Source organism: Symsagittifera roscoffensis, chromosome 4 (assembly GCF_963678635.1).
Source record: "Symsagittifera roscoffensis chromosome 4, txSymRosc1.1, whole genome shotgun sequence".
NCBI lineage: Eukaryota > Metazoa > Xenacoelomorpha > Acoela > Convolutidae > Symsagittifera > Symsagittifera roscoffensis.
Genome location: NC_087065.1, coordinates 75715401 through 75787489, shown reverse-complemented (window position 1 = coordinate 75787489; position 72089 = coordinate 75715401). Strand labels below are relative to the sequence as shown.

General features: G+C 39.3%; 1 protein-coding gene across 2 annotated transcripts; it reads right to left on the bottom strand.

Annotated features, from left to right (window-relative positions):
* Window positions 1–24019: 24019 nt before the first annotated feature.
* LOC134844073 (uncharacterized) lies at window positions 24020–59893 on the bottom strand. 2 transcript variants are annotated; one of them, XM_063860544.1, is made up of 7 exons: window positions 59330–59893; window positions 58994–59059; window positions 31292–31360; window positions 29383–29451; window positions 27933–27980; window positions 26747–27636; window positions 24020–24496 (listed from the first exon to the last, which is right to left on the bottom strand). In XM_063860544.1, the coding sequence occupies exons 1-6, from the start codon at window positions 59601–59603 to the stop codon at window positions 27230–27232; spliced, it is 933 nt and encodes a 310-aa protein (XP_063716614.1). In that variant the 5' UTR covers window positions 59604–59893; the 3' UTR covers window positions 24020–24496; window positions 26747–27229. The 2 variants fall into 2 exon arrangements, with proteins under 2 accessions (XP_063716614.1, XP_063716613.1); XM_063860543.1 differs by lacking the exons at window positions 24020–24496; window positions 26747–27636; window positions 27933–27980; window positions 29383–29451; window positions 31292–31360 and adding exons at window positions 49062–50321; window positions 52569–53454; window positions 53754–53801; window positions 55207–55275; window positions 57113–57180 and having other exon boundaries at window positions 59330–59378.
* Window positions 59894–72089: the final 12196 nt, after the last annotated feature.

Below are 72089 nucleotides of genomic sequence, written 5' to 3'. Positions count from 1 at the left end.
GGCGGAAGATACGGGTATCAAGGCGCTAAACTTGTTGTAAAATTTTTGCCGTTGACTTGAGACAAGAAAGTCTGCAAAATGTGGGTTGCTTGAAAGGATGCGAGTTCCATGAAGATGCTGAGTTTTACTGGTATGAAGATCGTCTGTTACTAGTGTGTGATGTTGTTGAGTGTGGAATTGCTGTCCTGTCAAGCAGAATTGAGTTCCGTTTGGGGGCATTAATGAAGGCTGATAAAATGGTGTTGAAGATTCCAGTAGTTGCGTCAATTAAGCCTCCGTCTGTCTTTTGTAAAAAAAAAAGAAGTTGATTTCCGAAGTTGAGGTCGTACTGCGTTCCTTGAATTTGAGCTTCTGGGATGCTCGAATGACAAGTCAAATGCTGACAATGGGTTGCGGCATCGATGCCCTGTCCTAAAATTGGGTGCTGGCAAGTTGAGTTCCATTAGCGGGCTTTGGTGAGGCGCAAAGTGCATTCCGGCATCCTGGGATGCATGAAGTAGCTCATCGTAAACATTCGTCAATGATAAAGACTTGGTGTTGAATGTGGGTGAGGTTGTCATTCGTGCTCAGGCTCAATGTAGAGTGGAGATCGTGGTGGAATCCAAGCGTTGTGAAGGTGGCAACCATTTTTTGCAGGAAGTTAGCGATATCCTTGTAGCTTCCGTTGTGTCGTAATATCGGGCTGCTGATGTCATCCAGTCGCCGAAAAAAGGAAGTTACTATCTTCGTCGGGTTTCCAAAGTTGTTTTTTAGACAGATGTTGGAGCGCTCAGTTGTTTTTTGATCCGTAACATCCATATCCGCGAATAGGAGATTTTGCACGTCTGGCGACAAGTAGCTTTAGATGGGTCATTTTCTCCGAGAGGGTCATTTTCCCAATTTACTCTGAAGGCAGTGTTGCCTTGTGAATATGTTGATTCTTTTGGCAGATGGAGCTGACAAGCTCACGGTCAAAATCTGAGAGGTTTTAAACCATCATGACGTCAATTTTGTTGATTTGAAAAGGCTGCTGTTGATTTTTGTAGGGTCCAATTGCAAGGTTCATCCTGGCAGAGGCTGAATCGGATAAACTCAAAGCTTGTTTAAGCTGATTTTTATCGTTTAACTTGAGATTTAATTTCAATTGAAGTGAAATTGATAATTTTAGCAAACGAATTTGCTAGCGCAGTCAAGCATCGCATAGGCATGTACTACTTGAATGCCATAAGAGATTGTTTAAAAATTTCGGATTGTTGCGAGTCGAGAAGGTTGCGATTTCCATGTTTTTGCGGTAGAGGTGCAATTCATTGCATCATCGCGTCGCTTAGCGATCCTAATTGTAATGTCCTGGCGTGTTGTCGAGGTGCATTTAATGCTGTGATGCAGTAGAGTGTGGTGTTTCATGTTGCATCCAGCTGTTCTGCAGGTCTGAGTTGAATGACAATAGGCAAGTTTGTAGGGGCCGAGACAGTTACAGCAGATTTGTGGATCTCTGGCATGTTGTAGTCTGCCCTTGGGTTTCATGGCTAGGAAGTGCTGACACGTTCCAAAGTAGGGGCAACTGCATTTCTCCGGGAAAAATCCTTTCGTGGCTCCTTTTGTCCAAGCTGATGTTGTTGTAAGCATTGACGGTTCGGGATGTTGCTGTGATTGTTCGGTCGGCTGGCTGAAAATGCTTGTTGATTGCTGGCGTGCAGGTCGCTCCAGGCTTCGGCGTAGACGTTGAACCATATACTCAAGTCAACGAGCCACGGCTGTTGGAGATTTTAGTTCAGGTCGTAGCAATTCCATTCCAGTCGGCTGGCTGTCGTCCGTTTTCTCAAAACTGTTTCAACGTTCGTTGTAGAGTGGAGATGTTCATGGAATTCAAGAGTTGTGAATGTGTCAACAATTGTCTGCAGGAAGCTAGCGAGATTCTTGTAGCTCCTCTTGTGTTGTAGAGTCGGGCTGCTGCTGATGTTGTCCAGTCGTCGAAAAAATGAAGTTTCTATCTTCGTCGGGTTTCCAAAGTCGTTTTCCGGACAGGCGTTGAGGCGCTTTTTGTAGATTATTCCGTAGTATCCATATCCGCAAATGACAGATTTTGCATCTGCGGAGACTACTGGCTAGATTACTGGTAACGATTTTCTGAAGATCTTTGAAATCTTCTGCTGGTTGCTGAAATCGAGCGTTTCTGCTTCTTCCGTATGTGACACGTTTGGAGGTGCAATGGCAGCTGATATGTTCTGATATGCTGTCTCTTAATATCCATGCTGAGGTGAGGGTTGTTGGCTGAATTGAGTCACTTGATTAGATTCGTGCTAGTGGCTGCTCATCATATCATTCATGTATGATGCCAGCTGCACTGTTATTGGGTTGATGGTAGTGCGTTGGTCGTTGGTAAATCCTTGGTAAATCCCAATCAGTAGTTGTGTCGTTGTAGCTTCCGTATGTCTTTTGTCAAAAGCTGAGATCCTACTGTTCCGAAGTTGAGATCCTACTGCATTCCATGAATTTGAGCTTCTGGGATGAGTGAATGATGAGTCAACCTTCAATGACATTTTGACAATGGATTGCGGCATTGATGTGGTGTCCCGAAACCGGCTGCTGTGGAGTTGAGTTCCATTAGCGGGCTGTGGTGAGGCGAAGATTAAATTCCGGTATGCTGGGTTGCATGAAATGGCTCATCGTAAACATTCGTCAATGATGAAGACTTCGTGTTGAATTTGGGTGAGGTTGGATTTGGAGCTCCGGTTCATGAACATAAGAAACTTGTCGTTCATGGAAGTAATTAGCATGTCTAAATCCTTCAAAAAACTTTATTACGTCAATGTTATAACGGCTCGCATTGGATTCAGTAAATTTATAATATAATGATGCTATTTTATGTTCAATTGACGCAATTTTTTATTATAAATACACTCGGGAGTGTTGTCTCCCGTATTTTTACAGTTGTTTTACCTCAACTCTTTCTATTAAGTCCTGTAGCTGGCATGCTTATGGCGTAACAGAAAGAAAGCCGTCAAAATTTTTAGAAAAAATTGCGCTCGAGACAGAATAACTTGTCATAATAGGAGTTTGGAGTAACCAACAACAAATTGATGCAAAGCAAAACAAAATCAATAACAAATTTTATTTTTTTTTCACTGAAGATTACATTAACACTAATGATGAAAAAGCGTTAAAAAAACAAGACTAGTTTAAGTCGTAGGCTCGAAAAAAAATGTTTGTACGCTGTAGTGTCCCGTACTAATTCTCCGAAGCCAATATGAGTTTAGAAATGATTGACAAGAGAACTAAGAGAGGGCAGTGGAGTGTGAGGGACAGTTACCGCACCAAATCCTAAGTACTCAAAGTGTTTATTTGCTTGGGACATTTGAATTAATACCCAAGCAAATACGATATTTAGCTGAATGAATACTGGATTTGTTTGCTAAAGTAATTTAAATGGTCTTGTGGGGAGTTGCTTTTGATTGATATAGTTGGGAAATGACTTTTTTTAAGTTTCGATTTGACCTTTTGCCAAGCTTCTTTTGTCTCCAATGTTTTTGACTCGTGCGTCAAAGTGGCGGGATCACCAAAAACTGCAATGAGATTCCATGGACAATGAATGATTATATTTGATTTTCATGACGGGTTGATTATAATGGATCAATAGGCGATTATAAAGAAAAGGAAGTGGAAATCAACCTAAACCATTATAATAGATTATCGTAAACATTCGTCAATGATGAAGACTTGGTGTTGAATGTGGGTGAGATTGTCATTCGTGCTCAGGCTCAATGTAGAGTGGAGATCGTGATGGAATCCAAGCGTTGTGAAGGTGGCAACCATTTTTTGCAGGAAGTTAGCGATATCCTTGTAGCTTCCGTTGTGTCGTAATATCGGGCTGCTGATGTCATCCAGTCGCCGAAAAAAAGAAGTTACTATCTTCGTCGGGTTTCCAAAGTTGTTTTTTAGACAGATGTTGGAGCGCTCAGTTGTTTTTTGATCCGTAGCATCCATATCCGCGAATAGGAGATTTTGCACGTCTGGCGACAAGTAGCTTTAGATGGGTCATTTTCTCCGAGAGGGTCATTTTCCCAATTTACTCTGAAGGCAGTGTTGCCTTGTGAATATGTTGATTCTTTTGGCAGATGGAGCTGACAAGCTCACGGTCAAAATCTGAGAGGTTTTAAACCATCATGACGTCAATTGTGTTGATTTGAAAAGGCTGCTGTTGATGTTTGTAGGGTCCAATTGCAATGGTCATCCTGGCAGAGGCTGAATCGGATAAACTCAAAGCTTGTTTAAGCTGATTTTTTATCGTTTAACTTGAGATTTAATTTCAATTGAAGGGAAATTGATAATTTTAGCAAAGTGAGTTTGCTAGCGCAGTCAAGCATCGCATAGGCATGTACTACTTGAATGCCATAAGAGATTGTTAATAATAATTTCGGATTGTTGCGAGTCGAGAAGGTTGCGATTTCCATGTTTTTGCGGTAGAGGTGCAATTCATTGCATCATCGCGTCGCTTAGCGATCCTAATTGTAATGTCCTGGCGTGTTGTCGAGGTGCATTTGTTGCTGTGATGCAGTAGAGTGTGGTGTTTCATGTTGCATCCAGCTGTTCTGCAGGTCTGAGTTGATTGACAATAGGCAAGTTTGTGGGGGCCGAGACAGTTACAGCAGAGTTGTGGATCTCTGGCATGTTGTAGTCTGCCCTTGGGTTTCATGGCTATGAAGTGCTGACACGTTCCAAAGTAGGGGCAACTGCATTTCTCCGGGAAAAAAATCGTTTCGTGGCTCCTTTTGTTCAAGCTGATGTTGTTGTAAGCATTGACGGTTCGGGATGTTGCTATGATTGTTCGGTCGGCTGGCTGAAAATGCTTGTTGATTGCTGGCGTGCAGGTCGCTCCAGGCTTCGGCGTAGACGTTGAACCATATACTCAAGTCAACAAGCCACGGCTGTTGGAGATTTTAGTTCAGTTCGTAGCAATTCCATTCCAGTCGGCTGGCTGTCGTCAGTTTTCTCAAAACTGTTTTAACGTTCGTTGTACAGTGGAGATGTTCATGGAATTCAAGAATTGTGAAGGTGTCAACAATTGTCTGCAGGAAGCTAGCGAGATCCTTGTAGCTCCTCTAGTGTCGTAGAGTCGGGCTGCTGCTGATGTTGTCCAGTCGTCGAAAAAAGGAAGTTTCTATCTTGGTCGGATTTCCAAAGTCGTTTTCCGGACAGCGGTGAGGCGCTTATTGTATATTAATCCCTAGCATCCATGTCCGCAAATGAGAGACTTTGCATCTCCGGAGATGTGGTGTCCCGAAATCGGCTGCTGTGGAGTTGAGTTCCATTAGCGGGCTGCGATGAGGCGAAGAGTAAATTCCGGCATCCTGGGTTGCATGAGGAGGCTCATCGTAAACATCCGTCAATGATGAAGACTTCGTGTTGAATTTGGGCGAGGTTGGCTTTGGAGCTCCGGTTCATGAACATTAGAAACTTATCGTTCATGGAAGTAATTAGCACGTCTAAATCCTTCAAAAATTTTTTTTATTACGTCGATTTTTATCACGGCTTGCAATGAATTCAAGAAGAACTGGCAGACTTCAGTAAGTACTGCTCGAGTAACTAGGCAGGTGAACTGGCGGATTTCAGTAAGTACTGCTCGGGTAACTAGGCAGGTGAAAAGCAAAAGTATATCTTTTGGAAAAAAATCCGTTGTTTTTTGTTGTGAAGGGCTCTTTGAAGTCAGAACTTGTCGTGAAAAAGGGGTAATTGCTGTCCGTTACTGGCAAGAAGTAAGTTGGCCATTGAATGACTAAATGGTAATTGGCGTAGTCGGCGGCATGGTAGGTATTGCCGGATAATTACTGTTGTACGATGGTGCGGCTGTGTTCTAAATCATAATGCCTGCTGCTGTCGGAAATGTGCTGCAGAAAGAGGCGAAAATGTTGACATGCGTGGTTGTGCATCTATGATTATCGGATGGCGGCTGTTGAGAAGAATTGTTGCTTTGCAGAAACGTTCTTTGGTTCTAATAAAATTATGAAGTTATGAAATTACATAACGATAATATTTTCCTGTGCTGAATGAATTCCGTAGCAGGCAAACGTCGTTGAAATGGTTGCGTTCGTCAATCCAATTGTTGAGAACCATTCAGATGGTCCAGTTAGTGGGGTTTGTCTCCCGAGGACGAGAAGTCCAGGCTAGTTGAAGTGATCTCCAGGTAGTATCGTCAATGGCATATTTATTCCAAGTCGGTCAAAAACTGATAAGTTTTTTAGGGTTTTTCATCAATATGGTGGCTTCGGCAGGCGTTGATACGGTTATATAGAGATCATCAATTTAAAAATTCATTTCTGTGATTTGCACCAAACAGGGCAAATTGTCGACACTGTCTTTGGCACATGGTCGGGGAGCATAACGGCCATAGAACTGCTTGTGTGATCATCTTTCCATAGTATTGGTACGTAGGGCGTATCTTGCGGCTTAACCAAGACTTGCATGATCATTGATCGATGTCTGCTGAGATGTCAATTCGGTCTTCACGAAATCTCATGACGGTTCCGGTGAGGTTTTTTGGGAGGTTTGGTCCAGTTAGAAGGATACTGTTGAGAGTGTCCTTTGAAGTTGCTGGAGGCGTTTAGTACTTGAAGTGCTTTTCCAGGATTGTTGACATTTGTTACTAGGTGGTGAGTCAAATAAAACTTTCCTTACTGAAGAACCGTGTCGATGGTTTCCTGTTACAAGGCTTCCATCCAATCGGCGCCCATCTTCGATGGTGGGGTTCCTTTTTAGTCGCTTTGGAAGGCTGTCGAGTTGCTTGTTGTCAAGCAATCGGTTGTTGGTCAAATGTCGATTGGGTTTCCAAAGCATTCCAACTTCGTAGTGTCTATTGAGTAGGAAGTGGGTCGAAGTTTGAAAGAAATGCAGGGCTTCCATATCGTCTGCAGAGAGGCTGTGTTGGTACGTTGAGTTTCCATCGGCGTCCATCTTCATCCATTCGGCTACATGCCGAAAGAGCTTATAGTCCGATGTGAAGTGAATGTTGCTGGTGGCATCGTTGGGTTCAGCTGCATTGTCTTTTCCGCAAAGAGACTAACCTATGATCTCTCCATCTAATCGGTAAATTCTGTTGTGTTGGTGTCGGCTTCTGTTGGTCTCACTAGTTGTTAAAGCCGCATCCTATGATGAGTCCAATTTACTCCGAAGGCAGTGTTGCATTGTGAATATGTTGATTCCTTTGGCAGATGGAGCTGACAAGCTCAGGGTCAAAATCTGAGAGGTTTCAATCCATCATGACGTCAATTTTGTTGATTTGAAAAGGCTGCTGTCGATGTTTGTAGGGTCCAATTGCAATGGTCATCTTGGCAGAGGCTGTGTCGGATAAACTCAAAGCTTGTTTAAGCTGAATCCTGTCGTTTAACATGAGATCTAGTTCCAATTGAAGGGAACTTGATAACTTTAGCAAAGTGAGTTTGCTAGCGCAAACAAGCATCGCATATGCATGTACTACATGATTGCCATAGGAGATATTTATTTTTAAATTCGGATGGTTGCGAGTTGACTTCCATGTTTTTGCGTTGGAGGTGCAATTAATTGCATCATTGTGTCGGTTAGCGATCCTAATTGTAATGTCCTGGCGTGCTGTCGAGGTGCTTGACTTGCATTTGTTTCTGTGATGCATTAGAGTGTGGTGTTGCATCCAGCTGTTCTACAGGTCCGAGTTGATTGACAATAGGCAAGTTTGTGGGGGCCGAGGCAGTTACAGCAGAGTTGTGGATCTCTGCCATGTTGTAGTCTGCCCTTGGGTTTCACAGCTATGAACTGCTGGTACTTTCCGAAGTAGGGACAACTGCATTTCTCCGGGAAAAAATCCTTTCGTGGCTCCTTTTGTTCTGGGTGATTTTTTTGTAAGCATTGACCGTTCGATCGACTGGCTGAAAATGCTTGTTGATTGCTGGCGGACAGGTTGCTCCAGGCTTCGGCGTAGACGTTGAACCATATACTCAAGTCAATGAGCCACGGCTGTTGGAGATTTTAGTTCAGGTCGCAGCAATTCCAATCCAGTCGGCTGGGTGTCGTCAGTTTTCTCAAAACTGTTTCAACGTTCGTCGTAGAGTGGAGATCTTCATGGAATCCAAGAGATGTGATGGTGTCAACGATTGTCTGCAGGAAGCTAGCGAGATCCTTGATGCTCCTCTTGTGTTGTAGAGTCGGGCTGCTGCTGATGTTGTCCAGTCGTCTAAAAAAGGAAGTTTCTATCTTCGTCGGGTTTCCAAAGTCGTTTTCCGGACAAGCGTTGAGGCGCTTTTTGTAGATTAATCCGTAGTATCCATATCCGCAAATGAAAGATTTTGCATCTCCGGAGACAAGTAGCTGTAGATGAGTCATTTTCTCCGAGTGGGAGATGTCTGTGTTGTCGGTTGTCTATCGGTTGTAATTTAACCATTGTTCTGGCTTTCCGTCGAATGCAATTGGCTAGACTACTGGTAACGATTTTCTGAAGATCTTTGAAATCTTCTGCTGGTTGCTGAAATCGAGCGGTTCTGCTTCTACCGTATGTGACACGTTTGGAGGTGCAATGGCAGCTGATATGTTCTGATTTGCCGTCTCTTAATATCCATGCTGAGGTGAGGGTTGTTGGCTGAATTGAGTCACTTGATTAGATTCGTGCTGGTGGCTGCTCATCATATCATTCATGTATGATGCCAGCTGCACTGTTATTGGGTTGATGGTAGTGCGTTGGTCGTTGGTAAATCCTTGGTAAACCCCAATCAGTAGTTGTGTCGTTGTAGCTTCCGTATGTCTTTTGTCAAAAGTTGAGATCCTACTGTTCCGAAGTTGAGATCCTACTGCATTCCATGAATTTGAGCTTCTGGGGTGCGTGAATGATGAGTCAACCTTCAATGACATATTGACAATGGATTGCGGCATTGATGTGGTGTCGCGAAACCGGCTGCTGTGGAGTTGAGCTCCATTAGCGGGCTGTGGTGAGGCGAAGATTAAATTCTGGTATGCTGGGTTGCATGAAGTGGCTCATCGTAAACATTCGTCAATGATGAAGACTTCGTGTTGAATTTGGCTGAGGTTGGGTTTGGAGCTCCGGTTCATGAACATAAGAATTTTGTCGTTCATGGAAGTAATTAGCATGTCTAAATCCTTCAAAAAACTTTATTACGTCAATATTATCACGGCTCGCATTGGATTCAGTAAATTTATAATATAATGATGCTATTTTATGTTCAATTGACGCAATTTTTTTAAAATTATAAATACACTCGGGAGTGTTGTCTCCCGTATTTTTACAGTTGTTTTACCTGAACTCTTTCTATTAAGTCCTGTAGCTGGCATGCTTATGGCGTAAAAGAAAGAAAGCCGTCAAAATTTTCAGAAAAAATTGCGCTCGAGACAGAATAACTTGTCATAGTAGGAGTTTGGAGTAACCAACAACAAATTGATGCAAAGCAAAACAAAATCAATAACAAATTATATTTTTTTTTCTCTGAAGACTACATTAACACTAATGATGAAAAAGCGTTAAAAAAACAAGACTAGTTTAAGTCGTAGGCTCGAAAAAAATGTTTGTACGCTTTAGTGTCCCGTACTAATTCTCCAAAACCAATAGGAGCTTAGAAATAATTGACAGGAGAACTAAGAGAGGGCAGTGGAGTGTGAGGGACTGTTACCGCACCAAATCCTAAGTACTCAAAGTGTTTATTTACTTGAGACATTTGAATTAATACCCAAGCAAATACGATATTTAGCTGAATGAATACTGGATTTGTTTGCTAAAGTAATTTAAATGGTCTTGTGGGGAATTGCTTTTGATTGATATAGTTGGGAAATGACTTTTTTTAAGTTTCGATTTGACCTTTTGCTAAGCTTCTTTTGTCTCTAATGTTTTTGACTCGTGCGTCAAAGTGGCGGGATCACCAAAAACTGCAATGAGATTCCATGGAGAATGATTGATTATATTTGATTTTCATGACGGGTTGATTATAATGGATCAATAGGCGATTATAAAGAAAAGGAAGTGGAAATCAACCTAAACCATTATAATAGATTTGATTGGTTTATAATGGGTTGTAGGCGATTATAATAGATTATAAAGAATTATAAAGATTTTTTATTAATACGAGCCTGGATTTTCCAAAACCTTGAAATCAAATATTCAAAAGTTTAATTTTTTCCAGTTGCAAATTTTTGTTTTATCTTCAATTGCAGCAAAATGGTGCATTGCTTTCTACTTGTCTCCCCCTCACCCTGTATACTTCACACTAACTCCCACCATTCTTACCCATTTACTTGCAATTTGTTCAATTACCACCACCTACCCTCCCTCCCCACCGCTTAACCCTTTCTTAATTTTACCGTAAAAGTACGGGTAAAATAATAACCCTTCCAAACTCTTATGCCCCCATCCCAAAAAAAGAGGGGGGAGAGGAGGTGTGTGTGTGTTCGGCGGCTGAGTTCAACACAATAAGGTCTGTTGCTGTCAGAAATATGCTGCAGAAAGAGGCGAATAGGTTGTTGTTGCGCGTCCATTATTATCGGATGGCGGCTGGAGAGAAGAATTGTTTCTTTGCTGAGACGTCATTTGATTTCAAGAAAAACAAGTTTGTCCAGAAATACGCAGATCAATTGAAATCGACTGCGTGCTGGTTTTGATGTCTTTTTCCAAAAGCTCTCAAATTCCGTGTGGAAACTGTCGAATCGACAACTCTTCACAAAATAACGGCTGAGTTTCAAAATGTCAAAGGCTGTAATTTCAGTTGTGCGGGCCAAACTGATGATGATGGGTCATTTTCTCCGAGTGGGACATGTATGTGGTGTCGATTCTCGAGTTCAAGAGTCCGATCCAATCTAATCATTGTTCCGGGTTTCCGTGAAATACAATTGGCTGGACTACTGGAACTGATTTCCTGAAGGTCTTTGAAATCTTCTGCTGAAGTGGAGCAGTACTGATTCTTGCGTATGGGTCACATTTGGAGGTGCAATGACAACTGATAGGTTCTGATATGATGCCTGATGATTTCCATGCTGAGATTAAGGTTGCTGGTTCAATTGAGTTACTTGATTAGGCTCGTGCTGGCGGCTGCTCATCATTTCATTCATGTATAGTGCTGGCTGGCTGCACTGTTTTTGAGTTGATGTTATTGAGTTGGTAGTTGGTAAATCTTGATGTGGTTGTATGAGCGGTTGTTCTCCTTTCAATTATCGAGTCTGATGGTTTTAGATCCATATTGTTTTTGGTTCATACGCTCTGCTGTCAAAATTAGTTTGCTGACTGCAGTGTTGATCCGATGACGGGGTATGTAAATGTTGGTTGATGTCTGTTGAAAGGCTTGATGGGTCGTTCCGGGGGGCAGTGTGTTCTCGGGCGGAAGATACGGGTATCAAGGCGCTAAACTTGTTTAACATTTTGGCCGTTGACTCGAGACATGAAAGTCTGCAAAATGTGGGTTGCTTGAAAGGATGCGAGTTCCATGAAGATGCTGAGTTTTACTGGTATGAAGATCGTCTGTTACTAGTGTGTAATTTTGTTGAGTGTGCAATTGCTGTCCTGTCAAACAGAATTAAGTTCCGCTTGGAGGCATTGATGAAGGCTGATAAAATGGTGCTGAATATTCCAGTAGTTGCGTCAATTAAGCCTCCGTCTGTCTTTTGTAAAAAAAAAAAGAAGTTGATTTCCGAAGTTGAGGTCGTACTGCGTTCCTTGAACTTGAGCTTCTGGGATGCGGAATGACGAGTCAAACTTCATTGACATGCTGACAATGGGTTGCGGCATCGATGCCCTGTCCCAAAATCGGGTGCTTGCGAGTTGAGTTCCATTAGCGGGCTTTGGTGAGGCGAAAAGTGAATTCCGGCATCCTGGGATGCATGAAGTAGCTCATCGTAAACATTCGTCAATGATGAAGACTTGGTGTTGAATGTGGGTGAGATTGTCATTCGTGCTCAGGCTCAATGTAGAGTGGAGATCGTGATGGAATCCAAGCGTTGTGAAGGTGGCAACCATTTTTTGCAGGAAGTTAGCGATATCCTTGTAGCTTCCGTTGTGTCGTAATATCGGGCTGCTGATGTCATCCAGTCGCCGAAAAAAGAAACTTAATATCTTTGTCGGGTTTCCAAAGTTGTTTTTTAGACAGATGTTGGAGCGCTCAGTTGTTTTTTGATCCGTAGCAAGTAGAGTTTTCTCCGAGAGGGTCTTTTTCCCAATTTACTCTGAAGGCAGTGTTGCCTTGTGAATATGTTGATTCCTTTGGTAGATGGAGCTGACAAGCTCACGGTCAAAATATGAGAGGTTTTAAACCATCATGACGTCAATTTTGTTGATTTGAAAAGACAACTGCTGATGTTTGTAGGGTCCAATTGCAATGGTCATCCTGGCAGAGGCTGCGTCGGATAAACTCAAAGCTTGTTTAAGCTGAATCTTATCGTTTAACTTGATATCTAGTTTCAATTGAAATGAATTTGATAATTTTAGCAAATTGAGTTTGCTAGCGCAGTCAAGCATTGCATAGGCATGTACTACTTGAATGCCATAAGAGATTGTTAATGATAATTTCGGAATGTTGCGAGTCGAGAACGTTGCAATTTCCATGTTTTTGCGGTAGAGGTGCAATTCATTGCATCATTGCGTCGCTTAGCGATCCTAATTGTAATGTCCTGGCGTGCTGTCGAGGTGCTTGAGTTGCAATTGTTTCTGTGATGCAGTAGAGTGTGGTGTTGCATCCAGCTGTTCTGCAGGTCTGAGTTGATTGACAATAGGCAAATTTGTGGGGGCCGAGACAGTTACAGCAGAGTTGTGGATCTCTGGCATGTTATAGTCTGCCCTTGGGTTTCATGGCTATGAAGTGCTGACACGTTCCAAAGTAGGGGCAACTGCATTTATCCGGAAAAAAATCCTTTCGTGGCTCATTATGTCCAAGCTGATGTTGTTGTAAGCATTGACGGTTCGGGATGTTGCTGTGATTTTTCGGTCGGCTGGCTGAAAATGCTTGTTGATTGCTGGCGTGCAGGTCGCTCCAGGCTTCGGCGTAGACTTTGAACCATATACTCAAGTCAACGAGCTACGGCTGTTGGAGATTTTAGTTCAGGTCGTAGCAAATCCATTCCAGTCGGCTGGCTGTCGTCAGTTTTCTCAAAACTGTTTCAACGTTCGTTGTAGAGTGGAGATGTTCATGGAATTCAAGAGTTGTGAAGGTGTCAACAATTGTCTGCAGGAAGCTAGCGAGATCCTTGTAGCTCCTCTAGTGTCGTAGAGTCGGCCTGCTGCTGATGTTGTCCAGTCGTCGAAAAAAGGAAGTTTCTATCTTCGTCGGATTTCCAAAGTCGTTTTCCGGACAGCGGTGAGGCGCTTATTGTATATTAATCCCTAGCATCCATGTCCGCAAATGAGAGATTTTGCATCTCCGGAGATGTGGTGTCCCGAAATCGGCTGCTGTGGAGTTGCGTTCCATTAGCGGGCTGTGATGAGGCGAAGAGTAAATTCCGGCATCCTGGGTTGCATGAGGAGGCTCATCGTAAACATCCGTCAATGATGAAGACTTCGTGTTGAATTTGGGCGAGGTTGGCCTTGGAGCTCCGGTTCATGAACATTAGAAACTTATCGTTCATGGAAGTAATTAGCACGTCTAAATCCTTCAAAAAAATTTATTACGTCGATTTTTATCACGGCTTGCAATGAATTCAAGAAGAACTGGCAGACTTCAGTAAGTACTGCTCGAATAACTAGGCAGGTGAACTGGCGGATTTCAGTAAGTACTGCTCGAGCAACTAGGCAGGTGAATTGGCGGATTTCAGTAAGTACTGCTCGAGTAACTAGGCAAGTGAAAAGCAAAAGTATACCTTTTGGAAAAAAAAATCCGTTGTTCTTTATTGCGAAGGGCTCTTTGAAGTCAGAACTTGTCGTGAAGAAGGGGTAATTGCTGTCCGTTACTGGCAAAAAGTAAGTTGGCCATTGAATGACTAAATGGTAATTGGCGTAGTCGGCGGCATGGTAGGTATTGCCGGATAATTCCTGTTGTACGATGCTGCGGCTGTGTTCTAAATCATAATGCCTGCTGCTGTCGGAAATGTGCTGCAGAAAGAGGCGAATAGGTTGTGGTTGTGCATCTATGATTATCGGATGGCGGCTGTAGAGAAAAATTGTTGCTTTGCTGAGACGCTCTTTGGTTCTAATAAAATTATGAAGTTATGAAATTACATAACGATAAAATTTTCCTGTGCTGAAGTAATTCCGTAGCAGGCAAACGTCGTTGAAATGTCTGCGTTCGTCAATCCAATTGTTGAGATCCTTCAGATGGTCCATTTGGAGGGGTTTGTCTCCTGAGGACGAGTAGTCCAGGCTAGTTGAAGTGATCTCCAGGTAGCATCGTCAATGGCATATTTATTCCAAGTCGGTCAAAAACTGATACGTTTTTGAGGGTCTTTCATCAATATGGTGGCTTCGGCAGGCGTTGATACGGTTATATAGAGGTCATCAATTTAGAAATTCATTTCTGTGATTTGCACCAAACAGGGCAAATTGTCGACACTGTCTTTGGCACATGGTCGGGGAGCATAACAGGCCACAGAACTGCTTGTGGTGATCGTCTTTCCATGTTATTGGTACGTAGGGCTGATCTAGAGGCTTAACGAAGACTTGCATGAACATTGATTGATGTCTGCTGAGATGTCAACCGGTCTTCACGAAGTCTCATGACGATTCCGGTGAGGTTTTTTGGGAGCTTTGGTCCAGTTAGAAGGATACTGTTGAGAGTCTCCGTTGAAGTTGCTGGAGGCGTTTAGTACTTGAAGTGCTTTTCCGGGATTGTTGACATTTGTTATTGGGTATGAGTCAAATACAATTTTCCTTCCTGAAGAACCGTGACGATGGTTTCCTGTTTCATGGCTTCCATCCAATCGGCGCCCATCTTCGATGGTGGGGTTCCTTTTTAGTCGCTTTGGAAAGCTGTCGAGTTGCTTGTTGTCAAACAATTGGTTGTTGGTCAAATGTCGATCGGGTTTCCAAAGCATTCCAACTTCGTAGTGTCTATTGAGTAGGCGGTGGGTCGAAGTTTGAAAGAAGTCCAGGGCTTCCATATCGTCTGCAGAGAGGCTGTGTTGGTACGTTGAGGTTCCATCGGCGTCCATCTTCATCCATTCGGCTACATGCCGAAAGAGCTTATCGTCCGATGTGAACTGAATGTTGCTGGCATCGTTGGGTTCAGCTGCATTGTCTTTTCCGCAAAGAGACCAACCTATGATCTCTCCATCTAATCGGTAAATTCTGTTGTGTTGGTGTCGGCTTCTGTTGGTCTCACTAGTTGTTAAAGCCGCATCCTATGATAAGTCCAATTTACTCCGAAGGCAGTGTTGCCTTGTGAATATGTTGATTCTTTTGGCAGAAGAAGCTGAAAAGCTCAGGGTCAAAATCTGAGAGGTTTCAATCCATCATGACGTCAATTTTGTTGATTTGAAAAGGCTGCTGTCGATGTTTGTAGGGTCCAATTGCAATGGTCATCTTGGTAGAGGCTGTGTTGGATAAACTCAAAGCTTGTTTAAGCTGAATCCTGTCGTTTAACATGAGATCTAGTTTCAATTGAAGAGAACTTGATAATTTTAGCAAAGTGAGTTTGCTAGCGCAGTCAAGCACCGCATATGCATGTACTACATGATTGCCATAGGAGATAATTATTTTTAAATTCGGATGGTTGCGAGTTGATTTCCATGTTTTTGCGTTGGAGGTGCAATTCATTGCATCATCGTGTCGGTTAGCGATCCTAATTGTAATGTCCTGGCGTGCTGTCGAGGTGCTTGAGTTGCATTTGTTGCTGTGATGCAGTAGAGTGTGGTGTTGCATCCAGCTGTTCTGCAGGTCTGAGTTGATTGACAATAGGCAAGTTTGTGGGGGCCGAGGCAGTTACAGCAGAGTTGTGGATCTCTACCATGTTGTAGTCTACCCTTGGGTTTCATAGCTATGAACTGCTGTACTTACCGAAGTAGGGGCAACTGCATTTCTCCGGGAAAAAATCCTTTCGTGGCTCCTTTTGTCCTGAGTGATTTTTTTGTAAGCATTGACCGTTCGGGATGTTGCTGTGATTGTTCGGTCGACTGGCTGAAAATGCTTGTTGATTGCTGGCGGACAGGTCGCTCCAGGCTTCGGCGTAGACGTTGAACTATATACTCAAGTCAATGAGCCACGGCTGGTGGATTTTTTAGTTCAGGTCGTAGCAATTCCATTCCAGTCGGCTGGGTGTCGTCAGTTTTCTCAAAACTTTTTCAACGTTTGTTGTAGAGTGGAGATCTTCATGGAATCCAAGAGTTGTGAAGGTGTCAACGATTGTCTGCAGGAAGCTAGCGAGATCCTTGTAGCTCCTCTTGTGTTGTAGAGTCGGGCTGCTGCTGATGTTGTCCAGTCGTCGAAAAAAGGAAGTTTCTATCTTCGTCGGGTTTCCAAAGTCGTTTTCCGGACAGGCGTTGAGGCGCTTATTGTATATTAATCCGTAGCATCCATATCCGCTAATGAGAGATTTTACATCTCCGTAGACAAGTAGCTGTAGATGAGTCAGTTTCTCCGAGTGGGATATGTCTGTGTTGTCGGTTGTCTATCGGTTGTAATTTAACCATTGTTCCGGCTTTCCGTCGAATGCAATTGGCTAGACTACTGGAAACAATGTTCTGAAGATGTTTGAAATCTTCTGCTGGTTGCTGAAATCGAGCGGTTCTGCTTCTTGCATATGTGAAACGTTTGGAGGTGCAATGGCAGCTGATATGTTCTGATATGCTGTCTCTTAATATCCATGCTGAGGTGAGGGTTGTTGGCTGAATTGAGTCACTTGCTTAGGCTCGTGCAGGTGGCTGCTCATCATATCATTCATGTATGATGCCAGCTGCACTGTTATTGGGTTGATGGTAGTGCGTTGGTCGTTGGTAAATCCTGATGTGGTCGTATGATGGGCTGTGCTCGTTCCAAATTTCGAGTAGGCAGATTTTAGGTCCATGTTGTCCTTGGTCGATAAGCTCTGCTGTCCAATTAGGTTGTTGACTCCAGTTTTGACCCGATGACGGGGTTTGTAAGTGTTGGCTCATGTCTGTTTTAAAGGCTTCATGGGTTGTTGCGGGGGCAGTGTGTTCTCTGGCGGAAGGTACGGATCTGAAGGCGCTGAATTTGTTGTGAATTATTTGCTGTTGACTTGAGTCATGAAAGTGTGCAAAATGGGAATTACTTGAATGGACTCTTACTGGTATGAAGATTGTCTGTTACTGGTGTTTGTTGTTGTTGAGTGTGGAAATGCTGCCCTGTCAACTGGAGTTGAGTTCCGATTGGGGGCATTAATGAAGGCTCAAAAAATGGAGCTGAAGACTTCAGTAGTTGTGTCCTTGTAGCTTCCGTATGTTTTTAGTCAAAAGTTGAGATCCTACTGTTCCGAAGTTGAGATCCTACTGCATTCCATGAGCTTGAGCTTCTCGGGTGCGGGAATGATGAGTCAACCTTCAATGACATAATTACAATGGATTGCAGCATTGATGTGGTGTCCCGAAATCGGCTGCTGTGGAGTTGAGTTCCATTAGCGTCCCGAAATAAAATTAATTTGTTTTCTGTAAAAATAATTGATGATAATGGAATATTTCTCACCACGAAGATCGATTATAATCGGTTACAACCCATGGAACCGCACTGCGGGTGACCTTTATAAGTACTCCAGAGAACTTAAAAGACGGTAAAACAATTTGGTTTATGAGAAAAAAAATAACGTCAATGACTGTTCAATTTTTTCATTCAAAAGTTGCTTCCCTTCCTCTTCGTTAATAAAATCTTCCATCCGCTTCAGATTTTTTTGAAATCCATAATAATCGGGCAGTGGAAAAAAGTAAAGTTTTTGCGTGATTTACCTTTTTTCATAATTTTGGTGGCAAAAACATAAAACAAAAATTAAGTACAGAAACGTTCAAATTTTGTCTTATAAACGCATAAATCAACACTGCTGCACGTTTTCGATCTGTAGTTTCTGATGATCACCAGTTTTGGCTTTACAACGCTGGAAAAGTTTCATCTTGGTAAAAGGTACATTGGTGTTAAATGTGATATCTTACCCATGAAGTTTAACCTTTGAGTTTATACTTAGCTACGACCAAGTTAATTTAATAAATGCCAGAAGCGCAACGGCTTTTGGTAGACCGGGACACCGATCATTAATCTTCATTGATATGTAACCAATTCTGTTAACTGAAACTAATTCTTAATTCAACCTTTTTACTCAGTCTACTATCTTAGCATAACATTACCCTTTAGTCTTTAAATCTAGTCTTAGATAAAAGCCTACTATCTTAATAGTAGGGATCTTAACTATCGTGTCTTAAATTAGTCTTAGTTTAGGTTATCTGGATAAAACCATTCTACTGTTTATTCTAAATTTTTAACATGGTGCAGTCAAATGAGTCGAACCTACGAGGACTAGAGTTTTTCTGGAATAACACATCGAGTGAAAGTCAACACGACTGGGAAAGATGGTCAGAAAAAATCCAATCAACAATTATCGCTAAAGATTCGGTGCACATTGAAGAGGTAATCAACCTCCCGGTAAGACTCGAACTAGTATACCCTATCGCCGAACCAATGGATCCTTCCGATGATCAACCCTGTTGGGCAGAAAAAGACGAACGTCACCGACTAGCTATCCAATCTTACAACGAAGAGATGAGAAGGAGAAAGGCAGAAGATAACGCAAATTCAACAGACTTCAAATCGGAGATATCGACAAGAAGTTAAAATCTCAATTACACATGGCACTTGGAAGAGAAGGACAGAAATGCGTCTCACACAAAAATACTGGGAAAAGAAAACTGGACATTAATTTTGCTGAACTCTGGGAATTACTTAAAACTACATTTACGGCATCTACACACCTAACCTACGAGATATATAAATTTTTTGGTCGAAGACAGAAAGATAACGAGTCACTAGAAAAGTTCCACAAAACATTATCTGAATTGGCAAAAAATTGTAAACTGGGCGAACTCGAGTCAGAACTAGTCAGAGATATCTTCCTTACAAATATGCGAAACGTCGAAATCCAAAAGAAACTATGTATCGAATACTTAGCCCCAGAAAACGTGTTATCTTACGTACTTGTCCATGAGAAAGGTACTAAGATACATCAACAGTAGTACCTAAAATTCCCTGTTTATACTACTGTACAAACATCACAATATGTAAAAAACGAACCAACCATAAAAAATGTTGAAAGTAACAAATGTCGATACTGCGGCCATCAGTTCAGGAAAAGACATTTAACCATATGCCCAGCTAGAGAAAGAAACTGCAACATGTGCGGTCGTAAAGGACATTTCGCAAAGCACTGCAGAATCACAGCAAGAACCCAAACGAATGTAGTCGAACAAAACCTAACACCTCCCGAAAAAGAAAATTACCGGGCTAACCCGCAGGAGAATTGCGAATTCGAAGTCAACCTGGATAATTTTTTAGTTTTAGCGGTGGATACGAATAACGAAACAAATGCAATTGAAGATAAGATCGAGCGTGAAGTGAGAACCGTATTCAATCATGAGGGCCTTGAACTAAAAAAGACGCTGATGGTATCTCTGGGAAATTTCAATCCCTACTCTACTGAAATTCAGATCGACTCAGCAAGTGTCCAGTTTCCTTTATGAAGAAAGACCTACTTCATGAAATGAAAATACGAGGTAGATTCTTAAAGATAGAAGCAGTGGACGAATTCACGAAGAAAGCATATCAGGGTTTCGGGAGTACAATAAACATCATTGGAAAAGTTTGTGTGAGGATTCGATCGAAGGGTTGGGACGCCAAGATCAAAAACTGATCATAACCGAAAGAGCGGGAAAAAATCTCCTCGAAAATGATATACTACTGAACCTGGGTATAGAAGTATTCCAGAAGCAACCACCACCCCATGGGCCAGATTTAAGGAAGACCCCGAATATATCTCCCATCGGGACAGACGTCAATAAAAAAAAATCGCATCTGACAGGCAACCAGACCAGGGCCTAACACACTACTACAAAGTGAGTTTAAACTATACATATCAGGCCGATTTCCCGACCTTAAAAAAAGAACCGGTAGATCAAAGAATTTTATCGTTAACACCTATTTTAACGAACCTATAAAACCGATACAGATAAAAGGGAAACACATACCAATCCATCTTCTCCCTAAGGTGAAACTATGCATCGACCAACTGCTAAGAGTTGGCCACATTGAAAAATTGTCTAGATGTTCGGAAAATTGTTTCATCTCCCAAATTGTAATCAAAGCTAAAAGGGACGGGTCAATTAGTTTAGCGTTAATTTCAAATGTGCTAAACCAACAGATATTTCGTGATAGATATCAAATGCTGTACCTATTTGAACTAATCGATAACGTCGCAGTAACAATTAGCGGACACGACGAAAACAAAATTTGGTTCTCATCAATCGACCTAAAATATGCATATAGTCAAATACCGTTATCCAAAAAAGCAAGCAAGCAATGTAACTTCAATATCGTGGAAGGAGATTCACAGGCTCCTATCGTTTTAAAACTGGATTTTACGGGTTAGGCGATATGCCTAATGAATTTCAACGCATAATGGACCGTATGATGGAAAAATTACCAAATACACATGTTTATCTTGACGATATCTTAATTGCTATCGTGGGTAGTGAAGACGAACACCGCAAATTAGTTTTTAATGTTTTAAAAACATTAGACGATGAAGGATTGGCCATAAAATGGGAAAACTGTACGTCTCTGACTCACAAAAAAGAATGACTAGGATTTAATTTCGACGCGAAAGGGACGACGCCATTAATACACAAATCAGACGCAATCAGAAATCAAAAAGAACCGGGTCGTATCAAAGATATAAGATCACTAATGGGATCGATTAACCAATTCAACAAATTCATCCCAAATTTAGCGTCTTTATCAGCACCGTTTAGAGAACTAATGCAAAAGAATAAACCAATTAATTGGTCCACGGTGCACGCTGAGGCGTTTGAAAAAATCAAGAAAGAAATCTGCAACACAGTAACCAATCAACATTTCGATGTAAATCTGAATACAAGAGTGAAATGCGACGCATCACATTTAGGACTGGGCGCGTACGTTGAACAAGACCATCGAAGGACCTGGAAGACCGTAGCGTTCGCAAGTAGATTCCTATACATAGCCGAACTAAAATATAGCACAAATGAACTCGAATTGTTGGGTCTAATGTGGGCGTTAGATCATTTTAAAAACTACCTATTGGGCAAACAGTTCTCCATTCTAACGGACCAAAAAGCTTTAATTGGAGCGCTAAAAGATGATAAATACACAAAAACGGCTCAATCTCGCCTCACCGTTGGGCGAAAAAAATACTACCTTTCGACTTTACCGTCGATTATTTGCCAGGTAAGGAAATGGAATTTGTCGACTAGCTATCTAGACACCATCGGGTGAACCCGTACTAGAAGACTTAAAGATACAAACCCTAACCGATCCTAAAAACCGACCAGAACACTCAATACAAGAACGAATGGCCATTAAAGAAGAAACCCCAAAACAGATCGAATCCAATGTGGAATAGGCTGAGACTCCGTTGATTGTTATAGACAACAGTACAGTTCCACATTCAACCCCACAGCTTATCTACCTAGAGAGTCACGAAGAAGTAGATGCAAGTAACCAGGAGATACCCAACTACCAGAAAAAACCCGAAGTAAAATTAACTCAAAGGAACGCAGAACCAGACACGACGGTGGAGATAGACAGCCAAGCAAAGGAAACGACCCCTACCAAGATCCTAACTAAACTGACGGGTACGGCCAAAAGGAAGGCCTCGTCGCCGATGAAATCACCACCGCTCAAAAAACTGCCTGACACACATTCTCGCCACAACACTAGACCCATGCGATCTAGGCAACCTTCGATGATGCTGGGAGAGAGAGTGTTCACTATTTTACTTGACAACCCCGACGATAGGCCAGGCGAACACGCACTATCTCAAGTCCACACTCCACCATATTGCTCATCAATCGAAGCGATTACAATTGAACTAGAAAGCCATCAAATTGACGTGGTGGAGCTAACTTCCCCGTCAACCTCTTCTCCATTGCATCCAACTGTAGTCAATTTATCTGAACGAAGATCTGAACAGACGAGCTATACAAAGCCTTCCCTATCACTTTCCCCAATTGGTTCGCCCAGGAAGATTCAATTCAGACCTGAGGTCCACATGTCAGAATTTCACCCATCGGGCCTACCCTCCGAACCAGTAGAGGCAACGACGATACCAATTGTTTGATCCAGATTGGCCTAATACCCCTTCTATCATTTCCCCGATAGAGTTATTAGGCCAACCTATGACGCTCGACGAACTTAGGAGGTGGACAATCAACCGAACCGCAAACCGAGATGCTTCTTAGATCTCATTTTGTAGATTATCGATGCCACACAACAAAACTCAAACTCTTGATAAACTTTTCCTTCAGTAATCTTTTCCGTTAAATTTTTTGTTACCTTTGGCCTTAAATTTAGTACCCATGTAAAGTCTTTTCGTTGACTAAAATAGACCTTCGGCCGGACTGGTGTACACCCGAACAATATGCTGTTGATTTATTTTAACATACTGATTCTGAGACGCTTTATTTATTACCTTTGAGTTATGCAGTTTATAACAGCCTATGACCAAAAATGCAGAATCAACATTTTACCCATCGGGTGCTAAGTTGGGGTTTTTTCCGCCAGTTGTCCCGCCATTTCATCCCCGAGCTCAAACTTTTTGCGCTGCTGAAAAGTATATGTTTAGTTAACTTTTCGTGTTATTTTTTTTAAATGTGATATGTGACCGATGACAGTTTAAACTTTCTACTTCGCTACGACCAAGTTAATTTAATACCTGCCAAAAGCGCAACGGCTTTTGGTAGACCTAGACACCGATCATTAATCTTCATTGATACGTAACCAATTCTGTTAACTGAAACTAATTCTTAATTCAACCTTTTTACTCTGTCTACTAACTTAGCATAACACTACCCTTTAGTCTTTAAATCTAGTCTTAGATAAAAGCCTACTATCTTAATAGTAGGGATCTTAACTATCGTGCCTTAAATTAGTCTTAGTTTAAGTTATCTGGATAAAACCATTCTACTGTTTTATTCTAATTTTTTAACAAGCGGAAGGGTCTATAAAACCATATGGAGGAGCGTTCCGTACTCCTCACCGTAAAATTCAAAAGTGACCAGCAAAAAATTAATTAGAAGATTAGATTTACTCACAATTTGCAAAATTCCAAAAAAAAAATTATGCAATCAAAATCCTGTAAATTTATTTAGCTATATTATTTACAGTGTAAGGTTTCAAGTTTCTTCCCATGAGTCAGTCTTCTATCCCCCTGTGTAAACCTCGATGAAAGACTTGAACGATCCACCTCCAATTGGATGGGTGAAGCAGTAGTTTTCATGACAGTATGACACTCTAGTGACCGATGTGTAGGGTGCTACTAGAATTTGCAGCCACGGTACGTCATTTTCCTCAAGTTTCCCTACGATGTAAGACATTGCTTCAGTTTCAGACTCTTTATCCTGAGCATCTTCAACAATTGCGTGGGCGACGTTCTCCCAATTACAATTTGAAGGATAACGTTCTTCGCGTTCCAGAAGTTTTCCCCAAATAATCAGATCACACTGTATTCCAGATTTGAGACATCCAGTGTTTTTGGGATCCGATTTCCAGCACTCGTAAGCTCCACTGATGAATGTGTGCGCCCACTTGTCGTTTTTATTGATTAAGTAAACAAACCAAGTGGATGCAGGATATGTATCTGCAAGGAAATCCCGTATGTTCATTACTTTGGTCATATTAGAACCTTTGCTTTCCTGTAGGATCTTTAAAGCGGCGTTTTGCCATCCTGTGAGCAGTTCTTGATCGGAATTGTTTATCAATAATTGACGCAACCCTTCTTTATATTTAGCTTCCTCCTCTAATCTCTTGATGCTCACTTGTTGAAGTTTTTCGCCGGTTGGTGCTTCTTTATCCTGTTGTTTCTTTTTGAGAATTTCAAGGGCTTGTTGACGGCTATAAAGGACATCTGCTTTATGGACCAGATCCATGTGCTGTTTTTCCTTTTCAATTAGTTCTTTTTCGTTGGCTTGCTTGCTCTGTAGTTCTGGAATTTCGATTATAGCGGTCGGTGGTCGAACTTTCGCCATCTGTGGCCTTCCATTTCTGTCATTGGCCGATGCTTTTTCCATTTTTTTCCGGACTGTGTTGTCTAGTTTTTCGATAATCGTTTTGAGACTCTCAATCTCTGATGTATTTTTCATCAGCTCAGTTTGCAGCCTAATTTTGTCATGCTGTAATGCGCGAATCTGATCGTTCATTTCAACATCACTTTTGATTTCATTCTTCTGAGTTGCCCAAAACTCTTCGACTGCTCGTTTATTTTCATCTCTTATTTCTTTTTCAGACTTACTGGTTTCCTTGTAGTTGTCATCAATTTGTTTCAAAAGTTTGCGGTAGTCTTCTGGTACTTGTTTCCAGCAATCTTGTTGCAATGTTTCCCGAAGCTCTTGACTAAAAAATAATTTTAGCTAACATAAAGTTTTTTGAAATCAAATTTGTTTTGAGCCAGAAATTTTTTTTGCAAGTTTGGGACATGAAGGAAGGTGGATGCTCAAAAAACAGAAAGATAGATCAAAATCTTAATATAGAAATAGAAGTTGCGTAAGCTAACCCAAATTGACAAAAATATCAACTTTCAAACAAAAGCAGTTATAAAATCTCCATTATTTGTTAGGATGTTAACATGTTTACGACATGGTTTTTTCGTTCCTTGCTCATTAAAATCTGTATATTTTTCTACAAAAGATAGTAGAACTTTTAAAATGAAGTAAAAAAAAAGCCTAAGCATTTTTCGAAAACAAAGATTTTATAATAATAAGTAAATACAAACATGTAGAGACTGGTACAACCCTGGTCTAACCTATTTTGAGATTGAAAAAAATACAACAAGAAAAATTATTCTGAGCGCAACTGCTATAGGTGCCATACATCATAAAATCACGCATTTATGCATACCGCATGACAAGACTGCTCGTAAAACGGTAAAACCCAAACGAATCCGATTAAACTTTGGAAACAATTGTTTTGATCAAGCTCAAAAACTTGTTTTTCGTTTCCGCCCTGATGTAGACACCAAGTTTCAATAGAAAACTGCTGGCAAGAAGAAGATGCTTCGGTTTTTCGGAAATGTTCTCTAGCATAATTTGTTTGCTGTTTTGAATGAAACATATAAGAAAGACTTCCGAACAAAAATTTTAAAATTTTTGGCAGTCTTCTCTCCGCACGCACCGTCAAGTTCGAAATGATAAACTTTGCGACTACCAAAGCAATACTTACCTTTATCGGCTTCCCTCAGCGCTGTTCGAAAAAGTTTCCGAGCCGGATAATTTGCTGCGTTCGATAAACGCATTATTAGATTTTGAGGAATGGAAATTGCCAGCGCGTTTTGTTCAGACTTGATACAAACTATTTCGTTAATTTTGTTCGTAAAAAAGTCAGAAATTTGCGAGAAACATGTCAAAACGAGCACAAATAGATGCATCATTCAAAAATTGGATTGGTTTTTTGTTTCTTGTAGGCAATAACTGGCATGAAATATCCAGCTTTAGTTCAATTTAGAATAACTGTTCCGCTTTTTGAATAAAATGCTTCATAACAATGTCTATTTTTCTAGAACGTTTTTAAAATATCTGAAACATATCGGTGTCCGAAGCTCAAATAAAAAAAAACATTTTTTATCTGTGACCATTTTTGTAAAGTCATGGGGGTTTGGAAAGTGCTAATTTGACAGTTTGGGATGAATAATGCGCGAGAAATTGCGTACTAAAAACACGCGTGAGCGGCATTTCATTCCGTTCCAAATTGAATTGAGGAAATTCATTTGGTCTTTTGATTAGAATGCGAGATGCTGAAGCCATCTTTTTGTGATACATTTTAGCGTGTAGGATATAAATTTAGAAATATCTTAACAAAGAAACTTGATTGTTTCTTATTAAAGCTTTTCAATTTTCCAACTGTGCCTACGTGCTTGACTGGTTCCTTTTCATCATTGGGGTTGGAAAAAACTCCGATCAAAAAGATGCTTCCCAGCGGTAAATTTAACATGAATCGAAAAAGACGCCAGTCTAATCTTTCCGTTATTTTCTTCAAAAGAAAGATCAAAAATAGATTTACTGAAATTTTTGCAATTTTTGTGATAATTTTAATGATTTATGTTGAACTAAAAGGAAAAGCAGGGTCAAGTTCGAGCAAAAAAATTGTTTTTCGTTTGTGTTAAGACAGTGTTGTTCTTCTTCTCTTCATTTATTGTGTTGTATGCAATAAAAATAACCAGCTTATTTTAGCGCCCTGGTCCTACTCAATGCAGGACCATCCGTTGGGGAGATGGTCCGCTCAAAAACAATCATCTGGCATGCTGGACTTTGTTCCTACTTAATCTAGATGCTACTGTACATTTTCTCAAACACTCTGCTTGAAAAAGTTTGCTGAGCGACCCGCTTTTGATATGAAATAGAATATGCTTCAAAAAAAATTTCGAGTCTTCTAAGAGAGTGATCCAGAATTTTTGACCATAGCCGAGATACGATTTTTCCAAACTTTGTCCGCGACTTAAGCCCCCGTCCAGACTATGGATTTTAAGTCGTGGAATTACCACCGGTGCGAGCGAGAAATTTAACGAATAAGTCGGGGACCTCAAACAGGTAGGTTTCGCCCTCCTTATTTGCATAAACCAGCACAGCATCAGATCCTTTCTCTGCTTACCTCTCAAGCTCCTCGTGCTTCTGGGCCTCATCTATATCTTTCAGATTTCTTCGCAATTTATTTCTTCCTTCGACTAATTTTCTTTCGTTTGCCCACTCTTTGGTATCGAGGGAGGGTGATTTGTCTAGCAGCTCATATAACTCATCAACTGCCTCCTGGTACTCTTTTTCTTCGTCGTTGTCTCCATCGTCTCTTTGTGAGTTGATGAACAAACACCTCGGTTTGCCAGCGTTCTTAAATTTAGAGCGCAAAGTTTTAATATAACCATCGGCGAGTTCTTGATCGGTCTGGTTCTCGTTATTTTTCTGTCTACGCCTTATAGCCTTCTGAGACATTTCGAATTGCGTAAAAACAATAACGACCTGCTCCCAGAAGTCGGGGCCAAACATCTGTTCAAAAATATTCATCATCCCGACAAGAGCTCCATCTAATCTCCGATTGTTTGCGTTTATGGCTATGCAAAACACATTGACATGGTCGCATTTATTCTGCAAAGTTGCAATCAATTCTCCTATAATTCTTGCATCCATCGTTCTCAAGATCGTCTGTAGCGTCGAATCCTTCGGTATCTATGAGGGTCACTGGTTTCTCACCTTCTCCATTGTAGAACACATTTGCCATCTCAGTTTTGCGGGTGCAACTTTCAGCTCCCGAATATACTGGGAACACACTAGCATTATGAGCGACGCCTGTTAGAACGTTGCAGAGTGAGCTCTTACCCGTTCCAGCTTTACCTATCACCAGAAGTTTCTTTCGACCATTCATTCTGACGTCATCTACCAGGTAGGCTGAGCCAGGTCCTTTTTCTGTTCTGGTTTTAAGTAAAAGCTGTGATACTTCTGCTTCTGAATCCGAGGAGTCCACCGGAGTGGGCGAGGGTTGATTTTCATCTAGGAAAAAACTCAGAATCACGTATTATTCGGGTGATGTTTTATTCAACTTTTTTTGAGTTAAGGGAAAGAAATAAAAGACAACTAAATTTCTATTAACTTTATTTACAAAACCGATCGCAAAAATAGCTTAGATTGAAATTTCGTGAAGAGTGATTCTTCAATACAAAATCATCTAAAACTAATTAAATACGAGCAAAGAAACAAAAAAGGGAAAATATACCTCAAAAAATGCAAAAAAGAAATATTCAAATTATAACCAATTTCGACTAAATTTGAAAAATTAACTACCCTACCCGAAGATTCAACCGTCTTGTCGGCAGTTTCCTTGATTCCAGCAGTACCTAGGCAACAAATTTCTCCAAATTACTGAGAATAGCAAAGTAAAGAACGAGGAGATCAAAGGACACCCACTCCAACCAAAACTTCGCCACTCAATGAGTCCAATAACCCGCGTCGACGTGCTCATTTATTTTTTGATCCTATCGACCAAAACTCGGTATGTTTCAACTGTCTCGACCGAATTTGGGTATGTTTTGACTTTCAATTTATGTTAAGTTTCCGAAACTGAACTAAATACTTTATCCCTTTCGAGTAAAATCTCGGTATGGTTTTGAAGTTATCAGAATTATTTGCAATTTAAATGTTTTTTAAAGCTGAACTTATTTTGAACAAATACTTTTTATCTTATGGATACTGTGGTTTTCCAGTCGAGTCAAAAGTCTAAGAAAGACAGAACCAAGCCCCTCTCTGGACTATTCCACTCTGTTTTTAGTCGAGCAATGACATGTGTTTGACTTTGAAAAAAAACCTTGAATGTTAACCCAGTAAAACCTTGAATGGTAACCCAGCAAAACCTTGAATGGTAATCGGCGCAAAACCTTGAATGGTAACCCAGCAAAACCTTGAATGGTAACCCAGCAAAATCTTGAATGGTAATCGGCGCAAAAACTTGAATGGTGATTGGCGCAATAGTAATCAGCAAGAAGCGTTTTAAAGTCGCACGCACGATGCTGACAGACACCCAATTTTGTTCGAAAAAATCGAATGAAACTAAAAAAAACACCATGTTTTGTACTAGGAAAGCTGATGATCAGCCTTTTTCCCATAGTATGCAATTGTATGGTTGACATTTATTCTATAAGCAAACAAAAAACTTTGAGCTTTTTCTTTAAAATTTTGGGTTTGTGCAAAAACACATTAAACGGTTTATTATGCCAAAGTGTCTCTCATAAAACAATAATGCCATAAAAGTGTATTATTTGATTTTTAAAGTAATTCAGATAATTTTTTGATCAAATTCAATTTTAATGATGCCAAAGTTTCTCTCATAATAGAAAATGTCATATTTCAGTTTTAAATCAATTAAGAATAAATTAAAAAAACACGCTGATTGAAAAACTTTTTATGTAATTGTACCTTAAATATTTTCTTAATAATTTTATAAATGAAATTGTTTGACTAATTTTTTTCTTGCATAGACGTAAAACCGAGTAGTCAAAACATATCTGAAATCTGAACTGAGTGGCACAAAATTGATTAAGTTTTTGTGAGTTGTGAAGCTCCAAAATTGCGAAATTTTGAGCGCAAAAATAAGAATTTACAAATTTTTGGTCGATCAAGTCAAAAATTACTTTAGTGTGATCAACCAAAAATTTTAAAACATTTTTCATTCAACTAAAACAAGATCTTACCTTTCTTTTACCTTTTTTGTCGAAAACAGTACATTTTCAACAAAAACATTACCTTTTTTGATTTTCTTTGTTGCTTGAGGAGACTTTGTCGAAGAATATGTAGTTCTGCTCGCTTGTTCATCTAAAAGTCAAGTAAGTGAGAATGTTATAAATATCAAAAATTTTAATGCCATTTTGTCAAACTCTTAAACAAAATACCACATAATAAATTATGATAAAATTAACTATAAATCATCCAAAAAACAATTATAATCAACACAATCAATTCTGATATAACAAAAAAGTAGAAAGTGGAATATTCGGATAGCTTGTCAATTTTGAGAAAAAAAGTTTCGAAATTGGCAAATATTTTTGAAAACAAAATTCCAGCAACATTTTCAAAAAAAAATTATTTAATCATTTAGCCCTCAGAGAAAATCATAGATTCGCTGCTGCTCTTCATACCATTTCATATCATGATTTTTTTGTCGTACAGTTTCAAAGAAAAAAAAACAGTAGCAAAAACATTTTCATTCATGAAAATTTAAAAAAAAAACTATTTTTTCGAAACTATTGCAAGAAAACAGCATACTGTCTTTTTTATTCTACGGAAAATTATGAATAGCTTTTTCCTATACTATGAAGCTGTACGGTAGACAATTTTTCTATAAAAAAAAAATTTTTTTTGAAGTTTTTGTTTTTGGTATTTTGATTTTTCAGCAGAAAACTAACAAAATTTTTCTAACATATGAAAACTAAGAGTAAATGGCAGTTACCACCTAGGTAAAATTTTCTAGATTTTCAAACTGAATTATATACAGGAAACCTAGTTTTTAGTGTAAGGCTGGAAAAATTCGATCTAGAAAAAATCTGAGGTAGAAAAAACGTGTCTACTTTTTTATACAGATCTAGATATATCTCAGCTTATAAAACGAAAAATATTATTTGTCTTTATACAAAAGACAAATCCTTGTAATTTTTGGAGTTGTTAGTGTGAAAATTAGGTTGGACTACTTAATAGACGCAAATATCAATTTTGCATTCAAAACTTTTACGTACAAAATTAATTTGAGCACAGAAGCGAATTGCCAATCAAAACATAGAAAAAAATTTTCTACATTTTTAACGGAAAAGATTAATATCATACAGTTTTCGTATACAAAATTGCATCATGGTATCAAAAGCAATTTTTTTTTCAAAAACATTTTTTTTACGTCAAGGTTAAGATACAAAAATTGCCGAACAAAATTGTATGATTTAGGCTTTAAATCATTTTTAATTACAAGTTTCAAAACACACTGATTAAAAAATGCTTAGAATAGAAATTGCGTCAAATATTATTGTATCTTAAGAGTTTTTTTGGTAGTTTCATAAATGAAATTGAATGAATGGCATTTTTTATGTTTAGACGTGAAACCGGGTAGTCGAAGCATATCTGAACTGGGTTGCGCAAAGTGGATTATAGTTTTAGTGAGATGAGACGCTCGAATTTTACCAAATTTTGATTGCGACGGTCGAAACTTAAAAATTTTTGGTTGATCAAATTGAAACTTTTTTTAGTCTATTCGACCGAAATGTCGTAATTTTTTATGGGTCGAGAAACATGAGACCATTCATTCGAATTTTTTTTCGGTCGAGATAGTCGAAACATATGTGAGATAGTTCGTGCATCGTCGAAAACATTTTCTTGGGCCGACCGTCTTAAGCTTCGACCGTCTCAAGCAAAGAACTTTGCATGAGACGGACGAAGCTTGACGAATATAGCTGGAGACTGTTGAAAAGTCACTCGAGCACTTAAACCCGGGGATATAAAGAAGTTTTGATGGTTTCCAAAAAAGATTTTATTGCTAATCAATTTTTAATCAAATCAGGTCAATGAAAAACCCCTGTTTCCAAAAATATAGATGTATGTTTTTAGTTGTGATGACTACGGTTGAAAAACATTTGAATAATCTTCGAGAAATTACAAGCAAAACACATACCTCTTTTGGTTTTATTTGTTGTTTGGCGAGAACTTGTCGATGGAAACCCAGCTCTGTTTGTTTGTTCTTCTAAACTTCAAATAGGTGAGAATGCCAGAAAACTCAAAAGGTTTATGCCATTTCTTCTAATTCTCAAAATACAACATATAAAATTTTAATATTAGTCAACCAGGAAAATTTTATAATCAAAACAATCAACTCTGATACAACAAAAAACTAGAAAATAGTTTGTTCGGAGAATTATCCAATAACAACCAATTCAATTTGTTTGATTTAAGACTCAAAAACGACAACACGACTGCGTAAAATGGGCGGCATCATAATCATAATAAATTGTTTGCAATATAGATTCTTTTCATGAGTGACATTTAGTACGTTTCCAACCAAATTATATCTCATCGCGAGAACATCGTGGAACTGTGCAGCACGTTTTCAGCCGCCTCTAATCTTCTTATGATTTTTGTTGGTTTTTACTATCAATAGTTAATCAATAAAAATTTAAAAATTTATTTGGTTCAAAAAACTGAATAGCGGAAAACCGGGAAAAAATTCAGAACTATTCCTAGACTTGACAGTATTATTTAATGTAATTTTTACTCAAAACTGATTTTAATCAAGTGGTAATTTCTTAGAAGGCCGCTGTTGCATCCAGCTGTTCTGCAGGTCCGAGTTGATTGACAATAGGTAAGTTTGTGGGGGCCGAGGCAGTTACAGCAGAGTTGTGGATCTCTGCCATGTTGTAGTCTGCCCTTGGGTTTCACAGCTATGAACTGCTGGTACTTTCCGAAGTAGGGACAACTGCATTTCTCCGGGAAAAATCCTTTCGTGGCTCCTTTTGTTCTGGGTGATTTTTTTGTAAGCATTGAGCGTTCGGTCGACTGGCTGAAAATGCTTGTTGATTGCTGGCGGACAGGTTGCTCCAGGCTTCGGCGTAGACGTTGAACCATATACTCAAGTCAATGAGCCACGGCTGTTGGAGATTTTAGTTCAGGTCGCAGCAATTCCAATCCAGTCGGCTGGGTGTCGTCAGTTTTCTCAAAACTGTTTCAGCGTTCGTCGTAGAGTGGAGATCTTCATGGAATCCAAGAGTTGTGATGGTGTCAACGATTGTCTGCAGGAAGCTAGCGAGATCCTTGATGCTCCTCTTGTGTTGTAGAGTCGGGCTGCTGCTGATGTTGTCCAGTCGTCTAAAAAAGGAAGTTTCTATCTTCGTCGGGTTTCCAAAGTCGTTTTCCGGACAAGCGTTGAGGCGCTTTTTGTAGATTAATCCGTAGTATCCATATCCGCAAATGAGAGATTTTGCATCTCCGGAGACAAGTAGCTGTAGATGAGTCATTTTCTCCGAGTGGGAGATGTCTGTGTTGTCGGTTGTCTATCGGTTGTAATTTAACCATTGTTCTGGCTTTCCGTCGAATGCAATTGGCTAGACTACTGGTAACGATTTTCTGAAGATCTTTGAAATCTTCTGCTGGTTGCTGAAATCGAGCGGTTCTGCTTCTTCCGTATGTGACATGTTTGGAGGTGCAATGGCAGCTGATATGTTCTGATATGCCGTCTCTTAATATCCATGCTGAGGTGAGGGTTGTTGGCTGAATTGAGTCACTTGATTAGATTCGTGCTGGTGGCTGCTCATCATATCATTCATGTATGATGCCAGCTGCACTGTTATTGCGTTGATGGTAGTGCGTTGGTCGTTGGTAAATCCTTGGTAAACCCCAATCAGTAGTTGTGCCGTTGTAGCTTCCGTATGTCTTTTGTCAAAAGTTGAGATCCTACTGTTCCGAAGTTGAGATCCTACTGCATTCCATGAATTTGAGCTTCTGGGGTGCGTGAATGATGAGTCAACCTTCAATGACATATTGACAATGGATTGCGGCATTGATGTGGTGTCCCGAAACCGGCTGCTGTGGAGTTGAGTTCCATTAACGGGCTGTGGTGAGGCGAAGATTAAATTCTGGTATGCTGGGTTGCATGAAGTGGCTCATCGTAAACATTCGTCAATGATGAAGACTTCTTGTTGAATTTGGGTGAGGTTGGGTTTGGAGCTCCGGTTCATGAACATAAGAAACTTGTCGTTCATGGAAGTAATTAGCATGTCTAAATCCTTCAAAAAACTTTATTACGTCAATGTTATCACGGCTCGCATTGGATTCAGTAAATTTATAATACAATGATGCTATTTTATGTTCAATTGACGCAATTTTTTTAAAATTATAAATACACTCGGGAGTGTTGTCTCCCGTATTTTTACAGTTGTTTTACCTGAACTCTTTCTATTAAGTCCTGTAGCTGGCATGCTTATGGCGTAAAAGAAAGAAAGCCGTCAAAATTTTCAGAAAAAATTGCGCTCGAGACAGAATAACTTGTCATAGTAGGAGTTTGGGGTAACCAACAACAAATTGATGCAAAGCAAAACAAAATCAATAACAAATTATATTTTTTTTTCTCTGAAGACTACATTAACACTAATGATGAAAAAGCGTTAAAAAAACAAGACTAGTTTAAGTCGTAGGCTCGAAAAAAAATGTTTGTACGCTTTAGTGTCCCGTACTAATTCTCCAAAGCCAATAGGAGCTTAGAAATAATTGACAAGAGAACTAAGAGAGGGTAGTGGAGTGTGAGGGACTGTTACCGCACCAAATCCTAAGTACTCAAATTGTTTATTTACTTGAGACATTTGAATTAATGCCCAAGCAAATACGATATTTAGCTGAATGAATACTGGATTTGTTTGCTAAAGTAATTTAAATGGTTTTGTGGGGAATTGCTCTTGATTGATATAGTGGGAAATGACTTTTTTTAAGTTTCGATTTGACCTTTTGCTAAGCTTCTTTTGTCTCTAATGTTTTTGACTCGTGCGTAAAAGTGGCGGGATCACCAAAAACTGCAATGAGATTCCATGGAGAATGATTGATTATATTTGATTTTCATGACGGGTTGATTATAATGGATCAATAGGCGATTATAAAGAAAAGGAAGTGGAAATCAACCTAAACCATTATAATAAATTTGATTGGTTTATAATGGGTTGTAGGCGATTATAATAGATTATAAAGAATTATAAAGATTTTTTATTAATACGAGCCTGGACTTTCCAAAACCTTGAAATCAAATATTCAAAAGTTTAATTTTTTCCAGTTGCAAAATTTTGTTTTATCTTCAATTGCAGCAAAATGGTGCATTGCTTTCTACTTGTCTCCCCCTCACCCTGTATACTTCACACTAACTCCCACCATTCTTACCCATTTACTTGCAATTTGTTCAATTACCACCACCTACCCTCCCTCCCCACCGCTTAACCCTTTCTTAATTTTACCGTAAAAGTACGGGTAAAATAATAACCCTTCCAGACTCTTATGCCCCCATCCCAAAAAAAGAGGGGGAGGGGAGGTGTGTGTGTGTTCGGCGGCTGAGTTCAACACAATAAGGTCTGTTGCTGTCAGAAATATGCTGCAGAAAGAGGCGAATAGGTTGTTGTTGTGCGTCCATTATTATCGGATGGCGGCTGGAGAGAAGAAGTGTTTCTTTGCTCAGACGTCATTTGATTTCAAGAAAAAAATGTTTGTCCAGAAATACGCAGATCAATTGAAATCGACTGCGTGCTGGTTTTGATGTCTTTTTCCAAAAGCTGTCAAATTCCGTGTGGAAACTGTCGAATCGACAACTCTTCACAAAATAACGGCTGAGTTTCAAAATGTCAAAGGCTGTAATTTCAGTTGTGCGGGCCAAACTGATGATGATGGGTCATTTTCTCCGAGTGGGACATGTATGTGGTGTCGATTCTCGAGTTCAAGAGTCCAATCCAATCTAATCATTGTTCCGGGTTTCCGTGAAATACAATTGGCTGGACAACTGGAACTGATTTCCTGAAGGTCTTTGAAATCTTCTGCTGAAGTGGAGCAGTACTGATTCTTGCGTATGGGTCACATTTGGAGGTGCAATGACAACTGATAGGTTCTGATATGATGCCTGATGATTTCCATGCTGAGATTAAGGTTGCTGGTTCAATTGAGTTACTTGATTAGGCTCGTGCTGGCGGCTGCTCATCATTTCATTCATGTATAGTGCTGGCTGGCTGCACTGTTTTTGAGTTGATGTTATTGAGTTGGTAGTTGGTAAATCTTGATGTGGTTGTATGAGCGGTTGTTCTCCTTTCAATTATCGAGTCTGATCGTTTTAGATCCATATTGTTTTTGGTCCATACGCTCTGCTGTCAAAATTAGTTTGCTGACTGCAGTGTTGATCCGATGACGGGGTATGTAAATGTTGGTTGATGTCTGTTGAAAGTCTTGATGGGTCGTTCCGGGGGGCAGTGTGTTCTCGGGCGGAAGATACGGGTATCAAGGCGCTAAACTTGTTCTAACATTTTGGCCGTTGACTCGAGACATGAAAGTCTGCAAAATGTGGGTTGCTTGAAAGGATGCGAGTTCCATGAAGATGCTGAGTTTTACTGGTATGAAGATCGTCTGTTACTAGTGTGTAATGTTGTTGAGTGTGCAATTGCTGTCCTGTCAAACAGAATTAAGTTCCGCTTGGAGGCATTGATGAAGGCTGATAAAATGGTGCTGAATATTCCAGTAGTTGCGTCAATTAAGCCTCCGTCTGTCTTTTGTAAAAAAAAAAAAAGAAGTTGATTTCCGAAGTTGAGGTCGTACTGCGTTCCTTGAACTTGAGCTTCTGGGATGCGGAATGACGAGTCAAACTTCATTGACATGCTGACAATGGGTTGCGGCATCGACGCCCTGTCCCAAAATCGGGTGCTTGCGAGTTGAGTTCCATTAGCGGGCTTTGGTGAGGCGAAAAGTGAATTCCGGCATCCTGGGATGCATGAAGTAGCTCATCGTAAACATTCGTCAATGATGAAGACTTGGTGTTGAATGTGGGTGAGATTGTCATTCGTGCTCAGGCTCAATGTAGAGTGGAGATCGTGATGGAATCCAAGCGTTGTGAAGGTGGCAACCATTTTTTGCAGGAAGTTAGCGATATCCTTGTAGCTTCCGTTGTGTCGTAATATCGGGCTGCTTATGTCATCCAGTCGCCGAAAAAAGAAATTTATTATCTTTGTCGGGTTTCCAAAGTTGTTTTTTAGACAGATGTTGGAGCGCTCAGTTGTTTTTTGATCCGTAGCAAGTAGAGTTTTCTCCGAGAGGGTCATTTTCCCAATTTACTCTGAAGGCAGTGTTGCCTTGTGAATATGTTGATTCCTTTAGTAGATGGAGCTGACAAGCTCACGGTCAAAATATGAGAGGTTTTAAACCATCATGACGTCAATTTTGTTGATTTGAAAAGACAACTGTTGATGTTTGTAGGGTCCAATTGCAATGGTCATCCTGGCAGAGGCTGCGTCGGATAAACTCAAAGCTTGTTTAAGCTGAATCTTATCGTTTAACTTGATATCTAGTTTCAATTGAAGGGAAATTGATAATTTTAGCAAATTGAGTTTGCTAGCGCAGTCAAGTATCGCATAGGCATGTTTTACTTGAATGCCATAAGAGATTGTTAATGATAATTTCGGAATGTTGCGAGTCGAGAACGTTGCAATTTCCATGTTTTTGCGGTAGAGGTGCAATTCATTGCATCATTGCGTCGCTTAGCGATACTAATTGTAATGTCCTGGCGTGCTGTCGAGGTGCTTGAGTTGCAATTGTTTCTGTGATGCAGTAGAGTGTGGTGTTGCATCCAGCTGTTCTGCAGGTCTGAGTTGATTGACAATAGGCAAATTTGTGGGGGCCGAGACAGTTACAGCAGAGTTGTTGATCTCTGGCATGTTGTAGTCTGCCCTTGGGTTTCATGGCTATGAAGTGCTGACACGTTCCAAAGTAGGGGCAACTGCATTTGTCCGGGAAAAAATCCTTTCGTGGCTCATTTTGTCCAAGCTGATGTTGTTGTAAGCATTGACGGTTCGGGATGTTGCTGTGATTTTTCGGTCGGCTGGCTGAAAATGCTTGTTGATTGCTGGCGTGCAGGTCGCTCCAGGCTTCGGCGTAGACGTTGAACCATATACTCAAGTCAACGAGCCGCGGCTATTGGAGATTTTAGTTCAGGTCGTTGCAAATCCATTCCAGTCGGCTGACTGTCGTCAGTTTTCTCAAAACTGTTTCAACGTTCGTTGTAGAGTGGAGATGTTCATGGAATTCAAGAGTTGTGAAGGTGTCAACAATTGTCTGCAGGAAGCTAGCGAGATCCTTGTAGCTCCTCTAGTGTCGTAGAGTCGGCCTGCTGCTGATGTTGTCCAGTCGTCGAAAAAAGGAAGTTTCTATCTTCGTCGGATTTCCAAAGTCGTTTTCCGGACAGCGGTGAGGCGCTTATTGTATATTAATCCCTAGCATCCATGTCCGCAAATGAGAGATTTTGCATCTCCGGAGATGTGGTGTCCCGAAATCGGCTGCTGTGGAGTTGCGTTCCATTAGCGGGCTGTGATGAGGCGAAGAGTAAATTCCGGCATCCTGGGTTGCATGAGGAGGCTCATCGTAAACATCCGTCAATGATGAAGACTTCGTGTTGAATTTGGGCGAGGTTGGCCTTGGAGCTCCGGTTCATGAACATCAGAAACTTATCGTTCATGGAAGTAATTAGCACGTCTAAATCCTTCAAAAAAATTTATTACGTCGATTTTTATCACGGCTTGCAATGAATTCAAGAAGAACTGGCAGACTTCAGTAAGTACTGCTCAAATAACTAGGCAGGTGAACTGGCGGATTTCAGTAAGTACTGCTCGAATAACTAGGCAGGTGAACTGGCGGATTTCAGTAAGTACTGCTCGAGCAACTAGGCAGGTGAATTGGCGGATTTCAGTAAGTACTGCTCGAGTAACTAGGCAGGTGAAAAGCAAAAGTATACCTTTTGGAAAAAAAATCCGTTGTTCTTTATTGCGAAGGGCTCTTTGAAGTCAGAACTTGTCGTGAAGAAGGGTTAATTGCTGTCCGTTACTGGCAAGAAGTAAGTTGGCCATTGAATGACTAAATGGTAATTGGCGTAGTCGGCGGCATGGTAGGTATTGCCGGATAATTCCTGTTGTACGATGCTGCGGCTGTGTTCTAAATCATAATGCCTGCTGCTGTCGGAAAAGTGCTGCAGAAAGAGGCGAATAGGTTGTGGTTGTGCATCTATGATTATCGGATGGCGGCTGTAGAGAAGAATTGTTGCTTTGCTGAGACGCTCTTTGGTTCTAATAAAATTATGAAGTTATGAAATTACATAACGATAAAATTTTCCTGTGCTGAAGTAATTCCGTAGCAGGCAAACGTCGTTGAAATGTCTGCGTTCGTCAATCCAATTGTTGAGATCCTTCAGATGGTCCAGTTGGAGGGGTTTGTCTCCTGAGGACGAGTAGTCCAGGCTAGTTGAAGTGATCTCCAGGTAGCATCGTCAATGGCATATTTATTCCAAGTCGGTCAAAAACTGATACGTTTTTGGGGGTCTTTCATCAATATGGTGGCTTCGGCAGGCGTTGATTCGGTTATATAGAGGTCATCAATTTAGAAATTCATTTCTGTGATTTGCACCAAACAGGGCAAATTGTCGACACTGTCTTTGGCACATGGTCGGGGAGCATAACAGGCCACAGAACTGCTTGTGGTGATCGTCTTTCCATGTTATTGGTACGTAGGGCTGATCTAGAGGCTTAACGAAGACTTGCATGAACATTGATTGATGTCTGCTGAGATGTCAACCGGTCTTCACGAAGTCTCATGACGATTCCGGTGAGGTTTTTTGGGAGCTTTGGTCCAGTTAGAAGGATACTGTTGAGAGTCTCCTTTGAAGTTGCTGGAGGCGTTTAGTACTTGAAGTGCTTTTCCGGGATTGTTGACATTTGTTATTGGGTGGTGAGTCAAATACAATTTTCCTTCCTGAAGAACCGTGACGATGGTTTCCTGTTACATGGCTTCCATCCAATCGGCGCCCATCTTCGATGGTGGGGTTCCTTTTTAGTCGCTTTGGAAAGCTGTCGAGTTGCTTGTTGTCAAGCAATTGGTTGTTGGTCAAATGTCGATCGGGTTTCCAAAGCATTCCAACTTCGTAGTGTCTATTGAGTAGGCGGTGGGTCGAAGTTTGAAAGAAGTCCAGGGCTTCCATATCGTCTGCAGAGAGGCTGTGTTGGTACGTTGAGGTTCCATCGGCGTCCATCTTCATCCATTCGGCTACATGCCGAAAGAGCTTATCGTCCGATGTGAACTGAATGTTGCTGGCATCGTTGGGTTCAGCTGCATTGTCTTTTCCGCAAAGAGACCAACCTATGATCTCTCCATCTAATCAGTAAATTCTGTTGTGTTGGTGTCGGCTTCTGTTGGTCTCACTAGTTGTTAAAGCCGCATCCTATGATGAGTCCAATTTACTCCGAAGGCAGTGTTGCCTTGTGAATATGTTGATTCTTTTGGCAGAAGAAGCTGAAAAGCTCAGGGTCAAAATCTGAGAGGTTTCAATCCATCATGACGTCAATTTTGTTGATTTGAAAAGGCTGCTGTCGATGTTTGTAGGGTCCAATTGCAATGGTCATCTTGGTAGAGGCTGTGTCGGATAAGCTCAAAGCTTGTTTAAGCTGAATCCTGTCGTTTAACATGAGATCTAGTTTCAATTGAAGGGAACTTGATAATTTTAGCAAAGTGAGTTTGCTAGCGCAGTCAAGCACCGCATATGCATGTACTACATGATTGCCATAGGAGATAATTATTTTTAAATTCGGATGGTTGCGAGTTGATTTCCATGTTTTTGCGTTGGAGGTGCAATTCATTGCATCATCGTGTCGGTTAGCGATCCTAATTGTAATCTCCTGGCGTGCTGTCGAGGTGCTTGAGTTGCATTTGTTGCTGTGATGCATTAGAGTGTGGTGTTGCATCCAGCTGTTCTGCAGGTCTGAGTTGATTGACAATAGGCAAGTTTGTGGGGGCCGAGGCAGTTACAGCAGAGTTGTGGATCTCTGTCATGTTGTAGTCTACCCTTGGGTTCCATAGCTATGAACTGCTGTACTTTCCGAAGTAGGGGCAACTGCATTTCTCCGGGAAAAAATCCTTTCGTGGCTCCTTTTGTCCTGAGTGATTTTTTTGTAAGCATTGACCGTTCGGGATGTTGCTGTGATTGTTCGGTCGACTGGCTGAAAATGCTTGTTGATTGCTGGCGGACAGGTCGCTCCAGGCTTCGGCGTAGACGTTGAACTATATACTCAAGTCAATGAGCCACGGCTGGTGGATTTTTTAGTTCAGGTCGTAGCAATTCCATTCCAGTCGGCTGGGTGTCGTCAGTTTTCTCAAAACTTTTTCAACGTTCGTTGTAGAGTGGAGATCTTCATGGAATCCAAGAGTTGTGAAGGTGTCAACGATTGTCTGCAGTAAGCTAGCGAGATCCTTGTAGCTCCTCTTGTGTTGTAGAGTCGGGCTGCTGCTGATGTTGTCCAGTCGTCGAAAAAAGGAAGTTTCTATCTTCGTCGGGTTTCCAAAGTCGTTTTCCGGACAGGCGTTGAGGCGCTTATTGTATATTAATCCGTAGCATCCATATCCGCTAATGAGAGATTTTACATCTCCGTAGACAAGTAGCTGTAGATGAGTCAATTTCTCCGAGTGGGAGATGTCTGTGTTGTCGGTTGTCTATCGGTTGTAATTTAACCATTGTTCCGGCTTTCCGTCGAATGCAATTGGCTAGACTACTGGAAACAATTTTCTGAAGATCTTTGAAATCTTCTGCTGGTTGCTGAAATCGAGCGGTTTTGCTTCTTGCGTATGTGAAACGTTTGGAGGTGCAATGGCAGCTGATATGTTCTGATATGCTGTCTCTTAATATCCATGCTGAGGTGAGGGTTGTTGGCTGAATTGAGTCACTTGCTTAGGCTCGTGCAGGTGGCTGCTCATCATATCATTCATGTATGATGCCAGCTGCACTGTTATTGGGTTGATGGTAGTGCGTTGGTCGTTGGTAAATCCTGATGTGCTCGTATGATGGGCTGTGCTCGTTCCAAATTTCGAGTAGGCAGATTTTAGGTCCATGTTGTCCTTGGTCGATGAGCTCTGCTGTCCAATTAGGTTGTTGACTCCAGTTTTGACCCGATGACGGGGTTTGTAAGTGTTGGCTCATGTCTGTTTTAAAGGCTTCATGGGTTGTTGCGGGGGCAGTGTGTTCTCTGGCGGAAGGTACGGATCTGAAGGCGCTGAATTTGTTGTGAATTATTTGCTGTTGACTTGAGTCATGAAAGTGTGCAAAATGGGAATTGCTTGAATGGACTTTTACTGGTATGAAGATTGTCTGTTACTGGTGTTTGTTGTTGTTGAGTGTGGAAATGCTGCCCTGTCAACTGGAGTTGAGTTCCGATTGGGGGCATTAATGAAGGCTCAAAAAATGGAGCTGAAGACTTCAGTAGTTGTGTCCTTGTAGCTTCCGTATGTTTTTAGTCAAAAGTTGAGATCCTACTGTTCCGAAGTTGAGATCCTACTGCATTCCATGAGCTTGAGCTTCTCGGGTGCGGGAATGATGAGTCAACCTTCAATGACATAATGACAATGGATTGCAGCATTGATGTGGTGTCCCGAAATCGGCTGCTGTGGAGTTGAGTTCCATTAGCGTCCCGAAATAAAATTAATTTGTTTTCTGTAAAAATAATTGATGATAATGGAATATTTCTCACCACGAAGATCGATTATAATCGGTTACAACCCATGGAACCGCACTGCGGGTGACCTTTATAAGTACTCCAGAAGAACTTAAAAGACGGTAAAACAATTTGGTTTATGAGAAAAAAAATAACGTCAATGACTGTTCAATTTTTTCATTCAAAAGTTGCTTCCCTTCCTCTTCGTTAATAAAATCTTCCATCCACTTCAGATTTTTTTGAAATCCATAATAATCGGGCAGTGGAAAAAAGTAAAGTTTTTGCGTGATTTACCTTTTTTCATAATTTTGGTGGCAAAAACATAAAACAAAAATTAAGTACAGAAACGTTCAAATTTCGTCTTATAAACGCATAAATCAACACTGCTGCACGTTTTCGATCTGTAGTTTCTGATGATCACCAGTTTTGGCTTTACAACGCTGGAAAAGTTTCATCTTGGTAAAAGGTACATTGGTGTTAAATGTGATATCTTACCCATGAAGTTTAACCTTTGAGTTTATACTTAGCTACGACCAAGTTAATTTAATAAATGCCAAAAGCGCAACGGCTTTTGGTAGACCGGGACACCGATCATTAATCTTCATTGATATGTAACCAATTCTGTTAAGTGAAACTAATTCTTAATTCAAACTTTTTACTCTGTCTACTAACTTAGCATAACATTACCCTTTAGTCTTCAAATCTAGTCTTAGATAAAAGCCTACTATCTTAATAGTAGGGATCTTAACTATCGTGTCTTAAATTAGTCTTAGTTTAAGTTATCTGGATAAAACCATTCTACTGTTTATTCTAAATTTTTAATATGGTGCAGTCAAATGAGTCGAACCTACGAGGACTAGAGTTTTTCTGGAATAACACATCGAGTGAAAGTCAACACGACTGGGAAAGATGGTCAGAAAAAATCCAATCAACAATTATCGCTAAAGATTCGGTGGACATTGAAGAGGTAATCAACCCCCCGGTAAGACTCGAACTAGCATACCCTATCGCCGAACCAATGGATCCTTCCGATGATCAACCCTGTTGGGCAGAAAAAGACGAACGTCACCGACTAGCTATCCAATCTTACAACGAAGAGATGAGAAGGAGAAAGGCAGAAGATAACGCAAATTCAACAGACTTCAAATCGGAGATATCGACAAGAAGTTAAAATCTCAATTACACATGGCACTTGGAAGAGAAGGAAAGAAATGCGTCTCACACAAAAATACTGGGAAAAGAAAACTGGACATTAATTTTGCTGAACTCTGGGAATTACTTAAAACTACATTTACGGCATCTACACACCTAACCTACGAGATATATAAATTTTTTGGTCGAAGACAGAAAGATAACGAGTCACTAGAAAAGTTCCACAAAACATTATCTGAATTGGCAAAAAATTGTAAACTGGGCGAACTCGAGTCAGAACTAGTCAGAGATATCTTCCTTACAAATATGCGAAACGTTGAGATCCCAAAGAAACTATGTATCGAATACTTATCCCCAGAAAACGTGTTATCTTACGTACTTGTCCATGAGAAAGGTACTAAGATACATCAACAGTACCTAAAATTCCCTGTTTATACTACTGTACAAACATCACAATAGGTAAAAAACCAACCAACCATAAAAAATGTTGAAAGTAACAAATGTCGATACTGCGGCCATCAGTTCAGGAAAAGACATTTAACCGTATGCCCAGCTAGAGAAAGAAACTGCAACACGTGCGGTCGTGAAGGACATTTCGCAAAGCACTGCAGAATCACAGCAAGAACCCAAACGAATGTAGTCGAACAAAACCTAACACCTCCCGAAAAAGAAAATTACCGGGCTAACCCGCAGGAGAATTGCGAATTCGAAGTCAACCTGGATAATTTTTTAGTTTTAGCGGTGGATACGAATAACGAAACAAATGCAATTGAAGATAAGATCGAGCGTGAAGTGAGAACCGTATTCAATCATGAGGGCCTAGAACTAAAAAAGACGCTGATGGTATCTCTGGGAAATTTCAATCCCTACTCTACTGAAATTCAGATCGACTCAGCAAGTTTCCAGTTTCCTTTATGAAGAAAGACCTACTTCATGAAATGAAAATACGAGGTAGATTCTTAAAGATAGAAGCAGTGGACGAATTCACGAAGAAAGCATATCAGGGTTTCGGAAGTACAATAAACATCATTGGAAAAGTTTGTGTGAGGATTCGATCGAAGGGTTGGGACGCCAAGATCAAAAACTGATCATAACCGAAAGAGCGGGAAAAAATCTCCTCGAAAATGATATACTGCTGAACCTGGGTATAGAAGTATTCCAGAAGCAACCACCACCCCATGGGCCAGATTTAAGGAAGACCCCGAATATATCTCACATCGGGACAGACGTCAATCGAAAAAAATTCGCATCTGACAGGCAACCAGACCAGGGCCTAACACACTACTACAAAGTGAGTTTAAACTATACATATCAGGCCGATTTCCCGACCTTAAAAAAAGAACCGGTAGATCAAAGAATTTTATCGTTAACACCTATTTTAACGAACCTATAAAACCGATACAGATAAAAGGGAAACGCATACCAATCCATCTTCTCCCTAAGGTGAAACTATGCATCGACCAACTGCTAAGAGATGGCCACATTGAAAAATTGTCTAGATGTTCGGAAAATTGTTTCATCTCCCAAATTGTAATCAAAGCTAAAAGGGACGGGTCAATTAGTTTAGCGTTAATTTCAAATGTGCTAAACCAACAGATATTTCGTGATAGATATCATATGCTTTACCTATTTGAACTAATCGATAACGTCGCAGTAACAATTAGCGGACACGACGAAAACAAAATTTGGTTCTCATCAATCGACCTAAAATATGCATATAGTCAAATACCGTTATCCAAAAAAGCAAGCAAGCAATGTAACTTCAATATCGTGGAAGGAGATTCACAGGCTCCTATCGTTTTAAAACTGGATTTTACGGGTTAGGCGATATGCCTAATGAATTTCAACGCATAATGGACCGTATGATGGAAAAATTACCAAATACACATGTTTATCTTGACGATATCTTAATTGCTACCGTGGGTAGTGAAGACCAACACCGCAAATTAGTTTTTAATGTTTTAAAAACATTAGACGATGAAGGATTGGCCATAAAATGGGAAAACTGTACGTCTCTGACTCACAAAAAAGAATGGCTAGGATTTAAATTCGACGCGAAAGGGACGACGCCATTAATACACAAATCAGACGCAATCAGAAATCAAGAAGAACTGGGTCGTATCAAAGATATAAGATCACTAATGGGATCGATTAACCAATTCAACAAATTCATCCCAAATTTAGCGTCTTTATCAGCACCGTTTAGAGAACTAATGCAAAAGAATAAACCAATTAATTGGTCCACGGTGCACGCTGAGGCGTTTGAAAAAATCAAGAAAGAAATCTGCAACACAGTAACCAATCAACATTTCGATGTAAATCTGAATACAAGAGTGAAATGCGACGCATCACATTTAGGACTGGGCGCGTACGTTGAACAAGACCATCGAAGGACCTGGAAGACCGTAGCGTTCGCAAGTAGATTCCTATACATAGCCGAACTAAAATATAGCACAAATGAACTCGAATTGTTGGGTCTAATGTGGGCGTTAGATCATTTTAAAAACTACCTATTGGGCAAACAGTTCTCCATTCTAACGGACCATAAAGCTTTAATTGGAGCGCTAAAAGATGATAAATACACAAAAACGGCTCAATCTCGCCTCACCGTTGGGCGAAAAAATTACTACCCTTCGACTTTACCGTCGATTATTTGCCAGGTAAGGAAAAGGAATTTGTCGACTAGCTATCTAGACACCATCGGGTGAACCCGTACTAGTTTCGCTCGACGTTGAGAAATTTGTTATCGCTTCGGTAAACCAAATTAGTACTCTCCTAGGTTTCGATCACATTCTTGGCCGCAAATAAGAAACAAATTTTCTCAACAAGTCATAGCGCATGAAGTCACGATTGCGCATGACGAATTGATGAACAATATGACCAGTCAAGAAATAGAACGTGAGAAACGAATTGCGAATGCCGCTGAAACTTTCCAAGCTATTGTTAACCATTCCAAAATTTCAGTGTGCCAAGGTTTACATTTACGAACAGAAGACTGTGATCCATCCTGCAAAATTATCGATTTTTCCACCAACTATAAGACTTTGAAAGATATGGCCGACCAATTCGAGCTATTAGAACAACTTGAACATCCCAACCTAAAATACTCCTATTCTAACACCAAGTACTTGTAACCCATCTGCTAATCCCTCGGAAAGAACACCCAGCAAAGAAAAAAGCTCAAAGTCAGCTAAATTGAAAATATTTCCATTGTCGTGGCCCAAAATATTTGATTCGAAATTCATGTCATTATTATCTAATCAAGACCTTATACTAAAAAGATTGTTAAAGGTAAAGAAAAAGACCGAAAATAGGATATTACACAATTGGGGAATTACTATAAACCATATATTAATAACTTACATGTCAGCGGAGGATGCCTTTATTTTGACGACAGATTAGTTATCCCGGCATCTTTGAGATAGACAATGCTTCATAGACTACATGAAGCCCACCCAGGCCAGCTCGCGTTGAAAAATCTGGCAACTCAATATATCTGGTGGCCAAAAATTTATCGTGAGGTTCAAGTCCACGGGGAAAATTGCAGCGAGTGCGTTAAAGCAGATAAAGGCCGAAAACTTATGTGTCGAGAAAGAAGAAATGACTGGAACACTCCTGATGAAATCGAAGATGGAGACGAGGACGAAAACTCATCTTCGTCAGATCATATCTCTAACGCAGTGAGATACGTCCTCACCATCGCTGGTTCTCCTGTAAAGGTTCTCTCCCGCGCTGAGACAAGAGATGCTCTAGGCGTCAAAAGTCTCGTGTTGAACAACCCGCCGGCCATTAAAAGACAATATGCCCCGAAGAAGGTTATCCCTAGAAAGAAAAACCAACTTGTGAATTTCTACGCTACCAAAGGACCGAGGAAGATTATAAAACCTCAGAGAAACGTCGGATTCAGGAGCTCAAAGGCGACTCAGAAAAAAACAAACCTCCAAGCAAAATTTAAGGATCTAGATATGCGAGTCGGAATGCTGCTATGAACAGCTCAAGAGAGACGTTCCTGAGAGATTTTGACGACAGATTAGTTTTTTTCTGAGTTTGAGGTTCCCCATCGGCCTCGAAAGTGTCCAAGAGACAAGCCCACCGGGCAAACCCGTCTGCTCAAGAAGCAGTACAACAGAAAGTAGAATGACGAATCCTCCAGTAGAAATACTATCCGACAACGATGCAGCGACCTATTTCTACTAGAAGACTTAAAGATACAAACCCTAACCGATCCTAAAAACCGACCAGAACACTCAATACAAGAACGAATGGCCATTAAAGAAGAAACCCCAAAACAGATCGAATCCAATGTGGAATAGGCTGAGACTCCGTTGATTGTTATAGACAACAGTACAGTTCCACATTCAACCCCACAGCTTATCTACCTAGAGAGTCACGAAGAAGTAGATGCAAGTAACCAGGAGATACCCAACTACCAGAAAAAACCCGAAGTAAAATTAACTCAAAGGAACGCAGAACCAGACACGACGGTGGAGATAGACAGCCAAGCAAAGGAAACGACCCCTACCAAGATCCTAACTAAACTGACGGGTACGGCCAAAAGGAAGGCCTCGTCGCCGATGAAATCACCACCGCTCAAAAAACTGCCTGACACACATTCTCGCCACAACACTAGACCCATGCGATCTAGGCAACCTTCGATGATGCTGGGAGAGAGAGTGTTCACTATTTTACTTGACAACCCCGACGATAGGCCAGGCGAACACGCACTATCTCAAGTCCACACTCCACCATATTGCTCATCAATCGAAGCGATTACAATTGAACTAGAAAGCCATCAAATTGACGTGGTGGAGCTAACTTCCCCGTCAACCTCTTCTCCATTGCATCCAACTGTAGTCAATTTATCTGAACGAAGATCTGAACAGACGAGCTATACAAAGCCTTCCCTATCACTTTCCCCAATTGGTTCGCCCAGGAAGATTCAATTCAGACCTGAGGTCCACATGTCAGAATTTCACCCATCGGGCCTACCCTCCGAACCAGTAGAGGCAACGACGATACCAATTGTTTGATCCAGATTGGCCTAATACCCCTTCTATCATTTCCCCGATAGAGTTATTAGGCCAACCTATGACGCTCGACGAACTTAGGAGGTGGACAATCAACCGAACCGCAAACCGAGATGCTTCTTAGATCTCATTTTGTAGATTATCGATGCCACACAACAAAACTCAAACTCTTGATAAACTTTTCCTTCAGTAATCTTTTCCGTTAAATTTTTTGTTACCTTTGGCCTTAAATTTAGTACCCATGTAAAGTCTTTTCGTTGACTAAAATAGACCTTCGGCCGGACTGGTGTACACCCGAACAATATGCTGTTGATTTATTTTAACATACTGATTCTGAGACGCTTTATTTATTACCTTTGAGTTATGCAGTTTATAACAGCCTATGACCAAAAATGCAGAATCAACATTTTACCCATCGGGTGCTAAGTTGGGGTTTTTCCCGCCAGTTGTCCCGCCATTTCATCCCCGAGCTCAAACTTTTTGCGCTGCTGAAAAGTATATGTTTAGTTAACTTTTCGTGTTATTTTTTTTTAAATGTGATATCTGACCGATGACAGTTTAAACTTTCTACTTCGCTACGACCAAGTTAATTTAATACCTGCCAAAGGCGCAACGGCTTTTGGTAGACCTAGACACCGATCAATAATCTTCATTGATACGTAACCAATTCTGTTAACTGAAACTAATTCTTAATTCAACCTTTTTACTCTGTCTACTAACTTAGCATAACACTACCCTTTAGTCTTTAAATCTAGTCTTAGATAAAAGCCTACTATCTTAATAGTAGGGATCTTAACTATCGTGTCTTAAATTAGTCTTAGTTTAAGTTATCTGGATAAAACCATTCTACTGTTTTATTCTAATTTTTTAACAAGCGGAAGGGTCTATAAAACCATATGGAGGAGCGTTCCGTACTCCTCGCCGTAAAATTCAAAAGTGATCAGCGAAAAATTAATTAGAAGATTAGATTTGCTCACAATTTGCAAAATTCCAAAAAAAAAATTTATGCAATCAAAATCCTGTAAATTTATTTAGCTATATTATTTACAGTGTAAGGTTTCAAGTTTCTTCCCTTGAGTCAGTCTTCTATCCCCCTGTGTAAACCTCGATGAAGAACTTGAACGATCCACCTCCAATTGGATGGGTGAAGCAGTAGTTTTCATGACAGTATGACACTCTAGTGACCGATGTGTAGGGTGCTACTAGAATTTGCAGCCACGGTACGTCATTTTCCTCAAGTTTCCCTACGATGTAAGACATTGCTTCAGTTTCAGACTCTTTATCCTGAGCATCTTCAACAATTGCGTGGGCGACGTTCTCCCAATTACAATTTGAAGGATAACGTTCTTCGCGTTCCAGAAGTTTTCCCCAAATAATCAGATCACACTGTATTCCAGATTTGAGACATCCAGTGTTTTTGGGATCCGATTTCCAGCACTCGTAAGCTCCACTGATGAATGTGTGCGCCCACTTGTCGTTTTTATTGATTAAGTAAACAAACCAAGTGGATGCAGGATATGTATCTGCAAGGAAATCCCGTATGTTCATTACTTTGGTCATATTAGAACCTTTGCTTTCCTGTAGGATCTTTAAAGCGGCGTTTTGCCATCCTGTGAGCAGTTCTTGATCGGAATTGTTTATCAATAATTGACGCAACCCTTCTTTATATTTAGCTTCCTCCTCTAATCTCTTGATGCTCACTTGTTGAAGTTTTTCGCCGGTTGGTGCTTCTTTATCCTGTTGTTTCTTTTTGAGAATTTCCAGGGCTTGTTGACGGCTATAAAGGACATCTGCTTTATGGACCAGATCCATGTACTGTTTTTCCTTTTCAATTAGTTCTTTTTCGTTGGCTTGCTTGCTCTGTAGTTCTGGAATTTCGATTATAGCGGTCGGTGGTCGAACTTTCGCCATCTGTGGCCTTCCATTTCTGTCATTGGCCGATGCTTTTTCCATTTTTTTCCGGACTGTGTTGTCTAGTTTTTCGATAATCGTTTTGAGACTCTCAATCTCTGATGTATTTTTCATCAGCTCAGTTTGCAGCCTAATTTTGTCATGCTGTAATGCGCGAATCTGATCGTTCATTTCAACATCACTTTTGATTTCATTCTTCTGAGTTGCCCAAAACTCTTCGACTGCTCGTTTATTTTCATCTCTTATTTCTTTTTCAGACTTACTGGTTTCCTTGTAGTTGTCATCAATTTGTTTCAAAAGTTTGCGGTAGTCTTCTGGTACTTGTTTCCAGCAATCTTGTTGCAATGTTTCCCGAAGCTCTTGACTAAAAAATAATTTTAGCTAACATAAAGTTTTTTGAAATCAAATTTGTTTTGAGCCAGAAATTTTTTTGCAAGTTTGGGACATGAAGGAAGGTGGATGCTCAAAAAACAGAAAGATAGATCAAAATCTTAATATAGAAATAGAAGTTGCGTAAGCTAACCCAAATTGACAAAAATATCAACTTTCAAACAAAAGCAGTTATAAAATCTCCATTATTTGTTAGGATGTTAACATGTTTACGACATGGTTTTTTCGTTCCTTGCTCATTAAAATCTGTATATTTTTCTACAAAAGATAGTAGAACTTTTAAAATGAAGTAAAAAAAAAGCCTAAGCATTTTTCGAAAACAAAGATTTTATAATAATAAGTAAATACAAACATGTAGAGACTGGTACAACCCTGGTCTAACCTATTTTGAGATTGAAAAAAATACAACAAGAAAAATTATTCTGAGCGCAACTGCTATAGGTGCCATACATCATAAAATCACGCATTTATGCATACCGCATGACAAGACTGCTCGTAAAACGGTAAAACCCAAACGAATCCGATTAAACTTTGGAAACAATTGTTTTGATCAAGCTCAAAAACTTGTTTTTCGTTTCCGCCCTGATGTAGACACCAAGTTTCAATAGAAAACTGCTGGCAAGAAGAAGATGCTTCGGTTTTTCGGAAATGTTCTCTAGCATAATTTGTTTGCTGTTTTGAATGAAACATATAAGAAAGACTTCCGAACAAAAATTTTAAAATTTTTGGCAGTCTTCTCTCCGCACGCACCGTCAAGTTCGAAATGATAAACTTTGCGACTACCAAAGCAATACTTACCTTTATCGGCTTCCCTCAGCGCTGTTCGAAAAAGTTTCCGAGCCGGATAATTTGCTGCGTTCGATAAACGCATTATTAGATTTTGAGGAATGGATATTGCCAGCGCGTTTTGTTCAGACTTGATACAAACTATTTCGTTAATTTTGTTCGTAAAAAAGTCAGAAATTTGCGAGAAACATGTCAAAAAGAGCACAAATAGATGCATCATTCAAAAATTGGATTGGTTTTTTGTTTCTTGTAGGCAATAACTGGCATGAAATATCCAGCTTTAGTTCAATTTAGAATAACTGTTCCGCTTTTTGAATAAAATGCTTCATAACAATGTCTATCTTTCTAGAACGTTTTTAAAATATCTGAAACATATCGGTGTCCGGAGCTCAAATAAAAAAAACATTTTTTATCTGTGACCATTTTTGTAAAGTCATGGGGGTTTGGAAAGTGCTAATTTGACAGTTTGGGATAAATAATGCGCGAGAAATTGCGTACTAAAAACACGCGTGAGCGGCATTTCATTCCGTTCCAAATTGAATTGACGAAATTCATTTGGTCTTTTGATTAGAATGCGAGATGCTGAAGCCATCTTTTTGTGATTCATTTTAGCGTGTAGGATATAAATTTAGAAATATCTTAACAAAGAAACTTGATTGTTTCTTATTAAAGCTTTTCAATTTTCCAACTGTGCCTACGTTCTTAACTGGTTCCTTTTCCTCATTGGGGTTGGAAAAAACTCCGATCAAAAAGATGCTTCCCAGCGGTAAATTTAACATGAATCAAAAAAGACGCCAGTCTAATCTTTCCGTTATTTTCTTCAAAAGAAAGATCAAAAATAGATTTACTGAAATTTTTGCAATTTTTGTGATAATTTTAATGATTTATATTGAACTAAAAGGAACAACAGGGTCAAGTTCGAGCAAAAAAATTGTTTTTCGTTTGTGTTAAGACAGTGTTGTTCTTCTTCTCTTCATTTATTGTGTTGTATGCAATACAAATAACCAGCTTATTTTAGCGCCCTGGTCCTACTCAATGCAGGACCATCCGTTGGGGAGATGGTCCGCTCAAAAACAATCATCTGGCATGCTGGACTTTGTTCCTACTTAATCTAGATGCTACTGTACATTTTCTCAAACACTCTGCTTGAAAAAGTTTGCTGAGCGACCCGCTTTTGATATGAAATAGAATATGCTTCAAAAAAAATTTCGAGTCTTCTAAGAGAGTGATCCAGAATTTTTGACCATAGCCGAGATACGCTTTTTCCAAACTTTGTCCGCGACTTAAGCCCCCGTCCAGACTATGGATTTTAAGTCGTGGAATTACCACCGGTGCGAGCGAGAAATTTAACGAATAAGTCGGGGACCTCAAACAGGTAGGTTCGCCCTCCTTATTTGCATAAACCAGCACAGCATCAGATCCTTTCTCTGCTTACCTCTCAAGCTCCTCCTGCTTCTGGGCCTCATCTATATCTTTCAGATTTCTTCGCAATTTATTTCTTCCTTCGACTAATTTTCTTTCGTTTGCCCACTCTTTGGTATCGAGGGAGGGTGATTTGTCTAGCAGCTCATATAACTCATCAACTGCCTCCTGGTACTGTTTTTCTTCGTCGTTGTCTCCATCGTCTCTTTGTGAGTTGATGAACAAACACCTCGGTTTGCCAGCGTTCTTAAATTTAGAGCGCAAAGTTTTAATATAACCATCGGCGAGTTCTTGATCGGTCTGGTTCTCGTTATTTTTCTGTCTACGCCTTATAGCCTTCTGAGACATTTCGAATTGCGTAAAAACAATAACGACCTGCTCCCAGAAGTCGGGGCCAAACATCTGTTCAAAAATATTCATCATCCCGACAAGAGCTCCATCTAATCTCCGATTGTTTGCGTTTATGGCTATGCAAAACACATTGACATGGTCGCATTTATTCTGCAAAGTTGCAATCAATTCTCCTATAATTCTTGCATCGTTCTCAAGATCGTCTGTAGCGTCGAATCCTTCGGTATCTATGAGGGTCACTGGTTTCTCACCTTCTCCATTGTAGAACACATTTGCCATCTCAGTTTTGCGGGTGCAACTTTCAGCTCCCGAATATACTGGGAACACACTAGCATTATGAGCGACGCCTGTTAGAACGTTGCAGAGTGAGCTCTTACCCGTTCCAGCTTTACCTATCACCAGAAGTTTCTTTCGACCATTCATTCTGACGTCATCTACCAGGTAGGCTGAGCCAGGTCCTTTTTCTGTTCTGGTTTTAAGTAAAAGCTGTGATACTTCTGCTTCTGAATCCGAAGAGTCCACCGGAGTGGGCGAGGGTTGATTTTCATCTAGGAAAAAACTCAGAATCACGTATTATTCGGGTGATGTTTTATTCAACTTTTTTTGAGTTAAGGGAAAGAAATAAAAGACAACTTCTAAATTTCTATTAACTTTATTTACAAAACCGATCGCAAAAGTAGCTTAGATTGAAATTTCGTGAAGAGTGCTTCTTCAATACAAAATCATCTAAAACTAATTAAATACGAGCAAAGAAACAAAAAAGGGAAAATATACCTCCAAAAATGCAAAAAAGAAATATTCAAATTATAACCAATTTCGACTAAATTTGAAAAATTAACTACCCTACCCGAAGATTCAACCGTCTTGTCGGCAGTTTCCTTGATTCCAGCAGTACCTAGGCAACAAATTTCTCCAAATTACTGAGAATAGCAAAGTAAAGAACGAGGAGATCAAAGGACACCCACTCCAACCAAAACTTCGCCACTCAATGAGTCCAATAACCCGCGTCGACGTGCTCATTTAATTTTCGATCCTATCGACCAAAACTCGGTATGTTTCGACTGTCTCGACCGAATTTGGGTATGTTTTGACTTTCAATTTATGTTAAGTTTCCGAAACTGAACTAAATACTTTATCCCTTTCGAGTAAAATCTCGGTATGGTTTTGAAGTTATCAGAATTATTTGCAATTTAAATGTTTTGTAAAGCTGAACTTATTTTGAACAAATACTTTTTATCTTATGGATACTGTGGTTTTCCAGTCGAGTCAAAAGTCTAAGAAAGACAGAACCAAGCCCCTCTCTGGACTATTCCACTCTGTTTTTAGTCGAGCAATGACATGTGTTTGACTTTGAAAAAAAAACCTTGAATGTTAACCCAGTAAAACCTTGAATGGTAACCCAGCAAAACCTTGAATGGTAATCGGCGCAAAACCTTGAATGGTAACCCAGCAAAACCTTGAATGGTAACCCAGCAAAATCTTGAATGGTAATCGGCGCAAAAACTTGAATGGTGATTGGCGCAATAGTAATCAGCAAGAAGCATTTTAAAGTCGCACGCACGATGCTGACAGACACCCAATATTGTTCGAAAAAATCGAATGAAACTAAAAAAAACACCATGTTTTGTACTAGGAAAGCTTATGATCAGCCTTTTTCCCATAGTATGCAATTGTATGGTTGACATTTATTCTATAAACAAACAAAAAACTTTGAGCTTTTTCTTTAAAATTTTGATTTTGTGCAAAAACACACTAAACGGTTTTTTATGCCAAAGTGTCTCTCATAAAACAATAATGCCATAAAAGTGTATTATTTGATTTTTAAAGTAATTCAGATAATTTTTTGATCAAATTCAATTTTAATGATGCCAAAGTTTCTCTCATAATAGAAAAATGTCATATTTCAGTTTTAAATCAATTAAGAATAAATTAAAAAAACACGCTGATTGAAAAATTTTTTATGTAATTGTACCTTAAATATTTTCTTAATAGTTTTATAAATGAAATTGTTTGACTAATTTTTTTCTTGCATAGACGTGAAACCGAGTAGTCAAAACATATCTGAAATCTGAACTGAGTGGCACAAAATTGATTAGGTTTTTGTGAGTTGTGAAGCTCCAAAATTGCAAAATTTTGAGCGCAAAAGTAAGAGTTTACAAATTTTTGGTCGATCAAGTCAAAAATTACTTTAGTGTGATCAACCAAAAATTTTAAAACATTTTTCATTCAACTAAAACAAGATCTTACCTTTCTTTTACCTTTTTTTGTCGAAAACATTACATTTTCAACGAAAACATTACCTTTTTTGATTTTCTTTGTTGCTTGAAGAGACTTTGTCGAAGAATATGTAGTTCTGCTCGCTTGTTCATCTAAAAGTCAAGTAAGTGAGAATGTAAGAAAATTCAAAAATTTTAATGCCATTTTGTCAAACTCTTAAACAAAATACCACATAATAAATTATGATAAAATTAACTATAAATCATCCAAAAAACAATTATAATCAACACAATCAATTCTGATATAACAAAAAAGTAGAAAGTGGAATATTCGGATAGCTTGTCAATTTTGAGAAAAAAAGTTTCGAAATTGGCAAATATTTTTGAAAACAAAATTCCAGCAACATTTTCAAAAAACTTATTTAATCATTTAGCCCTCAGAGAAAATCATAGATTCGCTGCTGCTCTTCATACTATTTCATATCATGATTTTTTTGTCGTACAGTTTCAAAGAAAAAAAAACAGTAGCAAAAACATTTTCATTCATAAAAATTTAAAAAAAAACTATTTTTTCGAAACTATTGCAAGAAAAGAGCATACTGTCTTTTTTATTCTACGGAAAATTATGAATAGCTTTTTCCTATACTATGAAGCTGTACGGTAGACAATTTTTCTATGAAAAAAAATTTTTTTTTGAAGTTTTTGTTTTTGGTATTTTGGTTTTTCAGCAGAAAACTAACAAAATTTTTCTAACATATGAAAACTAAGAGTAAATGGCAGTTACCACCTAGGTAAAATTTTCTAGATTTTCAAACTGAATTATATACAGGAAACCTAGTTTTCAGTGTAAGGCTGGAAAAATTCGATCTAGAAAAAATCTGAGGTAGAAAAAACGTGTCTACTTTTTTATACAGATCTAGATATATCTCAGCTCATAAAACGAAAAATATTATTTGTCTTTATACAAAAGACAAATCCTTGTAATTTTTGGAGTTGTTAGTGTGAAAATTAGGTTGGACTACTTAATAGACGCAAATATCAATTTTGCATTCAAAACTTTTACGTACAAAATTAATTTGAGCACAGAAGCGAATTGCCAATCAAAACATAGAAAAAAATTTTCTACATTTTTAACGGAAAAGATTAATATCATACAGTTTTCGTATACAAAATTGCATCATGGTATCAAAAGCAATTTTTTTTTCAAAAACAATTTTTTTACGTCAAGGTTAAGATACAAAAATTGCCGAACAAAATTGAATGATTTAGGCTTTAAATCATTTTTAATTACAAGTTTCAAAACACACTGATTAAAAAATGCTTAGAATAGAAATTGCTTCAAATATTATTGTATCCTAAGAGTTTTTTTGGTAGTTTCATAAATGAAATTGAATGAATGGCATTTTTTATGTTTAGACGTGAAACCGGGTAGTCGAAGCATATCTGAACTGGGTTGCGCAAAGTGGATTATAGTTTTAGTGAGATGAGACGCTCGAATTTTACCAAATTTTGATTGCGACGGTCGAAACTTAAAAATTTTTGGTTGATCAAATTGAAACTTGTTTTAGTCTATTCGACCGAAATGTCGTAATTTTTTATGGGTCGATAAACATGAGACCATTCATTCGAATTTTTTTTCGGTCGAGATAGTCGAAACATATGTGAAATAGTTCGTGCACCGTCGAAAACATTTTCTTGGGCCGACCGTCTTAAGCTTCGACCGTCTCAAGCAAAGAACTTTGCATGAGACGGACGAAGCTTGACGAATATAGCTGGAGACTGTTGAAAAGTCACTCGAGCACTTAAACCCGGGGATATAAAGAAGTTTTGATGGTTTCCAAAAAAGATTTTATTGCTAATCAATTTTTAATCAAATCAGGTCAATGAAAAACCCCTGTTTCCAAAAATATAGATGTATGTTTTTAGTTGTGATGACTACGGTTGAAAAACATTTGAATAATCTTCAAGAAATTACAAGCAAAACACATACCTCTTTTGGTTTTATTTGTTGTTGGCGAGAACTTGTCGAAGGAAACCCAGCTCGGTTTGTTTGTTCTTCTAAACTTCAAATAGATGAGAATGCCAGAAAACTCAAAAGGTTTATGCCATTTCTTCTAATTCTCAAAATACAACATATAAAATTTTAATATTAGTCAACCAGGAAATTTTTATAATCAAAACAATCAACTCTGATACAACAAAAAACTAGAAAATAGTTTGTTCGGAGAATTATCCAATAACAACCAATTCAATTTGTTTGATTTAAGACTCAAAAACGACAACACGACTGCGTAAAATGGGCGGCATCATAATCATAATAAATTGTTTGCAATATAGATTCTTTTCATGAGTGACACTTAGTACGTTTCCAACCAAATTATATCTCATCGCGAGAACACCGTGGAACTGTGCAGCACGTTTTCAGCCGCCTCTAATCTTCTTATGATTTTTGTTGGTATTTACTATCAATAGTTAATCAATAAAAATTTAAAAATTTATTTGGTTCAAAAAACTGAATAGCGGAAAACCGGGAAAAAATTCAGAACTATTCCTAGACTTGACAGTATTATTTAATGTAATTTTTACTCAAAACTGATTTTAATCAAGTGGTAATTTCCTAGAAGGCCGCTGTCCAAAACGCATGATTGAAGATTTGTAATTGATGTTTAATGCAGTCCTAAATCACTGTTTCAAAAGCTGGGTAGTATTTGAGAACAAAATGGAAACTTTTTCTTATAGTTATTGATTTTTTCTTTTGCATGCACAGGTATCAGCTTCGCTGAAATAGCTTTACTTAAAAACGTGTTCACGTTTTTTCATTCATTGCTTCCTGGATTATAATTGATATGCGTTTTTTTCTCACAACTTTACATACCAAGCCAGACCAAAATAAGTCGGCCCAAACAATGGAGATTTTGTACTTTTTGAAATGTAAAAAGCAGAGAACAAAATACAGATTGGTTTGCTTTCTACGAATCCCATTACTCATTATTTAGCCAATTTCTAAATAGGCCACTTTTTAAGCAGATAGATGTGAATGTAGTCATTTTTTCCTGGAGCTATTATCTGTTTTTTTTTTCTGCTCTCGGTAAACATTTTTAGCTTATTGATAATAAACTTGACTAGTTTACCAATCAGTCTGTATTTTTGGTTATTTCGGAGTACTTATAAGTCGACTTAAAATTGTGAACCAAACATTTTGAGCTCGCGCTGAAGTTTCATAGTCTAAACTTAGCCAATCAGTTTGAAACAAAATAATTTTATTTAGCTGAAGCTGCTTAACCATTGATTTTTGGGCGTTATAAGTAAAAAGATCAAATGTGTTTTTCTTATCATTTACGCTACTTGGTTTTTGTACTTGTCTATACATGTGATACTGGACTACTTTATAAAATTGATTGCTGTAGATATAATTCTATTACCTTTATATCAAATTTTCTCAGTTATATCGGCAAAGAAATAAAAACAAATTTTGTGCAATTATTATAAAAAGATACCCGAAACCATTAAAAGTGAAAATGAGTGCAGCTGCTGCACATGTACAATTCAATAAAAACACAAAGTAATGTGAAATGGGAATAACTTTCAACTGTGTTCGAAAATTTTTAGTTCGACTCTTTTAAAAGCAAAGTCTTACATTCGGTTTTCGAGTTTTCTCTCTCGGCCGCAATCAGAATTAAAAATGGGTTTGTTCTTTAACAACGTTATAAAAATATTCACACCCTTCATCAGCAAAAAAATAAAAACGAAGCAACCCAGGCTGAGATACGCGACTTAAGCCAGTCGGGATTTTGTGCGACCCATAACTTATTAGGCTATTTTGGGCAACATAAGTCGAAGATTGAAATGCTAGACAGCTTTTTGACCTTACCAGCAAAAGTTGGCCAGGTTCCCTTTTCTATAACTTTTTTCCTGAAGGCCACTTGTCCCTTCTTCGCTGAAACAAATTCAAGTTAATACAAATAAAGTATAAGACTTACTTGGTCGATTTGAGGCCTCACGATTGCACTGGAAGTGCCTTAACGCTATATACTTAATTCGATGGCTGAACAAACAAAAAGTTCAAGTTACGTTAAAATGATTGTGGTATAAGTTTGTATTCTTACGGGGAGAGGGGACGTAGCGATAAGCATGTGTACCTACTGATATGCTAAAACGTTTAAAACTTTTACATCATGACATGAAAACATTGTGTGATTATATTAACCTGATTCATATGTGTACTTCATTTTATCGGGGTTTACTTCGGATTTGACTCTTTTGAGAGCAAATATGTTCAAGTTCGCGGAAAAAGACACGCCACAGTCGGATGAGGGACACCTTCGCTCTGCTCGTGCCAGAAGTATGGCCAGACAACTTTTACCAGACTCGGGGCCACATATTCGGTGTTTGTTGCAGGGCAATATCCGAATGTCATACTTCAACTTGTCCAGGCATTGGCAGCAGAACACAAGATGGTCTTTATTCAAATCATCCGCCATAAGTTCTGGTCTCAGTTCAAAAGTTTAAAAAACGCACACAATTTGAGAATAGTTGTTTGTTTTCAGAAGAATTTGAATTCGTTTTTTTTGAAGACATGGTATTTTGACGTCCATTAACATAAGATGTACTGGTTGCCAACTTTATTCAAGAAAATATAACTTAACAAACTGATGCTCACGCATTGTATATTTTTCTGCTGTTATTTTTCATGTGGTAATTTTGTTTTATTTGCGCCTCAGTTGAGATTTTAAAGCTTAAAGAAAAGAAAAATCATTTTGTTTAATAATGAATGTTGAGTAATTAAGAACGAACAATTTTATTACAGAGGCGTAAGATTTGTCAAAATTACAGATAAGAAGCTACAGGCTTTTTCAGCAACAAAATTTTACTTAGATACTTAAACTTTACTTAAAGGGCCAATTCGAGAAAAAAACATAATAAAATTTTGTGACGATGATCAAGTCAAACAATATACATTTTATAATTGTGTTGATTATCAAAAAGGTTTATAAAACCAAACACTTGTATCGAAGTCATGCTATGAGGTTCAAATTTTCACAGTTTGGTGTCCCATAAATTACAAAAATAACATAAAATTTGTATTGCTTTTTTGCTTTTGTCTTTCGGTTGAGTTTTGACATCCCTAGTCGATAGAAGGTCATGATCCCCCGAGTCGAGATTTTTCACCTAATTTGAAGCAAGATTTGAGCGGTTTCAGCGGTTTTTTTAGACAATTACGCTCAAAATCTTGCTTCAAAATGAGCGGTTTGAGCGGTTTTTGAACGGTTTTATCTAAAAAAACCGCTCAAAAACCGCGCAAGATTTGAACGGTTTTGAGCGGTTTATCTAAAAAAACTGCTCAAAAACCGCTCAAATCTTGCGCGGTTTTTTTAGATAAACCGTTCAAAAACCTCTCAAACCGCTCATTTTGAAGCAAGATTTTGAGCGTAATTGTCTAAGAAAACCGCTCAAACCGCTCAAATCTTGCGCGGTTTTTGGGCGGTTTTTTTAGATAAACCGTTCAAAAACCGCTCAAACCGCTCATTTTGAAGCAAAATTTTGAGCGTAATTGTCTAAAAAAACCACTCAAACCGCTCAAATTTTACATATTTTCCAGTGGTTATTTTGCTCGAGCATTTGAAAAAAGTCGCTCACATTGTTTTTGGTCAAGACATCGAAAAAAATATTGCTTGATTTGAGAACAGTTAAGATCTTTTTTAAATTGTAGATAGTATTTCAACTGCATCTTAGCGTGGGTTGACCAAAAATGCTTATCCTACAATTTCCATATATGAAAAAATGCTGCAATTTTTCAGTTTCATAGACTCAGAAAATTGTAAAAAAAAACTAGGATAAGCGTTTTTTCATATATAGAAATTGTACGATAAGCATTTTTTCATATATGGAAACTGTAAGATAAGCATTTTTTGGAAACTCAAATGAGGCTCAATTAGCGTTTAAACTTACCCATAAAACGTGCAATCTCTGAACAGAGAAGAGAACCAACAGAAAAATCAGAGGATTGTAGAGGTTGGAACCTCAAACTCTTCATTTTCTGTAGGCAAATCTCCTCAACTCTTGAGAGAGCAGAAATTTCCTAAGCCTACTCCTAGATGAACCAAAACCATAAGGGAGGAGTTGTCTCAAACGCCAAAAAGCCTGTTTTCCTGATGGAAACATTCTCCAAGCATACATAATCCAGTTGTGATCCGCAAGTTCTGTCATCAGCATTAATTTATTTCCTCTAAAAAACAAAATTTTACACGGGCGAGAAAACAGAAAACATTCAACACATACGTAATTAATGTTCATTGATATGAATTCTGATCCAAATTCAGAACTACTCGAATGCAAAAATATCAACTTCTAAGGCCACCATCGGAATCATATATGAGATTGCTGGGTCAGAAATCAGCCAAGCGACGGCGCTCAGAAGCAGAATACTGCACTGACTTACAATGTAAAATAGGGCAGTAATGTGCTTCTCGGCGCCATCGATTGGCTGACTTCCGACCCAGTCATCTCATATAAGATTCCGATGGTGGCCTTAGAAGTTGACATTTCTGCATAGGTCATTGTATGAAAATTGTATGATTAGCATTTTTACATACATTTGATGCAGGCAATTGTATGATAAGCTTTTTCGGTGTGGGGGAATTTGAAATAAGCATTTTTGGTTTAGGGATGTCAACCCGGGGTCACATTACCTTCCCAGGCCTTTTTGTTGGTTTTAATTGGTTTTCTTTATAAGACCGCTCAAAAACCGCTCTAAAACCGCTCAAATCTTGCTTGAAAAACCGTTCAAAAATCACCGCAAGAAATGAGCGGTTTTTGAACGGTTTTTAAGCAAGATTTGAGCGGTTTGAGCGTTTTTGTTTTTCCAAAAAAACCGTTCAAACCGCCCAAACCGCTCAAATCTTGCTGAAAAACCGCTCAAACCGCTCATATCTTGAGCGGTTTTTGAGCGGGATCTCGACCCGGGCCAATTCATCGCAGCTATAAAAACGACGAATGATCGGAACCCGAGTCGAGATTTTTCACCTAAATTGAAGCAAGATTTGAGCGGTTTGAGCGGTTTTTTAGACAATTAAGCTCAAAATCTTGCTTCAAAATGAGCGGTTTGAGTGGTTTTTGAACGGTTTATCTAAAAAAAACCGAAAACCACTCAAAAACCGCGCAATATATGAACGGTTTTGAGCGGTTTATCTAAAAAAAACAGCGCATGATTTGAGCGGTTTATCTAGAAAAACCGCTCAAATCTTGCGCGGTTTTTGAGCGTTTTTTTTTGGATAAACCGCTCAAAACCGTTCAAATCTTGCGCGGTTTTTCAGCGGTTTTTTTAGATAAAACCGTTCAAAACCGTTCAAATCTTGCGCGGTTTTTGAGCGGTTTTTTTAGATTCCAGTCATCTCATATAAGATTCCGATGGTGGCCTTAGAAGTTGACATTTCTGCATAGGTCATTGTATGAAAATTGTATGATTAGCATTTTTCCATACATTTGATGCAGGCAATTGTATGATAAGCCTTTTCGGTGTGGGGAAATTTAAAATAAGCATTTTCGGTTTAGGGATGTCAACCCGGGGTCACATTACCTTCCCAGGCCTTTTTGTTGGTTTTAATCGGTTTTCTTTATAAAACCGCTCAAAAACCGCTCTAAAACCGCTCAAATCTTGCTTGAAAAACCGTTCAAAAATCACCGCAAGAAATGAGCGGTTTTTGAACGGTTTTTTAAGCAAGATTTGAGCGGTTTGAGCGTTTTTGTTTTTCCAAAAAAACCGCCCAAACCGCTCAAATCTTGCTGAAAAACAGCTCAAACCGCTCATATCTTGAGCGGTTTTTGAGCGGGATCTCGACCCGGGCCAATTCATCGCAGCTATAAAAACGACGAATGGTCGGAACCCGAATTGAAGCCTAAATTGAAGCAAGATTTGAGCGGTTTGAGCGGTTTTTTAGACAATTAAGCTCAAAATCTTGCTTCAAAATGAGCGGTTTGAGTGGTTTTTGAACGGTTTATCTAAAAAAAAACCGAAAACCACTCAAAAACCGCGCAATATTTGAACGGTTTTGGGCGGTTTATCTGAAAAAACCGCGCATGATTTGAGCGGTTTATCTAGAAAAACCGCTCAAAAACCGCTCAAATCTTGCGCGGTTTTTGAGCGTTTTTTTTTTGGATAAACCGCTCAAAACCGTTCAAATCTTGCGCGGTTTTTGAGCGGTTTTTTTAAATAAACCGTTCAAAAACCACTCAAACCGCTCATTTAGAAGCAAGATTTTGAGCGTAATTGTCTGAAAAACCGCTCAATCCGCACAAATCTAAAGACAAGTCAGGAGGATTCTTGAAAGAGTGGGTTATTCTCATGCAAGAAGGACGGATTGCGCAAAATTCGCAGCCAACAATGCTTTTTCATTTGTTCGAAAATGAAACTGAATAAAGTTTCTCGCGTGAAAAGATAATCAAACATTCAGAAAAAAAAGATGTTTTTTGAGTTTGAATTTTAATGGCTTCCCTTCACGTGTAATGTTAAAAGTACAATATTATGCATTGGTTACGCATTATAAAAAACCATCGTAATGAAATTTTGTGTGTTTGCAAACGCCTGCCAATCAAAATAGGGAAAGCCGAATTAGCAAAATTGGGCAATTGTCGAGAAGTTTTCCTGAAGCGCCAAAATGACCAATTTAGTCAAAATTTTTCTGCGGCGCCAGCTTTTTATTTTTTAACGTATTGAGAAAGTGTTGGAGCGCGTTTCTCAGAATTAGCTTGATTGTCTTTCCATCGAATATCTATCCAACTATATAGATTGATCGACATTTGGTGGCTGCCAATTCTAGCTAATAATTCCATTTGCTAAAATGTTTTCAAAAAATTCGACACCTCGTTTTCCCCCGCATCGTCTGCGGATGTTGCCCAGTCCACGAAGTGAATGAAGTTTTTTGCGGTGAGAGGGGAACTTTGTGCTACGAATCTTGTCAGGCTTGATTTCATCAGCTGAAACTGAGTAGCCTGAAAATCAAACAATTGTGAGTGGTTTCGAGTTTGACTAGATTTAATTGACAGTGAATTTTATTAGTTGCTCACGAGATGTTCCGTAGACAAGCAGGCCGTCTTGAAAAAATCACTCCTTTGATTATTTTGAGTGTGTTTTCGATGCAAATTTTTCTGAAAGATCCAGGAAGAGTTCTCCAACCTTTCGTCGACACATCATGACCAGCCCCAATTGAATTGTGCACATTCATTTGCTTCATCATAAAGTTCAAAAAAATGGTTAGCGTCTGAAAATTCCATTTATTCAAAGAATTTGACTCCATGCAAGTTGTAGAAGAATTTCTCCGTGTCGGAAAATGGGTAGTCTTCGTTCAATACTTTGCCATTGAGGTTAGCTTTTTTGACGGCCCAGGCTAGGATTGATTACTATCATGAGAATCTATCATGGTTGACAATTTTTGAAAGTTGATTTAATTCAACTGATAAAAAAGAGACAACAAAAAACACATAAAAAGCGTCTGAACTAATTTAATACGCTTCAATAGATCAGGTAAATTCATCTTTTTGTTCTCTTTAAAATTCATATTAAGACTTTTTACTTCGATAACTTCTCAGATCATCATATCCTTTTTAAAGAAAGTCTGTCGTTATTGGATCTCCTTTGTGTTCTGTTGGTTTCCGGAATCTTGAAGATAGTTTGGGTTTGTCTGAGCCCTGTTCGGATTGATATATGGAGTTGTTGAAGAATGTTCTTCTTTTCAGGTTATATTGGAATTTCATCATCGACGATGTCACTCGTTAAATCTTTGGTATTGGTCTCATGTTTGTATCTCGCATTTTGATTTTCAATCTCGAAAACAGTCCGTTCTGAATGATTGAAATTGATCCAGGATGAGTTGGTTCCATGTCGAATGATAAAAGTTGTAGAATGTGCTTCCGTGTCTTTGTTTGGTTTGAAGAGATTTTTAACATACGTCAGAATCTATGATGGTAGGTAACCTGGTTTTTCGTCAGAAAACAAGTTCTGCTGTTTTTTTCTTTTTGCTTTGAAGCATTTCTAAGCGTCGTTAGTTTTTGGAGAAAGGCAAAGAGATTGAATGATAAAACTTTTCCCATGCCTTCATGGCATGTTTAATTGTCTCGAGCGCTCTTTCTGCCAGTCCATTTGCTCTTGGGTGGTAGATCGGTGATAACTTTTTGTAATTTCCCTGAGACTTGCATCAAGCTTTAAAGTCATCGGTCAAAGACTAGAGTTTCTGGTACTCCAAACTTTGCAAAGACTGATGACAAACATTTCTTATTTCTTAGCAGTTAGAGTAGCTCTGTCATTGGTCCGGAATGCATCAATTCAGTCAATTCCTCTGTCAACAACCAAGGTGTTTTCTTGCTCTTTGAAGTGTGCCCAGTCCATTTGAATTAGTTCCCATACGTCTGCTGCTGGCCAAAAATTGTTTTCCCCAGTCCATTTGAATTCGTTCACATACGTCTGCTTGTGGCCGAAAATTGTTTTCCCAAATTCTTTTGACAGGTCTCACATATTAAGTTAAGTCTTTCTACTTTTTGTGACATGCCAAGCAAATAATCTCAACGCGTTTTTGGTTACTTGTCTTCCTGAGTGAGTCTTGTTGGCATCGTCTGAAATTTTACTTCTGAGTTTCGGCGGTAAAAAAAAGTGCACCGCCTCTGTAGATGATGCCTTCTTATGTTGTCAAGGTTTCAGCTTAGATGTTGAAGTGTTAGTTTTCAACTTCTAAGCTTTCAGCGTCTAAGAGTTGTATCCAATTAATGCTCTGTGTCCGTTTGAAAAGTCCCGAAATTTTTGATTCAAATTTAGATTACTTTTATCGTTGTTCAGTTTTTTTCTTTGAGTTTCTGCAAAGAAGATGTCAGCATTAAGGAAACACATTTTCTCCTCTTCTGGCGTCTTGTTGTCCAAGTGCAGCCTCCTCAGAGCGTCCGTGTGGGATCTGCGCTCCTGGCACATAGTTCAACTTATAGTCAAACCCCATCAGAGCAGTAACAAATCTGGATATTCTAGCTGATGCTGTTTTCAGTATCTCCCCTCCTGGCGCAAAGAAGTACTGCAACAGTTTGTGATCTGTGGATTTTTGCACCCCAGTAAGAAACGTTTCATCCTTACGTCCACAAACACGGTTGCTAAATCTTCTTCTTCAATGTTGGAGTAATTGCCCTCGTCTGATGATAGCTTCACTTAAACATAGACTGTTGAATCGTTCTCATGAGAGAATCCTGCCAAAAGCCTGATTTGAAGCATCGGTGGTCAGTTACTTCTTTGTCCAGTAAACAAGACCAACGACTGATTTTGAGCAAAGTTCTTGGTTGATACTTTGAAAATTTTTGTTGTGTTGGCATGTCACAAAATCTTGACTCCGTTAGTCCTTGAGAGGTGGCAAAGTTGCGAAGTTCCTTGAGCTTTGTGGCGAAGTTCAAATTCATTTGTCCGCAGAAATTGGCCAGTGATTGAAATTGATTGTGGTTCGCGGGTATCTTGGTGCCGAGATTCTTCTCAAAAAGCTTATCATCATGCTTGACTCTATCATTTGAAAGTGAATATTCTAAAAATCAAACAGCTGTGAGTGGTTTCGAGTTTGACTTGATCTTTTTGATGGTGAAGTTCTTTTCTCTGAGTCGTCCATTGAGTGACAGCCCTTATACGCTTTTCGAGTTGCTCCTGTGAAGTTCCGTAGAGAAGTCAGACATTTTGAAGATTACCCCATTTTTGGTTCCTTTGGGTGTACTTTCGATGAAATTTTGAATGATCGAGGAAGAAATCTCCAACCCTTCAGAGAGTCGACACATCTTGAAGAGCCCATGTTGGTTGTTGATTGTGCACATTTTTTTGCTTCAGCTTTTTATTTTTTAACGTATTGAGAAAGTGTTGGAGCGCGTTTCTCAGAATTAGCTTGATTGTCTTTCCATCGAATATCTATCCAACTATATAGATTGATCGACATTTGGTGGCTGCCAATTCTAGCTAATAATTCCATTTGCTAAAACGTTTTAAAAAATTCGACACCTCGTTTTCCCCCGCATCGTCTGCGGAAGTTGCCCAGTCCACGAAGTGAATGAAGTTTTTTGCGGTGAGAGGGGAACTTTGTGCTACGAATCTTGTCAGGCTTGATTTCATCAGCTGAAACTGAGTAGCCTGAAAATCAAACAATTGTGAGTGGTTTCGAGTTTGACTAGATTTAATTGACAGTGAACTTTTTTAGTTGCTCACGAGATGTTCGGTAGACAAGCAGGCCGTCTTGAAAAAATCCCTCCTTTGATTCTTTTGAGTGTGTTTTCGATGCAAATTTTTCTGAAAGATCCAGGAAGAGTTCTCCAACCTTTCGTCGACACATCATGACCAGCCCCAATTGAATTGTGCACATTCATTTGCTTCATCATAAAGTTCAAAAAATTGGTTAGCGTCTGAAAATTCCATTTATTCAAAGAATTTGACTCCATGCAAGTTGTAGAAGAATTTCTCCGTGTCGGAAAATGGGTAGTCTTCGTTCAATACTTTGCCATTGAGGTTAGCTTTTTTGACGGCCCATGGCTAGGATTGATTATTATCATGAGAATCTATCATGGTTGACAATTTTTGAAAGTAATAAAAAAGATAAAAAAGAGACAACAAAGAACACATAAAAAAGCGTCTGAACTAATTTAATACGCTTCAATAGATCAGGTAAATTCATCTATTTGTTCTCTTTAAAATTCATATTAAGACTTTTTACTTCGATAACTTCTCAGATCATCATATCCTTTTTAAAGAAAGTCTGTCGCTATTGGATCTCCCTAGTGTTTTGTTGGTTTGCGGAATCTTTAAGATAGTTTGGGTTTGTCTGAGCCCTGTTCGGATTGATATATGGAGTTGTTGAAGAATGTTCTTCTTTTCAGGTTATATTGGAATTTCATCATCGACGATATCACTTGTTAAATCTTTGGTATTTGTCTCATGTTTGTATCTCGCATTATGATTTTCAATCTCGAAAACAGTCCGTTCTGAATGATTGAAATTGATCCAGGATGAGTTGGTTCCATGTCGAATGATAAAAGTTGTAGAATGTGCTTCCGTGTCTTTGTTTGGTTTGAAGAGATTTTTAACATACGTCAGAATCTATGATGGTAGGTAACCTGGTTTTTCGTCAGAAAACAAGTTCTGCTGTTTTTTTCTTTTTGCTTTGAAGCATTTCTAAGCGTCGTTAGTTTTTGGAGAAAGGCAAAGAGATTGAATGATAAAACTTTTCCCATGGCTTCATGGCATGTTTAATTGTCTCGAGCGCTCTTTCTGCCAGTCCATTTGCTCTTGGGTGGTAGATCGGTGATAACTTTTTGTAATTTCCCTGAGACTTGCATCAAGCTTTAAAGTCATCGGTCAAAGACTAGAGTTTCTGGTACTCCAAACTTTGCAAAGACTGATGACAAACATTTCTTATTTCTTAGCAGTTAGAGTAGCTCTGTCATTGGTCCGGAATGCATCAATTCAGTCAATTCCTCTGTCAACAACCAAGGTGTTTTCTTGCTGTTTGAAGTGTGTCCAGTCCATTTGAATTAGTTCCCATACGTCTGCTGCTGGCCAAAAATTGTTTTCCCCAGTCCATTTGAATTCGTTCACATACGTCTGCTTGTGGCCGAAAATTGTTTTCCCAAATTCTTTTGACAGGTCTCACATATTAAGTTAAGTCTTTCTACTTTTTGTGACATGCCAAGCAAATAATCTCAACGCGTTTTTGGTTACTTGTCTTCCTGAGTGAGTCTTGTTGGCATCGTCTGAAATTTTACTTCTGAGTTTCGGCGGTAAAAAAAAGTGCACCGCCTCTGTAGATGATGCCTTCTTATGTTGTCAAGGTTTCAGCTTACATGTTGAAGTGTTAGTTTTCAACTTCTAAGCTTTCAGCGTCTAAGAGTTGTATCCAATTAATGATCTGTGTCCGTTTGGAAACGTCCCGAAATTTTTGATTCAAATTTTGATTACTTTTGTCGTTGTTCAGTTTTTTTCTTTGAGTTTCTGCAAAGAAGATGTCAGCATTAAGGAAACAAATTTTCTCCTCTTCTGGCGTCTTGTTGTCCAAGTGCAGCCTTCTCAGAGCGTCCGTGTGGGATCTGCGCTCCTGGCACATAGTTCAACTTATAGTCAAACCCCATCAGAGCAGTAACAAATCTGGATATTCTAGCTGATGCTGTTTTCAGTATCTCCCCTCCTGGCGCAAAGAAGTACTGCAACGGTTTGTGATCTGTGGATTTTTGCACCCCAGTAAGAAACGTTTCATCCTTACGTTCACAAACACGGTTGCTAAATCTTCTTCTTCACTGTTGCAGTAATTGCCCTCGTCTGATGATAGCTTCACTTAAACATAGACTGTTGAATCGTTCTCATGAGAGAATCCTGCCAAAAGCCTGATTTGAAGCATCGGTGGTCAGTTACTTCTTTGTCCAGTAAACAAGACCAACGACTGATTTTGAGCAAAGTTCTTGGTTGATACTTTGAAAATTTTTGTTGTGTTGGCATGTCACAAAGTCTTGACTCCGTTAGTCCTTGAGAGGTGGCGAAGTTGCGAAGTTCCTTGAGCTTTGGGGCGAAGTTCAGATTCATTTGTCCGCAGAAATTGGCCAGTGATTGAAATTGATTGTGGTTCGCGGGTATCTTGGTGCCGAGATTCTTCTCAACAAGCTTATCATCATGCTTGACTCTATCATTTGAAAGTGAATATTCTAAAAATCAAACACCTGTGAGTGGTTTCGAGTTTGACTTGATCTTTTTGATGGTGTTGTTCTTTTCTCTGAGTCGTCCATTGAGTGACAGCCATTATACGCTTTTCGAGTTGCTCCTGTGAAGCTCCGTAGAGAAGACAGGCGTTTTGAAGATTACCCCATTTTTGGTTCCTTTGGGTGTACTTTCGATGAAATTTTGAATGATCGAGGAAGAAATCTCCAACCCTTCAGAGAGTTGACACATCTTGAAGAGCCCATGTTGGTTGTTGATTGTGCACATTTTTTTTGCTTCAATATCAAGTCCGATTTGATGGGAAGCATATCAATGGTCAATTTTTCGAAAAAAAAATTTGGCTCCATCTGTCAGGATACTTTTGAGTACAATTAACACTTCCATGTGTTTTCATAAATTACTGTTCACTTAAAATTAAAGTTTGTTTCCATTTTATGCTTCTAGAGTCCGAGCAGTTCAATCTAGAGTAGTTCTTCCATGCTGATCCCTGAAGCTCGACAGTATAACCGTTGTATCAGCACCTTCGTCCACTAGCATTTTTACCCCTAGTGCCATCAATGACGACATTTTCCCATGTAGTGGCCACGCCGATGAGACTTGATGCAAAAAATGTTCCTTTTAATTCTGTTGTCAGAGTTTTCTAATTACCCATAGGACAACTGACCCTCACCATAGATAACCACAACTTCCTTGAAGGCTAGATCACTGGATCCTTCTCGTGAGAGAACCCCGCCAACTGGCTGGTCTGATGCACTGGTAGTCAAAGTTACCTCTTTGTTCAGGGAGCAGGAGTGGCAGCTGGTTTTGAGCAGTGTTCGTGTTTGATCCTGAAGAAGCACTTGTTGCGTTGGATTGCCATTCGAAGTCTTGACATTGTAAATCCATGAGAGGGAGTATCTTGTTGGCAAAGTTTCGAATCATTTGTCCGCAGAAGTTGTCCAGAAGGTTAGCGTTAAAACTTACCCATAAAACGTGCAATCTCTGAACAGAGAAGAGAACCAACAGAAAAATCAGAGGATTTTAGAGGTTGGAACCTCAAACTCTTCATTTTCTGTAGGCAAATCTCCTCAACTCTTGAGAGAGCAGAAATTTCCTAAGCCTACTCCTAGATGAACCAAAACCATAAGGGAGGAGTTGTCTCAAACGCCAAAAAACCTGTTTTCCTGATGGAAACATTCTCCAAGCATACATAATCCAGTTGTGATCCGCAAGTTCTGTCATCAGCATTAATTCATTTCCTCTAAAAAACAAAATTTTACACGTGCGAGAAAACAGAAAACATTCAACACATACGTAATTAATGTTCATTGATATGAATTCTGATCCAAATTCAGAACTACTCGAATGCAAAAATATCAACTTCTAAGGCCACCATCGGAATCATATATGAGATTACTGGGTCAGAAATCAGCCAAGAGACGGCGCTCAGAAGCAGAATACTGCACTGACTTACAATGTAAAATAGGGCAGTAATGTGCTTCTCGGCGCCATCGATTGGCTGACTTCCGACCCAGTCATCTCATATAAGATTCCGATGGTGGCCTTAGAAGTTGACATTTCTGCATAGGTCATTGTATGAAAATTGTATGATTAGCATTTTTACATACATTTGATGCAGGCAATTGTATGATAAGCTTTTTCGGTGTGGGGGAATTTGAAATAAGCATTTTTGGTTTAGGGATGTCAATCCGGGGTCACATTACCTTCCCAGGCCTTTTTGTTGGTTTTAATCGTTCAAAAACTGCTCAAACCGCTCATTTAGAAGCAATATTTTGAGCGTAATTGTCTAAAAAACCGCTCAAACCGCTCAAATCTAAAGACAGGTCAGGAGGATTCTTGAAAGAGTGGGTTATTCTCATGCAAGAAGGACGGATTGCGCAATATTCGTAGCCAACAATGCCTTTTCATTTGTTCGCAGAATGAAACTGAATAAAGTTTCTCGCGTGAAAAGATAATCAAACATTCAGAAAAAAAAGATGTTTTTTGAGTTTGAATTTTAATAGCATCCCTTCACGTGTAATGTTAAAAGTACAATATTATGCATTGGTTACGCATTATAAAAAGCCATCGCAATAAAATTTTGTGTGTTTGCAAACGTCTGCCAATCAAAATAGGGAAAACCGAATTAGCAAAATTGGGCAATTGTCGAGAAGTTTTCCTGAAGCGCCAAAAAGACCAAATTAGTCAAAATTTTTCTGCGGCGCCAGCTTTTTATTTTTTAACGTATTGAGAAATTTTTGGAGCGCGTTTCTCAGAATTAGCT

Coding starts and splice junctions, on each gene's coding strand:
- LOC134844073 (XM_063860543.1), bottom strand. CDS start 53,329: ATGAATGGTCGAAAGAAACTTCTGGTGATAGGTAAAGCTGGAACGGGT. Junction 50,322..52,568: donor AAGCAGGAGGAGCTTGAGAG/GTAAGCAGAGAA, acceptor ATTATTTTTTAG/TCAAGAGCTTCGGGAAACAT.